General features: G+C 34.4%; 10 protein-coding genes across 25 annotated transcripts; 6 read left to right on the top strand and 4 right to left on the bottom strand.

Annotated features, from left to right (window-relative positions):
• Window positions 1–1,930: 1,930 nt before the first annotated feature.
• Window positions 1,931–3,866, top strand: LOC18046277 (protein PNS1). Its single transcript, XM_024188940.1, has 3 exons — window positions 1,931–2,138; window positions 2,213–3,355; window positions 3,468–3,866. Exons 1-3 carry the CDS (start codon window positions 2,070–2,072, stop codon window positions 3,657–3,659), a joined length of 1,404 nt encoding a protein of 467 aa, XP_024044708.1. The 5' UTR covers window positions 1,931–2,069; the 3' UTR covers window positions 3,660–3,866.
• Window positions 3,867–4,234: 368 nt separating this feature from the next.
• Window positions 4,235–6,703, bottom strand: LOC18046276. The gene is made up of 3 exons (XM_006443449.2): window positions 6,328–6,703; window positions 5,341–5,602; window positions 4,235–4,637 (listed from the first exon to the last, which is right to left on the bottom strand). The coding sequence occupies exons 1-3, from the start codon at window positions 6,517–6,519 to the stop codon at window positions 4,570–4,572; spliced, it is 522 nt and encodes a 173-aa protein (XP_006443512.1). The 5' UTR covers window positions 6,520–6,703; the 3' UTR covers window positions 4,235–4,569.
• Window positions 6,704–9,106: 2,403 nt separating this feature from the next.
• Window positions 9,107–12,097, top strand: LOC18046275 (cation/calcium exchanger 2). The gene has a single exon (XM_006443448.2). The coding sequence runs from the start codon at window positions 9,943–9,945 to the stop codon at window positions 11,686–11,688; it is 1,746 nt and encodes a 581-aa protein (XP_006443511.1). The 5' UTR covers window positions 9,107–9,942; the 3' UTR covers window positions 11,689–12,097.
• Window positions 12,098–14,554: 2,457 nt separating this feature from the next.
• LOC18046274 (cation/calcium exchanger 1) lies at window positions 14,555–16,779 on the bottom strand. The gene has a single exon (XM_006443447.2). It carries the CDS (start codon window positions 16,440–16,442, stop codon window positions 14,658–14,660), a length of 1,785 nt encoding a protein of 594 aa, XP_006443510.1. The 5' UTR covers window positions 16,443–16,779; the 3' UTR covers window positions 14,555–14,657.
• A 2,428-nt stretch (window positions 16,780–19,207) lies between these two features.
• LOC18046273 (protein EMSY-LIKE 3) lies at window positions 19,208–25,236 on the bottom strand. 3 transcript variants are annotated; one of them, XM_006443446.2, is made up of 8 exons: window positions 24,847–25,236; window positions 22,714–22,823; window positions 22,454–22,563; window positions 22,086–22,326; window positions 20,816–21,037; window positions 20,219–20,290; window positions 20,017–20,074; window positions 19,208–19,931 (listed from the first exon to the last, which is right to left on the bottom strand). In XM_006443446.2, exons 1-8 carry the CDS (start codon window positions 24,872–24,874, stop codon window positions 19,732–19,734), a joined length of 1,041 nt encoding a protein of 346 aa, XP_006443509.1. In that variant the 5' UTR covers window positions 24,875–25,236; the 3' UTR covers window positions 19,208–19,731. The 3 variants fall into 3 exon arrangements, with proteins under 3 accessions (XP_006443509.1, XP_024045733.1, XP_024045734.1); XM_024189965.1 differs by lacking the exon at window positions 20,017–20,074; XM_024189966.1 differs by lacking the exon at window positions 20,816–21,037.
• Window positions 25,237–31,293: 6,057 nt separating this feature from the next.
• Window positions 31,294–46,532, top strand: LOC18046271 (polyribonucleotide nucleotidyltransferase 1, chloroplastic). Of its 12 annotated transcripts, XM_024187903.1 has the most exons (26): window positions 31,294–31,696; window positions 32,566–32,634; window positions 33,239–33,357; window positions 33,450–33,492; window positions 34,850–34,933; window positions 35,541–35,605; window positions 35,703–35,859; window positions 36,906–36,962; window positions 37,876–37,989; window positions 39,141–39,404; window positions 39,589–39,663; window positions 40,232–40,345; window positions 40,913–41,005; window positions 41,111–41,289; window positions 41,528–41,711; window positions 41,833–41,880; window positions 41,976–42,048; window positions 42,792–42,865; window positions 42,960–43,067; window positions 43,159–43,253; window positions 43,804–43,867; window positions 44,313–44,366; window positions 44,562–44,603; window positions 45,286–45,693; window positions 45,838–45,881; window positions 46,068–46,532. In XM_024187903.1, exons 1-24 carry the CDS (start codon window positions 31,397–31,399, stop codon window positions 45,571–45,573), a joined length of 2,763 nt encoding a protein of 920 aa, XP_024043671.1. In that variant the 5' UTR covers window positions 31,294–31,396; the 3' UTR covers window positions 45,574–45,693; window positions 45,838–45,881; window positions 46,068–46,532. The 12 variants fall into 12 exon arrangements, with proteins under 12 accessions (XP_024043671.1, XP_024043672.1, XP_024043670.1 ...); XM_024187904.1 differs by lacking the exon at window positions 45,838–45,881 and having other exon boundaries at window positions 33,239–33,345; XM_024187902.1 differs by lacking the exon at window positions 45,838–45,881.
• Window positions 46,533–50,462: 3,930 nt separating this feature from the next.
• On the top strand, window positions 50,463–55,337 carry LOC18046270 (replication factor C subunit 3). 2 transcript variants are annotated; one of them, XM_006443441.2, is made up of 11 exons: window positions 50,463–50,681; window positions 50,805–50,915; window positions 51,299–51,331; window positions 51,434–51,602; window positions 52,142–52,323; window positions 52,801–52,937; window positions 53,067–53,165; window positions 53,910–53,979; window positions 54,062–54,136; window positions 54,726–54,771; window positions 55,085–55,337. In XM_006443441.2, exons 1-11 carry the CDS (start codon window positions 50,598–50,600, stop codon window positions 55,141–55,143), a joined length of 1,065 nt encoding a protein of 354 aa, XP_006443504.1. In that variant the 5' UTR covers window positions 50,463–50,597; the 3' UTR covers window positions 55,144–55,337. The 2 variants fall into 2 exon arrangements, with proteins under 2 accessions (XP_006443504.1, XP_024045535.1); XM_024189767.1 differs by lacking the exons at window positions 54,726–54,771; window positions 55,085–55,337 and having other exon boundaries at window positions 54,062–54,708.
• Window positions 55,338–56,085: 748 nt separating this feature from the next.
• LOC18046269 (microfibrillar-associated protein 1) lies at window positions 56,086–58,903 on the top strand. Its single transcript, XM_006443440.2, has 3 exons — window positions 56,086–56,349; window positions 56,514–57,831; window positions 58,637–58,903. The coding sequence occupies exons 2-3, from the start codon at window positions 56,648–56,650 to the stop codon at window positions 58,749–58,751; spliced, it is 1,299 nt and encodes a 432-aa protein (XP_006443503.1). The 5' UTR covers window positions 56,086–56,349; window positions 56,514–56,647; the 3' UTR covers window positions 58,752–58,903.
• An 837-nt stretch (window positions 58,904–59,740) lies between these two features.
• On the top strand, window positions 59,741–61,875 carry LOC18050190. 2 transcript variants are annotated; one of them, XM_006443439.2, is made up of 4 exons: window positions 59,741–59,841; window positions 60,093–60,327; window positions 60,450–60,487; window positions 61,607–61,875. In XM_006443439.2, exons 1-4 carry the CDS (start codon window positions 59,794–59,796, stop codon window positions 61,775–61,777), a joined length of 492 nt encoding a protein of 163 aa, XP_006443502.2. In that variant the 5' UTR covers window positions 59,741–59,793; the 3' UTR covers window positions 61,778–61,875. The 2 variants fall into 2 exon arrangements, with proteins under 2 accessions (XP_006443502.2, XP_024044807.1); XM_024189039.1 differs by having other exon boundaries at window positions 60,447–60,487.
• A 196-nt stretch (window positions 61,876–62,071) lies between these two features.
• LOC18050189 (cationic amino acid transporter 2, vacuolar) lies at window positions 62,072–68,524 on the bottom strand. Its single transcript, XM_006443438.2, has 14 exons — window positions 68,017–68,524; window positions 67,502–67,703; window positions 67,175–67,259; window positions 66,750–66,890; window positions 66,521–66,639; window positions 66,345–66,441; window positions 66,049–66,221; window positions 65,889–65,955; window positions 65,177–65,335; window positions 64,467–64,725; window positions 63,951–64,059; window positions 63,347–63,459; window positions 62,707–62,782; window positions 62,072–62,498 (listed from the first exon to the last, which is right to left on the bottom strand). Exons 1-14 carry the CDS (start codon window positions 68,192–68,194, stop codon window positions 62,291–62,293), a joined length of 1,986 nt encoding a protein of 661 aa, XP_006443501.1. The 5' UTR covers window positions 68,195–68,524; the 3' UTR covers window positions 62,072–62,290.
• Between the last annotated feature and the right edge of the window lie 205 nt (window positions 68,525–68,729).

Here is a 68,729-nt window from a genome sequence, read left to right as displayed (position 1 = left end):
TGGGTCCTACGGAGATATAAATATTTATTTTAATATAAAAAGGATGCTCATATCTTACATTTAATATAAGATACACCCTCACACATAAATAGTGTATGAGCCCCACGCATATATTGTTCGTGTGTAAGGGTGTATCTTACATTACATGTAAGATAGGTATTGCCAAATAAAAATTAGTGAAACCTATGAAGAACCTACATGATTGTTTCTTATTAATCGATCAAATAATTTTTTTTTAAAAAAAAATAATGTATATAAGTATATTTAATAAAATAGTAAACTTGTATCTACGAACTATACGCCACAAGTTCGACAACGTTGTACATATAAGAGGGTGAAAATCCACATTACTTTATTAATGGCTTTTTATAATTTTCATGTTGGATATTTTTGTTTGTGAATGAACCTCAGTTTAAGAAAGCGACTTAAGTTAAATGCTTTTTTTTTTTGTTGTAATGATTTTTTGTTTTGTTTTGTTTTGTTTTATTTGGTGAGTAGATTATACATGTTAGAATAATATTAAGAATTTTATTTTTTAAGTTTTAACTGACGTAATAATTCATTTGTAATTCTAAAGTAGATTATTCTCTAATCACATTAAATATTTATATTTAAGATTTTGTTAAGTTACATTCAATGTAACTTACAACTATTATAAAACATGTAAAAATTTGTGACATGCTAGTGGAATTCACTACCATCTTATAAAGACGGTAAATTCATTAATTATAACTTAATAAAATCCTTATATTTAATACAATGTCTCAATTATATATGAATTACCACGTCAATTGAGACTTAAGTACATAGATTGGGTTCTAGTATTGTAGCATGTATTATAGAATTTTTTTTTTTTTTTGGGGTGAGTTAAACAATTCCAACTTTTTGAGTAACTAGAAGTTTTGAACAAGAAGATGCGGTGCATTTAAGTTAAAATGGCCCCAAGTGTCAGTCGTTGTGTTTGTTATCATTGTGGTGTTGCACATGATTCATGGCCATTCTATTTCACATTCACCCACTCCAACTTAAGTTTTTAAATCAATTAAATTATGCCTTTCAAACCCCTCAACCACTCTAAGAAGAAGATGTCACAACGTGGCAGCCACGTCACAAGTCCCAGACAACAAGCAAACCTTACACAAGTTGATACATTTAGGTTTAGATTATTTATTTTATTTTATTTTTTGTTGTCTTTAATTTTATTAAATTGGAGAAATGTTTGGCAGCTACCCAACACTACTACTACCGCAACACACTGAAAAATTTGAAGCCTCAATCTTAAAAAATTAGTAGTAGATGCCCATTATTATTATTATTATTATTATTTTAAAAAGCTCACTTATTTAGTTAACTTGGGGACATTTTTCTCTCAAGAACTCTTAGTTACATAATTATAATAAAATTGGAGGCATTAATGCCGATATGGTTGGACCAATGAGATCGGATTGAGATGAAGTTGATCAAAAAATTCTATAAAAGACCAGTCATTGTAAGTTGTTGGAATCCAAGCCAACGTGAATTGGACTTTCAGGTGAATTCGATTAATTAAATGACTAATTTTATTATTAAAATAAAAATCTGATTGAAGGTTTTATACAGATACTGATCAGCAAAGACTTTAAAAAATAAAAAAAAAATGAAAGTAAAATTAGTTAGCAGTTGAACAAACGAGTAACAGGTATTTTATTTTAATTTATGTTCTTGAACCACCGATGAAGAGCAGTTTCAGTCTAGAAACCAAAGTAACATCACGAGGACTACCCCCTTGGTCACGTCAAAGATGCTGACATGTATCTCTTCCGCATCATCGCTCTGCGTCAGCAGAACCAAAATATTAACACCTTGTCAAGAAAATTGAAACTTGAAAGAAATAAGAAAAATAAAAAAATAAAATAAAACAGTTCATGCAAGTTGATGACTGATGGATGATTAGTCTAAGAAGACTTGAGCAAGTTAAGTCTTTGAGTGATGTCTATAATTAAAATTTGTGGCTGCTGGAAAATTTCTCCATGCGACTTTTTCTCAATCTTGGGAGCCAAGAAAGTGAGTCATAAGTGAAGATACAAGAAATGCGGAAGCAGAGCTTCAATATAACAACAATTCAAGAACAAAGGGCTTCATCCACTGCCACAAACACAGTGAGCTCATCACATTTTCTCATTTGCTGTTACTCTGTTTTCTTGCTCCTCAATTTCTTGTTTTTTGATCACAGGTTCAAGAATCAAGCTCCCCGCGGATTGAAGCAACCGTGGCGGGTCAATTCCTGAGAAAGCTCTTTCAGTTCCTTTTCTACCTTCACTTCATCTTAATCGCAGTCTTAACAATCTTCTTAGCAATCCGCGGTGTTGTTTTGTCTGGGAAGCACCATTTCCAACCGAAGAAATGGTACCCTCCACTGCTTGCTTCCGCAGCAAGTGCTGGAATTCTTTCTTTGGCTTGGCAATGGATGACTCAAAGCAAACCTTCAAAAGCCATGAGAATATGCTTCTGGCTTGGCCCCTTGATGACTTGTGCGTTTGGCATACTGCTTTTGTTAATTAACTCTGCTGCAAGTTTATCAACAGGTGCTGTTGCTATCATTTCTGGCGTCATTCAATCCATCTACACTTGTTGGGTAAATCCCAGATTTGAATATGCCGGCAAAATCTTATCAGTCTCCGCAGCTTTCCCTCCAGCTAGAACTGCGATTTTGGTCACTCTTTCGATCATTCTCAGCGCTGTATATTCCTCTTTCTTGGTTTCTGGGATTGGAGGAGCAACTGCAATAGGAACTACCTTAGACATCTTGTTCATAGTGGTGATTTTGCTCAGCTTGGCCTGGAGTATGCACGTGATAAAAAATGTACTGCTAGTTACAATCTCACGGGTCAAGTACATACACTTCGCATACGGCGCAGATATGGAGACAGAAATTGCTTTTCGCGACACAATCAAGTACTTGATGGGTAGTGTGTACATTGGCTCAGTGTTCGTGCCAATCTTTGGAAGCATATGGGGTTCAGCACGAACCATCAATGCGATTGCAGGAGAAAGAGACGAGTTCCTGTTCTCGTGTGCCGATTGTTATTCAGCTGTTGCTTCAACTCTTGCAGCGCATGGAAATAGATGGGGTTTTGTACATGTAGGAGTTTATAATAAGGGCTTTATCCAGGCATCTGTTGATACATGGGAAATGTTCAAGAGGGCAGGGATGGAAACTCTGATAAACTCGGATCTCACGGGAGCATTCTGTTTCTTCAGTGGGGTGGCAGGTGGTGCTGTGAGCGCCTTAGTCGGAGGAACCTGGGCACTGGCTGTTCATAAGAGATATGCTACAGAAGTGTCTATCTATGCTTTCCTCATTGGCTATTTCATGGTAAAACTACAGATCTTTCGGAGAATTGTAAACATATCTCATTTTCAAACCTGAGAATACCTCATCTCCAAACCTGAGAAACTAACTTTGGTATTCTTTGCTGTTTTTTCAGTTCCGTACAGCTACAGCATGGCCACTAGCATGTGTTTCAGCTTACTACGTAGCTTATGCAGAGAACCCTCTGCACCCTCGATTTGATTCAACAATCCCAGCTCGCATTCAAGAGCTTCAGAGATATCAAAATGAACAGATAGCAAGCCCTGACCCTGCTCAGCTGTGGGAACAGTACCAAGCCCCTGAATGAAAATCCAGCAGCACATCCAACAGAATCTAGCTACTCGTACAGGTATATACATCATACGTTGATGTTGAAAATTTTCACTTTTCACCACCAAGAGAAACATCGTTGTTGAAGAAAAGCAAGTAACATCGAGTCATCAATATTTCACTAGTTAGCACAGAAGTTTGATGAAAATTCAGCTAAGAGAAAGGTTGCACGTCAAAACAAAATTGCCGGAACTCTTTTCCTTTTCTCCTTTTTTTTTTTTTTTTTTTTGGCCCCCTCTTTTCTTTCAGTTTGGTAAATAGCATACAATTATTCCAGTCGATTTTATATCAGCTTCAAAATCAAGAGATTCAATAAAACGAGTCATTTTTCTTTCATCATACACGGCAATTCAAACCCGATGATAGCTAGCAAAAGAGGATCTTATTCCAATGCATTAGAGGTCTGAAACCCACCTAACCTATCTTGAATTTATTAGTTCTTCCACAACAAGTTTTAACTTCATTTTGATCTTTATCTTCAAAAGTACATATAGAGCTGTATTCTTTCCATGTATTGAGGACAGAACAGAGCAATTGGAAAATCAACTTGCAAGAGACTAACATTTGGTTATAAAGAAAAAGCACTCAAAGTCAACAATTCAACAGCAGAAAAATATGCTGTACAGAGGAAAAAGAATGTTACAGAGAATCAGAATAAGATACAATGCTTGTAACTTTTATAATCGTTCTCCACTATAATCAATATAAATTGCCATTGAATCAAATGCTCCGTTAGAAACCATGTGCCAAGAAATAAATTTGACTTGACCATGTGAGTGTTGCAGTGCAAGGCAACAACAAAATCTGATAAATGACTTGACTGTATGAGTGTGGCAATACAAGGCAACAACAAAATCTGATAAAGGAAGACAAGCAAACCGCACGGCTTATTTGGGTCCACAATGACCGCGGCCACCACATTCTGCACACATAATATTACCGGTTCCCCCACAACCTGCACAGTTACAATTGTCACCTTAGAACATTGTGCTTGCCAAAAGTAATGAGCAACACAAAACTGGATATTTAACAGTTAAGTGACTCTGACACACACAAGATTGTTGACAGAATCTCCTTACACCTGATGAAGACAGCCAAATCTCACTAATGATATAGTTTTCATCATCTTGATTCGCACATCTTACATGGTAGTAAAATTTAAGGATTCTCCACTACAGAAACTGACAAAAGAATAGACTCAAATGAATTTACTAAGGAGATTTAAAGAAGTAAGTCTGAAGGTTAAACAGACGATTACATTCCACTGGATCCAACGATTTTATAAGGAGAACGAAGCATTTTAAACATCTAGTACTACATTAAGTTTAGGATATTATGAAATGAATTAAGTGATGCCAAGAAATATATCAATAGAGAAAAATAGTTAAATAATGAAAGTAACAAAAACTGCAAAGTGGGGCTTAAAGGAAATAATATATGACAACATCAATTAAAGGTTGTACACATTATGTGCAAGGCAAGTGGAAGTGTAGGTAGAAAAACGTTTCTGATAATACAAATTCAAACCAAATGATTTTTCATAAAACTGAATAAAAAATACTGGTCAAGAAAGTCAATTCAGGAGTGAGAGAAGATTATGGAGGGCATAATATCCAACAAGATATACATGCATTGACGAATCAGAAGGAGAACTTTACCTAGACAGCGGACTTTGACAATGATGCCCTGGCTCTCTAATATAGAGTCAACATATAAGCCTGAACCAGAGCAGGTGGCACAAAGGACTGCACCTTTTGCTTTGCATTCCGTACACCTGGGATTATCCCCAATTACCTTCTCAGACAGTGATAGACCAATTGGCTTCTCTATTCTTTCCTCCGGTATAGGCCTATCGTAACGAAACAGGGATTCAAGACTGCTTCTTCGTCTGTGCTCATTTCCAGTTGAACTTGACTCAGACTGCAATAAAAGTATGTTTTAAGATGTGTTACTGCAACGAAATTATTTTAAAGAAGAATATAATCTCAAGCTAAAGAAAAGGCATAAACTACTTCAATCTATTCAATCATGCAAAACTAAGACCACCACAACAATGAGAAACAAATGCAGTCACAAGAATGAGCAAGCAATTGCATCCCGAGCAAATAAATCAGGCAGCTGGGAGATTCATACTTAAGAAAACCTCTCATATTTTGTTCACAAAACTTTCCAATTGGAAGATTAAAAAAAAAAAAAAAGTAATTAATACTTTTACATGGACCCCTCCATCCAACCCATACAAGGGGAAAGAGGAAACAATAAAAAGAAACAAACATATTAATAAAACATCTGCCTATCATTAGTACAGTATTAATAAAGAACTCAACCGGCTTGCCTTTATAAAGGTAATAGATGAATTGCTAATCACATTAATGTGGCTCTAAATTAAATTTTCACAATGTGCTTTTATCCTAAACAACACAGAATTAGTATATCATATTAATGTTAATGGAACTCAAAACATAAAATTAGCAGAACAAGAACTTCAAGATCAGAGTACACCGCATTTCATAAAATCAATAAATTTGTTTTTAGAATAATAAATAAACGGCTAGTAAACAATAGATTTGCAGTTTATAAATGAGTAAATTGAATTTGAAAAAAAAAATGGAACATTAAAAGTAAATAAAAGAGAAGTGACAGACTCCACCACAAGCAGAGGGCGAAACAGAGCCGTTGGGAGAGACGGCGCAGATTCTTCTGCTGGAGCCGCAAACGCTGAATTGAAACCCATAACCAACCTTACAACTGTTAATACTACCATGATTCAGCTTTGGTGAATAAGAAGGATAAATGGGCAGAACAATAGATGAAGCCATTCTCAAAGTAGAATCCATTGGGAGCTAAAAATTATGGACCAAACCGTAAAGGCAGAAGAATATTATTGAATATATAGGGAATTGACGAAATGGGTATTGTCGTAATCTGAGTGAGGGGAGGGAGCTTTGGAGAAATCGCTGAATTTAAGTCGATGTTTGCGCCACAATGCTTATAAACGTCAACAATACAAAGGAAGAAGGTTGTTGGTGACAGTTCAATCTTGCTTTATGAGCCGGGTTGACCCAATTTGTGTCTCTCTTAATGGGCCATGATTATGGATCTACGCCCAATATTTGAGTTCTCGAATAAAGTAGGCAGTCTTTCTATTATGGATCTTAAGCCCAATACTTGAGTTCGCGGATACTATAAACACTCATTCTAAGGAAACCCCATTTGTATTCAGTTCACGTCCCATTTATGGACACCGGTAACCACTAACTGGTTTCACAGGTCATATGATCTATCTCCCCAACACAAAGCCACTAACTTTGTTGAGGGTAAATTTAATTTAAGGGGTAGGGATGGCAGAGAAATCTCGCTGGACCCAAGTCTTAGGTGTTTGGGTCGAACATGGCCTGACCCAAACACATTTTATAAATATTCAGGTTCAGACTTTTTAGGTGAAATAAGCCTAGTTTGAAAGTTCAATAAATACTAAAAAATTTAAAAAACAATTAATTAAAATATATATTTTACATATATTTAACATAGTTTTAAATTCTATAACTCTAACTTTGAAGTCTAATCCAACAAAAAATCAATATTTTACAAATTATAAATTTGTAAAATATAATGAAAAAAATTTAAAAATATAAAATATAAAATTCAGGCTTTTTGGCTCGGCTAAAAAAATCTGGCCAAGCTTGGATTGACAGAAGACATGCCAGAGTCAAGCTCTGCCAAGCCTGGCCCGAGTTTGACATTTTGCTATCCCTAATTTATGGTGAGATGAGATAAAGTGTTAGAGAAAGAAATGAAAAAAAAAATAATTAAGTGAATTGATTGGTGATGTTTTTTCTTTCTTTAATATTATATATATTGATATTTTTTATACTTGAGTATAGTAACTATACTCAAGATCACGCCTCAATAAAATTTGTTGGTCTGATTATCTGCCTCCAAATAATTGGCAGAAAACTTCAACTTTTTACTCAATACTCATACGTGTGACAATAAAACATAGTTGATCACTTAATTAATGAATGGTTACACCGATAACATTTAATAAAATCCAATGGCTCTGAAAATCCATATCGATCTTAAAGAATTTATTGAGCTTGAAAAATGGAACGTAAACAGTGATGGGATGTGACTCTAGAACAAATCCAATGGACAAAACGTAAAAAAAAAGAAAGTTAATTGTATGATCTACAATAATTTAATGATCTTCTACATTATCCTTACTCAATGTGAACCCAACTTTTTCGACTGGGAAAAGGATTGATTAGGAGTTTCATTTTCTTTTTCTTTTTCTTTTTCTGTGGTCGGTAAATGGATTGATTGAGAGTTACGAAAGCACAAAAAACTTTAAATATCAAAAAGTGGATGTGCTGTGAACTGAGATGCAGCCATTGGCTTATTAGTTGATTAGCAAATACATTCAACCTTAACCTGACAGGTGGAGCCTATCCACCGGAACATTTAACCATTGACACTACGGTGACAAAGCAGCCATCGATCTTTCAATTCTCATTGGTTCCCCAATTGGTTAAACTTCATTTTCTAACCTCTGTTTCTTCGCATTGACAATTTGTTCCTGATCCATTTACACAGCTTATTACAGCTTTAGGAATCAATCAAAAAATCTTATGTCGTTTATTTATTATATAATTCGTCGACATCAGCGACATTATTCCTATCAGTGCATTTATCAAGACGTCAAGATTTACTTTAGCACCAATGTCTGACATCGACTTTAATATACTGACATTACACTGAGAGACTTGAGTACAGTGACGATGGATTCCAGTTAAAGTGCTAATTTTTTAATAAGGGTGTGCTTATTTTATTAAGTTACTCCACGTCTCTTTCATTTAACTTAGAAAATAAGCCATGATTTGTGGAGTTATATTGAATTATCCATGCCGCTATGCTTGGTGAATGATTAAGGTTTTTGTTTGGTATAATTTTTTAAATATGATTTATTTAAATAAAGTTTTTGTTAGCAGAGGTTATACAAATAATGTTTTTGTAAAAAAAAAATAATAATTAAGTTGTTTAGTTGTCAATAAAATTATTTTTAAACTATAAAATTACTTTAATCCGCCAGTTTTTTAAAATTATATTAATGAAATAAAATTATCAAATAAATAAAAGATACTTTAGACATTTTAATATTTAAAAAAAATTTAACTTTTACTCTCAAAAACTTAAAATTTTAATTTTTTTTTTGTTGATAGAAATAAAATAACTTATTTAATGTTAAAAAATTCTATTACTAAAAAAAAAAACAAATAATAATTTCATAAATTTTTTATATAAATTTTTAAAAAATTTATGAAATTGAAATGACTATGAGAGAAGTGATATCAAACCGTGTCTGAATTATGTTAAAGGGAAAGATCCAGGCCAAGCGGCCAACACATCCATATTCCATCCAGCACAAAAAGTAAAGATGCCTGCCGTCCTAATTTTTGTGATGATCACAAAATAAGCTTTACCTAAATGATCACAAAAGGATTATTCCCCCATGGTCCAATCGTTAAGGATACCATGTCAAATTTGATTCCAAAATTTCAGAAAAGACATTGAAGTGCCAACAGACACTTGCGACTCATCCTCTCCACCCAACGTCCCAACCAAAGATGATAACCTGAAAACGGGGAACCCGGGAAGCGTCATTGGTTGGGCTGCTGTCATTCAATTCGACGCGGCCGTTTAAAAGCAATGTTATCCCAAAAGTAATGGGGGGGAAGAAACAAACACACGCACAAAAAGGTTGGCGCCGTGGTTTCCTTTACCATTAAGATCGGGACACGTGTACGGGACTTTTGATGCACACGGCATCAGCTCCACATCTTGATTTGAATAAAGACATGTAAACTAACTAAACCGACACATGGACTCTACGCTCCATGCAAAAGTTAGATCCCACGTTTGCTGCGATGAGATGGGTGCAGTAGCGTGACAAGTGTACCACTGAGTATGGTAACCGAGTCGCTATCAAACACCTTCAAAATCAAAATGAAAATAAAAATTGAAGCTCCCCCACTGTGCATGGAAATCTCCAGTTGGATTTGCTTTTAAACTGTTGCTTGCCAAGATCCCATTTTGCTTTTGTTTAGCCTGCACAGGAGTTTCTTGAATTGCCCTTCCCCTAATGGCTTGCTTAAGCATTAAGTCAAGGTTAGTTGTTATTTTTAGCTGGAAATTCCACATGGCCAGTTATTGGATCATTATTTAGTTCCATTCATCTTGTTGCTTTGATTTTAAGTTTCTTTATGGGCACCTTGGTTCCTGCTTCTCAGCACAAGAAGTACTTGATATTCTTGAACGTTTCGTTTCTCATAGTGGCAACCGCTTCCTTGATTATATATTCCATCTCTTCAGAATTTCTTGTTCTTGGCAGGACTTATGATTCATTTAACCTTAGAAATCAACATGGCTGCAAGGCTTTTCAAAAGTTAGATGATTACAGAGCCAAATGTCTTTACCTAAAATACAATAACCCCTGTGTCTCTCAAGGCTATATTAATTATCTTTACCTATTTTACTGCAATCTTGGAGGATTTCCAATTTTGGGTTATATTTTGTTATTTCTGTGGCTTCTCGTTCTGTTCTATCTGTTGGGAAACACAGCCTCTGAATATTTTTGCTCTTCACTTGAACGTTTGTCGAGGCTGTTAAAACTGTCCCCTACAATTGCTGGGGTTACACTCCTGGCTCTTGGCAACGGCGCTCCTGATGTTTTTGCTATTGTAGTTTCTTTTATGGGCACCGGTACTAATGACATTGGCCTTAATACAGTGCTTGGTGGTGCTTCCTTTGTTAGTTGTGTTGTGGTTGGAATCATTAGTATTTTTGTGCATAGTAGACATGTTCATGTCGAAAAATATGCCTTTGTGAGAGATGTTGGCTTCTTCCTTCTGGTTCTTGCATCCTTGATTCTGATACTGACTCGCGGAGAAATCAACCTGTGGGAAGCAGTTGGGTTTACTTCTATGTATGTTGTTTATGTGATTGTTGTTTACATCTCGACTGTGTATTATGATCATGCTATTGGTGAAGAAAGTGAAAGAGATTTCGATTCAAGTTATGGCAGTGGTCTAAGTGTGCCTATTTTAAGTGGAATCAATGAGAAATTAGAGTCTAATTGTTTAGAGGAAGGAACTTCAGAAGATGAGACTGCTGCAGATATCCAGAAATGTTGCTTTTGTTTAGGATCATCAACATCTTGTGCTAAGTTTCTTTGTATTCTTGAGATGCCCCTTTACTTGACAAGAAGATTGACAATTCCTGTTGTTTGTGAGAAGAGATGGTCTAAGCCAGTTGCTGTTACTTCTGTAACATTAGCTCCGATACTCTTATCACTCGTTTGGAATCCTTACGATGTAGATGATGGCAGTCTCAATTGCCTAATTGTCTATGGAATTGGTTTATTATTTGGGATAGTGCTCGGGGTTCTCGCGTACATTACAACAGAGAAATCAAGCCCTCCGAGAAAATGCTTATTCCCCTGGCTTGCAGGTGAGTTCTTAATGAGTGTGACTTGGAGCTATATCACAGCTCAAGAATTAGTAGCCTTGTTGGTCTCACTTGGGTACATATTTGCATTAAGTCCTTCAATTCTGGGGCTGACAATCCTTGCTTGGGGCAACTCCATCGGCGACTTGATCACCAATCTAACAATGGCTTTGAATGGAGGAGCACAAGGAGCACAGATTGCTGTATCGGGATGCTATGCAGGTCCCATTTTCAACATAATATTTGGATTGGGATTGTCTCTTGTTGGATCATGCTGGCATAATTATCCATCGTCTGTTGTGATTCCGAAGGACCCTTACCTCCTGGAAACGCTTGGATTATTAGTTTGCGGGTTGCTTTGGGCAATAGTTGTTTTGCCAGGGAGAGGCATGAGGCTTGATGGGATCCTGGGAGGGGGGCTACTGGCTGTTTACTTAATCTCAATGTCTCTCAGGTTGATTCAAACACTTGGTCCTCTCCAATTTCGCCATAATCATAAATAGCCTTGTCTAGCAAATGTTCTGGATGCAATGTAATTAGCTGTGCACCGATGCTTACAATCAATTGCTTGGTGGTTACATCTTTGTTGGCACTCGGAAGTGGGCCACGATCAGGGACAAGGTGTTGTTGACAGGCATCATGTGGGCTTGTTGTGGCAGACTTGTTCTACTTGTATATATAGATACTAACTTACTGTGATTGGGAAGCTTTTTTGGATTGATTTTATATGTTGGAAGAAGTTTTGTGTTACTAAGTTGAAGGGAAAGTCCAGTTCTGCATGTTTCATCTTGGTGATCAACTGCTCTGTTAGAGCTCTGTTTCCAATATGTGATCCAAGAAACTATGGGTTCAATTGTAAAGCTGACAGAAAAAAATTATGCAAATTATAATTATCATGTTCTTTTACACTTATTTTGCTTGCACTGTCCATAATGTGACACTTCATATTGTTGGCTAATATGCAAAAATTTCACTTATCAGTAAATAAAAATGTAGGGGAAGTTTGTGAAAAAAACTCCTCGTCCCCCATAATCAGGGGTGGATGCAATGTAGGACCAGCCCCACTGAAAAACAATTATTCTTTTTTGTTTAAAAGAAAAATTAATAAATTTTTAAATAATCCTTGTCAAATTATCAATAAGCACTGTTTTTTCAATTTCTACAGTTACAGTAGAGAGAACATTTTCATTAATGAAATTTATGAGGAATAAACTTCAGAATTGGATGGGAGATGAATGGATGAATGATAATTTGATTGTTTATGTAGAAAAAAGATGTATTTTATAGTGTTGATAATGAGTTTATTGTACAACGTTTTCAAAATATGAAATCGCATAGAGAATAATTGTAAATATGTTATAAAAAAATTTATCTATTCAAGTTTCAATTTAACATTTTACTGTTATTTAATTTAACCTTCGGTAAATTATTTTTTTAAATCCGCCATTGCGGCCATAATGCAATCATTCAATATTAATATAACTCAATTTTTTGCTCTTCAAACTGGACAATTATGCATGTATGAAAACGACGTGATATCTATACCCTCATACAGATTAAGATTTATAGGTCAACTCAACGTGCGATTTAGGCACGCAACAGATTGTAACGGGCTGGACTCGACCGGTTCGGTTGTAAGCCATTGGGGATTCAACAAACGTTGGGAGTTAAGACTCTTGAGTGAGAATGATCATCAATTTGCAGCACGCAACAATCCATCAATCATTTATGAGAGACTAGACTGGAGAAGAAGATAACGTTTTGGCTGCATTCAATAGCAATAGTTACAGAAACCGGAGTCCAAATTGGTCACTTTTATGGCCTTGCTGGATGGAATATGCTGTCTGTACTTAATAAGCCAGCCAGGATATAAACGTTTCGCCTTTGTGATTGAGGTGGCGCATATTTTTCGGATTGAATTGGGAATCCCGAGGGAATTTGGGTACTGGGGGCGTGTAGAAAGAGTAGGAATATGTTATTTACGTACACTAGAATGAAAGTGTGGAATAAGAATTAGAATTCTATTTATGTGTTTACTTTATTTTAAATTAAGAATAAATTATTTTAAATTATAATTTTATTCTTATTTAAAAAATTATAGTTTTTAATTACAAAGTGAATAAAAAATATATTTTTAAAATAAATTATTTATTTTATAATTAATTTTAATCATATAAGTTAATAATTAATAATAATAATTTTTTAATTAATTTTAATTATGTAAATTAACAATTATTGATAAGAGCAACAAAAACAAAATATTATTATTATTAATATAGTACAAAATTTATTTTTTTCTTAGAATAAAATATTTATTATTACTAATTATTAATATTAAATAAATATAATACTATTAAAATTAAATAAATGTAATACTAATTTTATATTTTCAAATAAGATTTTATATATTAATATTATTAATTTATGTGAACATAATAATATTATTTTAAGTATTTTTAATTTAGAATCAATGTAAATTATTATTTTTAATAAATTAAATATTATTAAATAATATAATAATACCATTTAAATAAATATGATATTATTATTTTTAAATAAATGTAACATTATTTTTTAATAAATATAATATAATTATATTATATTATATTTAATAATTTATTTTAATAAATATAATTATGCTATATTTAAAGTGAAGGGTAAAAAATGAAGAGGTGGGAGTGGGTATTCCCACTCTCACCTCCCCTCATGGGAGTGAAAATTCCACTGCTAAGAGTGGGTGAGACCTACAGAGTGAAATTCATGCTCTTATCCTTAAAAACAAATATGTAAACACTGAAGTGAGACGACTCTACACTCTCTACTTCCGCTTCAGTAAGTAAACACACCTTGATTTCAATATTAAATTTTTAATTTTAATTTCTACCGGAGATTTCAAGGACCTATATTTAATTTTAAATCATATGATTGAACTATATATATATATATATATATATATATATGGATGTAAGTTTAGGTCATTAATTACTCAATGGGTAAGACTGTAATTCAAACCCACTGCGTTAAAATTTAATAAACATATATAATTTGGTATTAGCCTGAATTTTAAGATCTCGATAGACATATTAAGTTGTATTTATCAATATTGATATTGTCCAATGTTAAATTATGAATGACGTTTGAATCTATAAAATATAATTATTATAAGAGACGGAATCGAGTTGGATAATGGCCGACTTTGTTAGGTTAGTGTAATTGATGTGTTTGTTATCTCATTACTCTTACAATCTACACATAAACTGTTCCATTAATTGGGGACGATGACAAAGACCAAAAGAAAGAGACTACATACCAAAAATGATTGTAGCTGCCAGATGGCCAAATTTAATTTAGCTATACAACAAAAACGTAGAGAACCAACTTGCATGTTTGCGTGTTGATTTTTAGGATAGCGTGAATACTGTGTATAATTAACAAAAATACAAAGACCCATAGGATGATTGGACCAGTAATTTTAATAAAGTTTCAAAAAACCAAAAGCGCTGGCTAGCCTAACACAAAGAAAGCAAGAATATATGGCTAAAAGTCCAATGCCAAGAAACTTATCAAGCTTCATGTTCTTCCTAGGCAAAATTACAAGTGCCCAGAGCAAGCCTGCCATTAGAAACCCTACTGTTTCATAAAGGGAAGAGTCTTTAGGGATCAAATAAGATGATGGGTATTGAGATGATGATGAGAAAACGAGTGAGATGCCTAAACCCACCAATGTGTTGAACATAGGACCAGCATAGCAGCCTGATATGGCAATTTGAGCTCCATTTGGACCACCATTCATTGCCATTGCAGCATTTGCTATCAAATCTCCAAGCGAATTGCCCCATGCTAGAACTGTTAGTCCTAAAACTGAAGGGCTTATTCCAAGTACCTTCCCTAAAGAAACAAGCAAAGATACCAATTCTTCAGCGGTAACGTACGTCCACGTTACACTCATTAGGAAACCACCAGCAAGCCAAGGAAGCAGACACTTGTTTGGGGGGGAAGATGTTTTGGTGCTGAGAAATGCAAGATTGCCGAGGATGATGCCGACGAATGCTGCTCCCAGGTAGCTTATTAGGCTAATCCCCGAACCCAAATGTTTCTCCCCTTGTGTGTTCAAAAGTGCTGCAAGTAAAAGTGGTGCCAATGTTACTGAAATTACCGCATACGTCTTGGACCATTTGTCCTCACTCACGACTGGTATTGTCAGCCTTCTTGGCAAGTAGAGAGGTAACTCCAAAACAATCAAAAGCTTAGTGACGTAATAGCAAAACGATGAATCAAGATTAAAGAACCTTAAGCATTGTTGTTCAGGATCTTCCTGCAAGTTGTTTTTCTCCACGGGATGATTTGGTTTCTCATCATCTACACAACCGATTAACGGTACTGCCCTCTCTTCAAAATCATCCTGAATATGCAGAAACAAACTATCCGAAACAGGAGATCCCGCAAATAGGCTCATTTTCCTATCTCTGCTCCTTTGGTAGATATATGAAGCGGAAACTGCTAAAACATAGATCAAGTATATCGAAACGAAACAGATGGAAGCCCATAAGTTGATTTCCCCGATAACGATGATGAGAATAAGGGCACAAAGAGAGAACAAAAAGAAGAGGACATCTCTGATGAAGCTAGGCTTATCAACTGAAAACTCCTTACGACTTGTTAATATACTTATAACACCGACCACAATACTAGAAACGAAGAAGGCGCCGCCCAGGACGCTATTTAGGCCAACGTCTCCATCGTCTGATCGTGTGAAGGAAACGATACTGGAAAAAACATCAGATGCTCCGTTGCCAAGAGCAAGGAGAGTGACTCCAGCGATCGTAGGAGGGAGCTTCAGGATTCTGGACAAGCTTTCTAGTGATGAACAGAAGTAGCTCGCAGCTGTGTTGCCTAACAAATAGAACAGAACAACGAGCCAGAGTAGAAGTACCAAATGGCCAAGAATGGGAAACTGGCCGCAAGTGCAGTAAAAGATTTGGAGGTAGTTTATATAACCTTTTGGCTGGCAGTCAACATGAGTCGTGACATATTTACACCGAGATTTATAATCACTATAGTCGTGGAGGCCGGCGCAGCCATCGCCAATATTATTTCCCCGCACAGAGAGAGAGGCTAAAGATTGAGTAGTGATGATGGTTTGGCCGGAAAAGATTGAGATTTTGAGGAAGAAAGAGAGGAGGAAGACGAAAGAGATGTTGAGGCAAAGTGAGAGTTTCTTGGAGTTTGAGATGACGCTGAGACTTTGGTCAGCCATCAAAGAAACTTGTAAAGGTTAAGGTTCAGAGATGTAGGTATTGGCAAGTAACGGAGTCCATATTTTTAGAACTTCTGAGGAATGAATTGTATCTTTCTGACTTGGCCCTCCGTTGGATATATGCATATAAGTACATCAGAAGAAGCATGAGACATTCACAGTGAATGATTCCAAATGATTTTACTCCATTCAATAGTTTACATAGCAGCAACATGATGTGGCCAAGGAAAGTCCCGCTAGTCTGAAGTAAATTCAATGTTTAATAAATTTTAGCGGCATAGTTAAGACACATAGACCGATAGGGACCTAAAGTCACATCATCTTACTAATTATTTGGCAAGATGAGTAAAAACGGATAGTGATTAGGCTCGTTATAGAGTCTGGATTTCGCTGTAGTCTTTGATCGTTTTAAAATAGCCAACAGGCAACAAGATGATTTGCTCTTAGAAGAGAGGAGATTAGTGGGAAAGATGTTTGTTGTTTGGTCATTCCTTTTGATGATCGCAGACGGTACAAATGAAGTATTGAGGTTCTGGGAAAGTTCGTATGCTCTAACCTCAAATAGCAGCAACTTTCACTTTTGATCACTGAGTATAAGCTTCCAATCTTTAATTATATCATGTACTTCTATAAACTACATCCGAGGAAGCTTCCCAGCAGGAAGCATCCAGCAATAATCAAAATTGAGAGGCAGATAACATAACAAATCATGAAAGCATCATATTTAGATATTGTGGATTTGGAGTATCAGTTTAAGGGCCAGTTTGATTTGTGTATTCTAATAATTTTTATTAAAAATAAATTTTATAATATACTGATTTTTTTATTTTTTTATCTTAAAATAATTGATAATTAAATTTATAATATAGTCAAACAAATTTAATAATAATTTGACCAACAAATTGATATTAATAAATTTATATTGATGAATTATAATAAAAATTTATTAAAATATTAATTTTGTTTCCAATTTGAATAATGATAATTCTGGGTTTAGGTAATAATTTTAAAGATATTTATGAAATTGTATTAAATGATAAAATTGATTTTCAAAATCAAAATTTAAAAGTTACTTCTTATCTGTTTTTCAAAATCAACTGTAGGAGAGGCTGATTTTTACAAATGTGATTTTGATTTTTTTAACCAAACACTAAAATTAACTTTTAAATTTTTAAAATCACTTTTAAACCTTCTAAAATAATCTCAAACGGGCCCTATGTGGATTTGGTAACTAATAAAAGCACATTTAAATCCAAATCCCCAAACAAAGAGAGAAAATGAGAGATATTTTGGACCTATTAGTTTTTTTTTTTTTAAAAATACTACGGCATAGAATTTGATTGAAATTATAACAATCGTTGGTTAAGTTAGCCAACACCTCTTTCCCTCAATTTTATGGCGGAGAATTTGAGTCTTTCCATTAGTTGTGGGAGTGATTTCTTATATTAGGCTTCAGTAAGCTTCAATTATATACTTTTGAGTTTTAAAAAATTAGCCTTTGTACCAACATTTATATCATTCTGGAATTGATTGTATAATATTAAGAAAAAAAATTAAAGTTAGATTGTAATGAAAACAAGAAGAAGAAGAAGAAGAAGAAGAACATCATCAACAACAATAATAATAACTTCTACTTAAAAAAAAAAAAAAAGAATTCTGAGAATGCTTCGTGAAGAATCGGTAATTTTCTAGAAAGCATTGTAGGGTATTTTTGGACTAGAGACACTGATCAAAATCCCTCCTAATAATGATGTCAAGTGTTTAAGTATTGGAAAGTTTTCGTGGGCAAGTTGTTCTGCTTGTTCATTTCAATGTGATGGTGATTTGTGTGAGTAAGAGTTGTGTATTTATCTGTGGGGGAAATTTGTGGTGCAACTGTGGTACCATGCCACAGTTATATTCAGCCGTTGAATGCCAGTGTACCCTACCAATTTAAGTGCATCCAACAGCTAGATGCAACTGTGGCACGATACCACAATTACACCGTAGTCTGATCCCTATCTGTGACCAAACAAACGCTAGTAGCCTTTGCATGCATTTTTATTCAAACATCAAAAGCATCACGTCTGGATACGTCTCCTTTCCATTAATAAATCAGTCACGCCCCGGAAAGAAATTTATTTTATTTGATAAGCAATATTTTTATGGGTCAATTATCACAATTACATGTGTGCTGGAGCATAATTTAGGTTCAAGAATTAGGCAAACCTGCTGACGAAACTGCTAAAACTCAAAACTAAAATTAAAATATCAAGAAAATTAACATAAATGAAAAGCCAGAAAAGTTCGCAATTTTACTCTCCCTCACCCGTTCAATTATTAATTCCGCTAGCCTCCAAAAATGTGCACATTTATTGAGAAAACGACTGGTAAAATGCCAAATACAACACCGCCACCAGCAGCCCACACTGACATGACCTGAAATGAAATGCAATGAATAAGAAACATTGAAATGGATTTCCCGCCGCCTTCAACGGCTCTGCATCCCATGGTCGAGGAGCACACACGTGCGCGCTGGGACTCCTCCTTCGGTCCTCCCCCTCCTCCTCCCCCTCCCCCTCCCCTACAAGTGGAGTTCCTCCTACTAATTTGTGAATGCAGAGATATATCCCTCAACAAAGTTAAAATTCTAAACCGTTCTGCTGCAGAATTGAACTAAATGAATCTGAATACAAATAAGAGTACATATAATATATCCTTCAAATTAGTGAAAGTAGAATTCTTAGCTGTGCTATAGCAAAATTAAACTAAGTGGAAATCCGGTTGTAAGTACATCATCATAGATATGCGATACACGAAAAAAATTAAACAGACAAGCCATGAAATCAGCAGAAAATAGCACTCCATACGATAAAACACCGCACACTGTTTTGGCGTGCCCAACCCACTAGGCTACCAGCGTGGCCCTGCATATACTATGTATGCAGGTCAGCAGACAACAACCATATTTTATTCTTCGGCTGTGTCCTACTGGTGAAACCTTGCACTATGGTGGAAAGTGAACTTAATAGCATTTTAACTCATGGTACATTAACTATTTAAGTCGTAAGTCAGCACTGAAAGATTAAGATGATACATCATGGTTAGTTTCCAGTTGTCATCAGCCAGCGATTAAGGCAGTGATTTCAATGCCACTACCATACTGGAACAACAGGAGTACACGCTTGATCAAAAATTCCTAGAACAAAAGAGAAGTACTACAGTCACCATTCTACTTCATTTTTTAAAACTTAACAGCCTATATGATGACATCTGCTTTGTTATCTACATCATTCAAGTACAGGGGTGCTCAAGGGGTCACTTCATCACCTTGTGCATTAATGCAAGGGACTACCATTCTGACAGGGGGTATCTGAGTAAAACCCTCACTCTGATAGCCATGAAATGTACCAGTCGGCCTATAAAAGTTATGATGTGCCACCATTCCCTGCACATTTCCAGGACGCTCTTTGTGGGACAAGCGTTGCTGCTGTTCATTGGGAGAATCATCTGGAAATTCAGACACAACCATAAACTAAACAGGTAGACAAGACAAAGCGAACATCACTGAGATTATAGAGAAAAAGTGGCTCACCCCCATCTGAAATATCATCAAGTTTATTGAGTGCTGCAAGGATAGCTCTTTCATGCTCCTATAACCAATTTTGAAATTCATAAAGCATAATTATTGCTACAATTTAAGAAGTCAACTTGAAGCTCTTTATCAAACAGTATAACAATTGGTGCAAACAGAGTAACAGCAAATTCATTGGTTTAAATAAGGAATTAGAAGTTACTCTTAAGATTGATTTTGCCTTCTCGACTTGACCTGCACTGGGATTTTTTGTGCCATAGATTGTCCTCTCAACCTGCCAGAAGCAAATGATTCAGACATTGCAGCAGAAAGAAATTCTCAAGAGAACCAATACCAGTAATATATGCTAATTAGCATGTAGCATGTATACAAGCATTTATAATCTCAAGTCACTCTTCATAACCAGTTCCCTTCAGTCCATTGCCTGGACATCTTGTAGACAGTATAGGGGTTCCTCGGTAAGTTGAGCATCTAGATTTAGAAAACATGCTTTACCGTAATGTAAATATCTACCACATATTTTTATGTCCACAGCCAGTAATTTTATAGTGGCATAGTTTAAGATGTCTTCATGTACCTTGAGTGGCTGACATAACTATGCTAAAACTAACTTCAAAATTTGAGCAAAAGTTGATGTGGAAATATTGTACAAGATAGACCGTGGCTTTTCAAAAGGTGATGCAAGACCAAATATCCAAATGTAATCTAGAAACCATGTTTCTAGTTAACCACCAACTCCAGTGAAATTTTAACACCTAAGTAACTCGTAAAAGACGAAAAGTAAACTTTTTTCCCTCACATAGTGAATAAGCTTATCTGTTGCACGGATCTTGATTATATCACAGCTCTTCTTCACATCAGGTGCATTAGAGCCTTTCTTTGCCTGAGATTTCACTAGTACTTTTCGTTTTCCATCAGGTGGTGCCTGATAATTAGGACCAACTATTCTAGAACACTGCTCAGGATTCCCAGATGAGAACATGGCCAATTGATTGCCTTGTTGATCATCATTGAATTGTACCTGGAAATAATCAAAGAAACATTGGCACTGCACAATTACCAATAGAGTAGCGCTACACATCCCAAATTATTTATCCCAAAAAAATTATCGCAAATGACGTGGCATTCATCAATTGGTTAGTGAGGATAATACAATTAATTCACTTGGATCTTGTAAATAATTACAATCAATCGATGAATGGCATATCATTTGAGATGAAATCTGGGATAAAAAAATTAGAATGTGTATCATTACTCATTACCAATATCTAAGAACCAAAATTCAAAATTGTATACATCCGATAATGTTGCAAGTACACAAATGTTTTTTGGCAAGTAGATCCTACAGAACAACTGAGTAACTCTGTGGTAAAGAACAGGCCCAAACCTTTGGCATCATTTGAAACACGCAGATCATTCCTATATATTTTGCCTTAATTACCAGCTGAAATGAGAACTGTAAAATTCTTCCAAATTCAGACCAACAACAATGCTATAGTACACTTAAATTTAAATTTATAAACAGTGTTTGACCCCTTGCAACCCATATGAAGAATATAACATCAAAATCAGGAAAACTTGTCAGTTGCAATTCCGCAATTTAAACATCTCAAAGTCCCTATCCCCACAAACACATCAACTTTAAAAAAAAAAAAAGTGTCCGAAGTTGAAGTGTCTAAAAGATACTTAAAGTACAGAAGAGTTAAACTCAGTTTTGGCAACCTCTTCACATAACTCAAAACTTGTAACCTTCACTCCACTCACCCCCAAGGAATAAATGGACGAGCCAGTAGATGCTTTTCATTTCAATACAATGAATTAAATAGTTATTTGATTCGATATAACTAAATCATGCTTTAATACATAGATCTCTTTTGAGCCCAAAAAATTTCTTAATGTTCTTTTTAGTTTTTTGTTAGCCTTGCATTTGCCAGGAGGCATCTTTTGAAAGGAATTGCGGGATAAACTATCCTTACAAAGATGCAATCTAATAACCACCAAATTTATATGTTTCAGCAGACAATGAAGCAAAATGATAACCCATCTCAGCTTACACAACTTCTACTTACAGGTACTGGAGGAGAAGGAAGAGTTCCAGAAGAAGGTTGAATATGAGGCACATATTTCCAAGATTGTGTCCCTAAAGAAGGTACACCATGGGACGCATATCTCTCAGATTTTGATATAGAAGCATGAGATGTCTTTGCTTTTTTCTGAAGACCATTGCCTACTGAATTAGGACCAAATGCAGGAGCATTCGCTTTACCATACAGTGATTCTTGAGGTTGCTGTGCACCTTTCCGCCATTCCCTATATCATATGTGCCAAAAACAAAAATTTTGAAAAGATCATCCACATGTTACTTTACCGTAATGATCAAAAGAAGAATAACAGAAAAATAAAAACAGAAAATAAAAGGGAAAAGAATTACAAACACCTTATCACTTTAATCGACTCGTCTGAATTGATCTTTACAAGAAGTTCTCCATGTTCAGTATCTGTGACATTAAGTTCCTTTCTCAGCTCGGTAATAAGCCCTTCCTTACCCTAGACAAGGATTTGGACCCGTTGGTGATTGTAGTACAGCAATAAGGATGAAATTCAAAATAAAACCAGCAAGATAAAGGCAATTCAGACAATTATAATTGCAGTTAGGAAACTATTACAAAGTAAGAGATCATATACACTATAGCATACCCATGAAAGGAGATCGGATTGAGCAATAAAGGCCCTCAAAACATGACTGTATGCCTCTTTCTCCAAACAATGAATTTGGAGCTTCATGTCTTCATCTATTCCACCAAGTTCTGTCACAGAAAATTTCATAAGCATGGCATACAAAGGACAATTTTTTTATTTTCTTGGCACCAGAATTTTACAAGTTCCAAACAGAATGAATATGATTACTAAACTAACGTTCTGGGAGCCGATATCCACCTGACTAAAGGGATTTAATAACTTAAAAGCAAAAGCAGTTGTCAGAAATCTAATCCTAAAATAAGCAACATTAGGTAGTCAGGCTCAAACTTCATGAAGCCTCTGCAATGGTTGCTAGACAACAGAAAAGGAAAAAAGAACTAGTCATTTCACACATGAATATGTTATTGACCTCGTTCAACATAAATGAACAAAGCCATAAAGGACATAATAAAGAGGCTTATTACTGAGCCTTGATTAACAAACTAATCAATTTCTGTATGCTGAACTTCCATATCATCATGGCTACTTTCACCAGTCTCTGTGTCTCATGAAACAATTTAATTTCATTATCGGGTACGAAGAAAGGCAATAACAGTGATTTAAGAAACTGCTCTGCCTTTCACATGTTTTAGACCCGCATATAATCAACAACAAGAATCTTCTGTCGTTCCATTTAAGGGTCTTACTAGTATCAGATCAAATCAGAATAAAAAATTGAAAGGTTTTCGAGTTTTCAAATAAACAAAAATATAAATCAAGGTCACAGGTCAGCTAATGGGACCAATAAGAAGCATGCTACTACATCCACAAGGGGATAATCTAACTGTTAGCAAGAAAGCCTCTTAGAAGCTGAATATAAATTTTTTCTATAATAAGCACTTTTTCCAAATTAAGCAGCATATTTCTGTTCCTACATGAATTTCTTAAACAAATTCCAGTCACTTCCCTTTCATTTGTCTGGTAACAAAAAATAATCCATCAGCAATTGTCCTTCACATGTTTTCTTCTTGTAACTATCTTCTCGTGTTATAGACGTGCTTTCTAATTGTAACGTTTTAGACCAGCATAACACCAATAACAAGAACCTTCTGTTATCATGTTTAAAAGGCCTTGCTAGTACCAGATCAGTTATCAAAATAGTTCCACATCTGTATCAAATTAAAAGGTTCAAGTTTTTAAATAAATTAACACACAAGTCAAGGCACAATTCAGCCATAAGAAGCACGGTACTACATTCATGAGAATAGTAACCAAATTCAAGTGTTTTCTATAATAAGTATTTTCCAATTTAATCAACATCTCTCCGATCCTAGTGAATTTCTTTTACAAGTTCCAATTGCTTCCTCTTGTTCATCTCAAAATGATTGAAGATCCATCAGTAATGCCCTTCTTTAATTATATAACCAAGTTACAATCATTCTTTATATCGTCTCCTGCCAACTAAGAAAATCTTAACCAACAAACCACATCCATAACCGTGATTATTAAATAAATGATATATTAGAAGTGGGTCGAGCTCTTATCAAGATTCCAGACATAAGACATAAAGAAGTCACCACTCTCTTCATTTCATCTTCTTTATTTAATATTCCCTACTCAACACATATACACGTAATCAAACAGTAACTTATCAGGCTTAATCCAACATAAGGTTTAAAAAAACATGGTATCATCTAAATCCCCTTATCCAGAAACCCAGTCTACAAATTATACCTTATTTTTCTCCTGGGTCTCATCAAGTGATTCAGAATGAAGTACAATTAAGTTTAGAACTTATTTTGGTAGGTCCCACACATCAAATCCTTTTGAAAATTCTAATTTATTTCCTATTTCTTGCCGACTGTGAGGCACAGTACCAAAAAAGCAGCTCCTTTGAGGTCCCACTAAATAGAAGTTTAAAAAAATTAATAAAAACTTGCAAGTTGTCTCGTCTCGTCCCTACATTTTCTATAGAAACAAACAGAAATCAACCAAAGGAAAGTATAAAAATATCATGCATAATAAACGTTATAAGTAACTTAAATGGACCCACAAGCAGTAAAATTAAGATAGTTTTTTTAATTACATTTCAGTTAGCCAAAATTTTCTCGGGAAACAAACAGAAAAATGAGGAAAAAGGAAGGGAATTACCAGTGAGGTTGCGATTGGTGTAATCCATGTGAAATGTGCGCACTAGAGAGTGTTGTATGACTTTTTACAGAACGGGATCGGGGGGGAAAAAATAAAAGAAGAAGCTTTTGTCAGTGCTGGGTGGGTAACTGTCGACGATGACTGTTGGCCGGATTAATGGCGGGAACTGGAACCCTACCAGGCCACCGACTCTCCGGCACACATTTTGCGCTTTGCCCTCCTTTTTTATATTTTTAGAGACCCCCTATATTTTGTTTTTGATTTTAATAAGAAAATGTACAAATTATTTCTCCTCAGCAATGCCATGAGAAGAGAAATTCTAAGCAGTGACTTTGACATAACATCAACGACATCGTGTACTAGTTTACTACATGTATTTGTGCTCTAACAAAATTACATATAATTGTTGAAGATAAAAAATATTTTAAAATATAATAAACTTATTTGCCTTATTACTTTTATCTTTATTTAAGTGCCTTCGTTTTATTTATCACGTGTAATTTTGTACATACATGAGCTTTAAACAAAAAATTACATATGACAAAAGTAATAAAGAATGATATTGTAACGTAAAATACCAATAATATCCTCATTTTAATAGTTCACTTCCAAATATACCTCTACACTAAAATAAAGTAATTTTTTAATATTTATAATTTTTTATTGAAAATAAAAAATAAAAAAGGAAAACAATCTCTGGCCACCGGCGAACGCTCCGGCAATATCATCGGTGACTATGAAAATTCTCTATTTAAGACAGTACTGGGATTATCATACTCGAAATCGAATGACCCATACATCTATTCATCAGGAAAAAAGGGACGGTGGCCGTGAATGCACCACAATGCAGCATTCAGATGGAGCTAACCATTGGTTCACCACCACTTCCAATGGCTAGACTGGTAAACGGCGGCCAAGTCTCAGGTGGTTAGTCATCGTGAATCGGTTCTGTTGATAGGTTTCATCGTGATTTCCTCTTAACACTTGGAGGCACACACTCTTTCTTTATTTAATACATATTATTTTATTTATTACATAATTAACAATTCCATTAATGCATACCATTTCTATAGAAAGAATGGCTCTATTTTTTGTAATTACTTAATAAATGAATTGAATTTGTACTAAAATTAGTATCCTTTTTAATAAAATAGGGATATTTTAGTCATTATAAGCTGACACCAAATATTGGGATTAATTTACCAAACATATTCAACAAATTATTTTTGAAGTAATTGTTTGAAAATCTAAACTTACCAAATATGTTAAGAATTTATTTTTAAAATTGATTATTTCAAAAGAGTTGAACTATTGACACCCCTCTATAATCCTTATAAAACCTCTCTCCTATTGCAATTATATTAAAGAACAAAATAAATCTAGTTATACTATTATATTTCTCTTTTCAACTCTTTACACCCATACAACTACACCAAAGTCTTTTACAATTTTTGTTTCCTCACAAACAACTTTTTCTTGAGAAATTTACAAAATTTACTTTTAATTTAAACTTATTTTTAATTTAAAAAATAAATAATAGATATTTGAGTCCACTTTAATTTACAAAACTTTCTAAACTTTTTAATAATAAGTTTTGTAAACTTATTTTTAATTTACGAAACTTTCTAAACTTATTTTTTATTTTAAAAAATAAATAATAGCTATTTGACTCCACTTTAATTTACAAAATTTTCTAAACTTTCTAATAATAAGTTTTGTAAACTTATTTTTAATTTACAAAACTTTCTAAACTTGTTTTTAATTTAAAAAATAAATCATAGCTATTTGACTCCACTTTAATTTACAAAACTTTCTAATAATAAGTTTTGTAAACTTATTTTTAATTTACAAAACTTTCTAAACTTATTTTTAATTTTAAAAAATAAATAACAACTATTTGAGTTCACTTTAATTCTACTTAATTCATACATGTATTTGATTTTTTTGAGTAAAATATGTATGATTTAATAATTCAAAAATTTATAAAAATAATATTTGTACTTAGAGTTGTTTGGAAAAAATTGAATTGTTTTTCTTTTTGAATTAAAAAAACTGAAAAAATGGAAAATTATATTTTGGGAATTAAAGTATGTTTTGATAGAAAAGGGGTTTGAGAAGAAAGTTACAGGGTGCTAATAGTCGCACTCATTTCAAAATCTAATTAAGAAGTGCCTGTTTATGAATCCAAGCAATACCAAACATACCCTTAGTCATAACTTCCAAACATAGTTAACTTGTCTTTGAGAAAAAGTAAGTTGTGCATAATTACCTTAATATTTTGGTCCTTTTATGCATTTGTCAAAATTTTGTAACTTAGTAACATTATTGAAAAACTAACAAAATACAATTTATGCAATACATAACAGTAAATCTCTCAGTTCACGTAATAGCCCAAGATTTGTTGACTTTTTGTCATCAAACAAGCCAAGGAAAAATTCGGCCACTTTATCAGCAAATGATGATGAGGCCTGACCTCACGAACTGAATCTTGCTGCATACAAGTGTAACTGCAGGTTTGTGTGTGTGTGTGTACATGTATATGCATGCATATGAATATAAATACATATATGTATGTATGCATGTATTAGTTTCTGCCTGCTAGAATAAGCAAGAAGCATACAATATTGCAATACTAAGAACAGACTATTTGCAGATGAGATGTGCACAAAAATTAAGTGAGTACACATGACAAATAAAGTGAGTACACTTGTACAGAGATAAAATTAGTAAAGTAAATAAGTTTGCTTTGTAATGAAATGTGTTCTTTAAGATCGTGTACAATTTTATGTGCAATTTCATGTATAAATAGCATTACCCACAACACTAATATACTTTTCATGTTTTTTTTTAACTGAAAATTAAATTCCATTTACACTCATTTGGGTAGGATTTGAATTCAAAATTTATAGTATACAATTTTAAGATGTTTTAGAACAATCACAATTCATTTTATCACTTTGATGTTCGAGAAAGTAGATATAGAATATATTATTAATCGAGTACTAATTCAATGCATGAAGCCGCACACATTATGGTGCGAGATGTTACACACATTATGGTGTATGATGTAGCACGTAGCAAGCCATGATTGGTGGCCTCTGAAGCCCATAACACAGAGCCTTCCAATCATGGCTTGCCATGCACGATGTCGTGCACCATAGTGTGCATGACTTGTACCAAAACCCATTTTTAATACATTATGAATGTGCTACGCATGATGTGCATATGTGACTTGCTTTTGCTAGTTGAAGTATGACAAAAGAACTTGAGATGGGGCTGAGAAACCTTTTTTTTTTCTTTCATGTGTTAATCATCTAGTATCCAAAGATCACATTAGGCTCTGACTAATTTAAATTTGAACCGAATAGGACCACTAGGGCGGCAAGATCTCCCAATAAGTATTTAACGTAGTTGCATTCTCAAACTTCAAACCAAGGACCTTAGTTAAGTTAGAACAATCGCATACCAGATGATTTACGCGCTTGTTGGTAAATAATTAAGGAATGATATATTAGTGAAAACTGCTGCCCAAAAGACCAACCTATGGGGCTGAGAAACTTTAATGATTAAGGAATTATTAAGTGCACGCGTAGTAATTTATTATCGGTAGAGTTGTGTTGTGGGGCTCACAACTTCGCCAATGAACAATCATCATATATGCAGTCGCCCATTAGATCAGGATTATATAATTAAAGAAAATTATCATTGTGCCACCTTTCTTTTGCATTATGTTCATCCAACCATCACAAAATTCTAACATGTTATATGCACCACCTTTCTTTTGAAATTCATATCAATTAGTCATTTTTGCACTAACACCGTTAAATAATTTAAACGAAATGACAATTTTACCCCTAAATAAACTAAAAGATCATTTTATCTTATAAAAGATTTGAAAATAAAAAATTATAATTATAAAAATACCCCTGCACTTAATAAATAAATAAATCCAAAAAGTAGAATTTTTATTTTTAATAAAAATTATTTTAATAAAAAATTATAATTATGAAAATAATTACAAAATTTTGGGATTTAATAAAAATCCCCTAAATTATTAAAATTTTGGGATTTAATAAAAATCCCCTAAATTATTAAAATTTTGGGATTTATTTTTTAATAAATAAATTCACTTATTTTAATAAAATTTTTAATAAAAATAATTATTAAAATTTTACAAAATCTAAATTTAATAAAAATCAACTGAACACCTCTATTTTGGATTTATTTTTTTAAATTTAGGGGTATTTTTATAATTATATTTGTTTTTATTTTTCAAAGCGTTTATAAGATAAAATGGTCTTTTAATTTATTTAAGGGTAAAATTATTATTTCGTTTTAATTATTTAACGGTGTTAGTGCAAAAATAGTTAATTGATACAAATTTCAAAAGAAAGGTAGTGCAGAGAACATGTTAAAATTTTGTGGTGGTTGGATCAACTTAGGGCAAAAGAAAATGTGGTGCAATGATTGTTTCCCTATAATTAAAGATAGTTGTTAATAATAATTTAACTATCCTAATCAATAATTAAAAAATAAATTATATATCTGAAGTAATGTATAATAGCTGCTAGAATGAGTATATAATAATTTTATGGTACGGGATCCCGCTGTATGCATTGATGAAAATAAATAAAAGTCTTGGATTGTAATTGACTGTTAATGTAATTTATGCCTGAGGTAATATGAGTTCGAGTAATTATAAAAATATAAAATTAGTATTTAGTAGGATAGAATTTTCCACTCTCATCAAACTTTTTTTAAAAATTATTTATCGACATGTATCAAATGAAATAAAAGTTTATATAAAAGATAAGATTGTGTAAAAGAATAAAATAAAATAAAATAGTGTTACAAATATACATATAAAATATATTACAAAGCTGGCTTTTCTCATTTTTATTTATCCACGCAGGCAAGAACTTGGAGATTCTCTTTTCTATTTAAAGTCAAAGGAACTTGCTGTGTGGTGCAAAGAAAATCCATAAAAAAAAAATAACATTTTTCAAATAAATGACATTATCAACAGTAAATCACCAAATGGTTGATGCTTACTAACATTTTTTTTTAATTGAAGGCAGTAACAATGATCTGGACTCTTTAGGTCTCTATGATTTTTAATTTAAGTAATTAGATTTTTAACTTTTTTTTTTAATTATCCACTACATCCCTAACGTTATAATTTTATCCCTTGAGGGAAAATTCTTGAGAGATAAATATGACTTTGAGCATATAGAACCCTTCGTGACTTTTCGTTAACACAACATATAAATACAACACTCTTGTTTTCATTATAAGAGACCACACTAATTGAGTTATTTATTAGGAATAAATTAAAGCTTATAACAACCTTTTAATCTTCATATTCATTTGAATATTGAAGTAAAAGGAATTATATATTACCTCATATATAGTAAAACTTCGATCTACTCACATTGTTAAAACCAATTAATTTTATTATTTTAAGAAGGTTATAACTTAGTAGATATTTAGTTCAAAAATTATTATTTTGAATTTGTTATCCTTAGTGTAAGCAATATAGAGATAAAATATTAATAATTAATTAATAGAGTGTGTCAATTACATGAAACTCTAAACATGCTTGACAAGGTAGAAATGTTTTGGCTTCAACAAGGTGTCTATACTAGTGAATTGTTATATGCCTGCAAGTTTAAAGATGTGGTAATAACTCTAAAGAATAAATCATTGTCTCAAACAATTTTAGCAAAACTTTTATTTCATGTTAAACATTTAATTTAACATATATATTTTTGTAATATACAAATAATTATTACTATGTGGAGGCAAGTTATTCAAGACGAAATTTAGAAAACTTATAATTTATTACAATATGGAGTTTAAACATATACATGTTTCAAATATTTATTATTACGTGAAAGCAAGTTACTCAAGACAATATCCATAAAACTTACCATAAAGTAAAGTTTATTCTTATTTATCACTGACCCAATTTAGGGCCATAATTTTTATGACTCTAGGAAGGTGAATAGAAAATTATTGTAGAGAGATTCTAATGTAACAATAAAAATTGATTTAAAAATTTACTATTAATAGTTACATTTATTTTAATTTTTTTGTTCCGATGGATTTTTAGCCTCAACTTCCATTTGATATTTGCCCAAGCCACATGGGGCTGTATTTATGGATATTCCCCCAAAAAAAAAACTTGTTTAGATAAAGTCCCTATTTTTTAAATAATAACAGTAGTATTGGATGAAATTATTCAGATTACATTTTTATTTGTTTTTTTCTGAGAATGAACCTGGGGCGCCTACAAGCTAAATGCAGCCGAAGGATCAAGCCCATGTCTAAGCCCAAGCTAACTGCGGCACAGAGATCAAGCCCGGGCCCAACCCAAGCCCGGTCCTTCACTTACCCAACGACAACAAACACCCATTACTCGTTTACTCTCTCTGTGCGCGCCTTCGAAATCGAAACGGATAAAATCCCCCTCTTTCTCTCTCTCTCTCCTCTCTTCTCTCTCTCTCTGTCGTAGTAGCAATAAGCAAAGTTAGTGAAGAGCCAAAACAAGATGTTAGCAACAAGCCCTGGCGGCCTACATATTAGGCCGTGCTATCCACACTCTTCTCATTTCTCACTCTCCGCTCGCTGCAAGCTTTCTTTATCCTCAAATTGTCCTCGCTTCTCCACTTCACAAAAATCTTCCAAGTTTCGTTCTCTCTCTCTGCTCTTATCAAGAAGAAAGTACAGCGAGCGGTTTAGTGTTCGAGCTTCAGCAACCGGACCGGAAGTTTCTGAACCGGTTTTGAGCGATGCCTTGCCGAGTTTTCCCCAACCGGTTTCTGTCAAAATTCCTTTCGGTGACAGACAAGTAGGTCTAACATATGGTTATTTCGGTTTGGAATTTTTTGAATTTCGTGTTAAAGCTGAAGATATATTTATAGTTCGCGTTTACTGAACACTTGCAGTACATTTATATTTCACATTATAACCATAGTTTCCTTGGCTCCAAATTTGGCTTGTAGGACTTTTGAGCCGTGAAAGAGATGATAGTGAGTGAAAAAGATGTACTTTGATTAACTTTTTGGTGGTTGCCATCAAGCAATGTACAGTTTTCACACAAATTGAATGAGGAATTAAGAACTGAAGAGTTTTCCCACAATTTGTTTGATTGTTTCCTTAAATACATTAAAGCAACATTGCCGGAACGCTAATCATTCTATCGAACTAAAATCCCTGAAATAGTAAAATGAAATGAATAAGCCTCCTTTAAAATTTCATCAATAGATTCTTTTATCTTTATGCTGAAAGCCTTAATAGCTTTAGAAGCTTGATCTTTTTTTACTGTAAGTATTCGAGGAGAGCTCCCACTTGGAAGAGAACCTTTTTGTTATCCTTCTCTCTCTCTCTCTCTCTCTCTCTCTCTCTCTCTCTCTCTCTCTCTAAATAATTTCAGGTGGATGCTATATAATCATGATACTTACTGTAAATTAGTTTTGGGTATTCAATTGCCTCATGGAAATTGTGTCTCTCTGTAGCTGTAACTTATTTTGTTTTGGAGAATAATATTCCCATTAAAAGTCTCATGTTAAAAGAGTTTAATTCCATATGGACCTAAAGCTTTCTCTTTTTCATGATTTCTTTTTTGCTTCCTTTTTAATCACTTCATATATGGATTTTATTAGGAAAAGCTGTACCAGAGTATGCTCCTGATTTAAACTATTTGCTGTGTTCTTGTAGATTCTGGTTGAGACTGGCCATATGGGAAGACAAGCTAGTGGTGCTGTTACAGTGACAGATGGAGAAACTGTTAGTACTCACTTGCTTAGAGGGATTTACTTAGGAAACGTATACTATGCATATTGAAAGTATGCTTTGTTAATATCTTTGTAACTTGATTGTCATTCTAAGATTTCTCAAAATGTCATAACTTTACCACTGAAAAAATGATATCCATGGAGCTTTATTCAAACCATTTTGGTTTAGAAATTTGTCACTGTATGCTTACATGAAGTTATGGAGATAAAAAGATCTGACAACAGTTAAATGGTCATGAAAGCTGATCATTGCTGGTGGTGGAAATATTTTCTAAAGCTGACTTTGGAAAACTGTTCCTTTGCCTTTCTTTGTGAGAATGAAGCTGGATTTAAATAACATAAAAGGGAAAGGAGAGCTTACTTTATGAAATATTAGGAACCTAGGTTAATACAACAGGACCTTTAAGAGCCAATTTGTAAGTTTACTCATATTACCAAAGTCGAGTTTGATTTTAAGATCCTGAATATTAACCAGATGTTTCTTAAAGGAAAAAAAAATGGTTTTGGCATGTTTATATAGAACTAATGCTACTTCAATAGAACTAATGCATTAATGTAATAGTTAAAAAGAATTAATGCATTAATGCTTTTTGCAGATAATCTACACGTCTGTTTGTTTGGCTGATGTCCCAAGTGAGCCTTCTGATTTTTTCCCTCTTAATGTGAATTATCAAGAGCGTTTTTCAGCAGCAGGTCGGACAAGGTGCATCTTGCCGTGCTTTCCTACCTTTTTTTTATTTTGTTTAATTTAATCTTAATAATTGTGAAATAAGACTTATTTTCATGCTTAATTCAATGTTGCTTTAGTGGTGGCTTCTTTAAACGAGAAGGGAGGACAAAAGATCATGAGGTACAACTATTGCCATCCAAAAGTATTCTTTTATCTGTTGTTACTCTCACTTTTTGTTGTGGCTTTAATTTTCTGGTAAATATTATATTAGGGCAAGCATGGAAGGATTCATTTTTATGTTATCTGTAAATCTTAAGGTGTCCAAAAATGAAAGAGAGCTAAATTATCCGCAAAAGTCATAAATGGGATCTTTGTTCAACTTCTGTATAGAATTTTGAAAGTTAATGGTGTTTCATGAGTCACATAGAGCTAATTCATGTCTCCTCTGACAGCTAATATAATCATAGAGCTAACCCATGTCTCCTCTGACAGCTAATCTACATAGTTACACTGGCACATATATTAATAAAACTAAAACATGCATGCATACATTATTCAGAGTAGATAGATTTTTGTATAGTTCATAATGCAGTGGGCCCTCTAAACCATGTGATCATTTAGTATATTGCGTATACGAATTATCAGAACTATTTGAGTAAGTTTTTATATTTAACTAACTGATATATTGAGCCAAACTGACTTTGATTAAGGTTAGCCTCTCTAATATAGTTCATTGGCTAAGAGTTAACTACAAACTTTTTGCTTTTCTAGCAAAATAATGTTTAAACAACCTAATGAAGTTTATTAAAGTAGCCTTTTTTGGATCTCTAATATTCGCTTGTATATCCATTATAATTGTTTGCTGTTGTGCGTACATATATTGGGGTGGTTCAGCACTTTATTAAATCCAGGTATGGTTATATATGTATTTATATAAATATATATAAACTGTGTTTCTTTGATTATCCTATTGCATTTGAATAGTCACACTGGCTATATATTTTGCTGTTATAATTGGCCTTCCTTTAAGTTCCATTTTCTACCTTTCATTGCATGTGCAAACAGTAACTGTAGGTATTAGTATCTTTGGCCTAGGGAGAGCATAATAATTTACATTTTCAACTTCGATTGAGACCACCAGTAATCTGTTTAGGATACTTGCTTACTAGAGGATTAGAATATAATTACTTTATGTAAAGAATAACGTTAGAGATCATAGCGTTTCCTAAAATATATCATCATTTACATTTTTGTGCTTTTTTCTCTCAAATTCTCAGATTTCTCAGATGCCCTTTGCAACTGTGAAAAGAATTTTCTTATTGATACCCATTATTGGTTGAACTTGCTAACTGGAATTATGTAGCTCAATAGTGGCTATGATGATATGATAAAGAAGTCATGAAGCATTTGATGCTTTGCTGAAGTACATAGTGGTATCTTGTTTGGTATTTGGACTTGATGGTTATTGTATACCTTTATAATTTTTGTATTCATCATCTCTCCCTTTATGTATTTGTCTCTATTTGGTTGCATATAGGTCCTTGTTTGTAGATTGATTGATCGGCCTCTTCGTCCAACTTTGATTAAGGGCTTTTACCATGAAACTCAGATACTCTCTTGGGTATGCTTCTTTTGTATCTCTCTTGAAGATTTCCTTTACTGAATTGTCTCCTTTTAGAAGGAAAACATAAATTTCACGTGATCGAATAAACAAGTTAAAAACTGATGTATTATTATATTTTCGGTATCTTAACATTCTTTAATGAATTTTATTGATAAGTTACAGATCTATGACCAAATAGTTAAAGTTTTTACCGGTTCAATATGAGCAAAATTTCTCATCCATTCCCATGGTGAAAATGACAAGAATGTGGTATTTTGATCTAATGGGAATTGGGATACTTTACCCTTATATCATTGATGCCAACATAATTAAAATACTTGCCGACTAGGTTATATTGTATGCATCTTATCACCGTCATGATCCATCCAGTCTTGCACTGTGTTCTATCTAGCATTAATAGTGCTCACTTAATTTGTTGTTTATTATTTTTATAAGAAACTTGAAAGCAAGTATATTAATGATGTAATATTGTAATGTACAATATGTCTAACTGATCAATGGCTTTTGTGAAAATATAATCCATGAGTAAGTGTGACTTATGGTGTCCCTCACTGTCATCTGTATAGCTCATTTTGCTTTTCTTATTGTCACCTAATGCTTACAGGTTTTGAGTTATGATGGTCTGCATTTCCCTGATGCTCTGGCAGTCACAGCTGCTGGAATAGCGGTGTAAGTCTGATCATACTCTTATGTAGTGCCATTCTCTTGCAAATATATAGAATCAGTAGAATATCTATTTTCAATTTGTAATCTTTTGAAACCACAGTGCTCTTTCAGAGGTGCCAAATTCAAAAGTAATTGCGGGAGTTCGAGTTGGTCTAGTTGGTGACAAGTTTATTGTGAACCCAACCACCCAAGAGATGGAAGACTCACAATTGGACTTGTTGCTGGCTGGCTCTGATGATGCAATATTGATGATAGAGGTTTGCTTTTAATTCGAATGTTAGTTTTAATGCAGTGATGGAGATTTTTATTTCATGTCACACAAGTCTTGTTTTAGTTGTTTAAAGAGGTCACATTTCAGCTCACCTGGATAATCTACCTAAGTTTGCAAACAAGTGTCTGCTAAATTATATGAATGGAAGGTGTGCGGAAAACAATTGTGCTAATGGAAGGTGTGCAGAAAACAATTGTGCACTAGGAGACTGGAAGTAAACAACATGATGAATAAGTACATGCTAGGATCTTCATGCTTGATCTGATTTGTTGATACAAAACTACAAAGAGACATTAATTGAAAATAGAGAAGGCCAGCAGTTGAGTTGGATAATCTGTAGATGATGCAAGAGGGTGAGCTAGATTTTGGAATACACTCCAGTTTCTATAACCTAGTCAGTGCTAGTGTTAGGAATACTCAATTTGATCTGAGGATGGAGAGACAGGATGAAGGAAATCAGACCATTTTTGTTGTTTCCTTTTTTGACTCTTTTTTCTATCATACAAATATAATATTTTCGTAAAGGTTGGGTATTCATCACAACTTTTGGAAATGAGTTCCAAGATCATGTGAATGATACTATTGGAGTTTTTCCCGATAATTTATATGGTCAGCAGCTCGTGCTAAATATAGTGAAAATAAAGTTGCAAATAGTTGTCCGACCTCCTAAATAGATTGAGGTACACCGAATGCTTTGAAGGTTCAATACATAATCTGAGAATGGATTGTAACAAAATTGAGCAAGAGCACAATTGGTGTTATGGTAACTTCCATTTTTCACATTACTTTTTCTCACTGGTGAATGCTGTGAAATATTGGCTCTTTCTGACTTAACACAACATTGACGATTGTTTGGTTTCTTGCCAATGGTGGTTGGGCCTAATGGAATCTCTTCTGCCCTACAAGTGGGATGAATGGTGAGGTCACAGGTCTATTCCACTTGGGTGCAACACTTTACTGTTTCAACAAACCTACGCTTGAGTAATTTGTCTTGATAATACTGATAGAGACATAGAAAGTTTTGAATTGCAGGGTTATTGTGATTTTCTTTCGGAAGAGAAGTTGATTCAAGCAGTACAAGTCGGGCAGGTTGTTCTTTTACCTAAGTATGTTGCTTTTCTGCTATTTGGATATTAGGCTGGTTATGTTTTAGTTTTTCTGAAAGTCATGCTTGTAACCAAATGCAAAATTATATCAATCTGCTGCTGTATCTGCAAACTATGGATTTTATTACTTAAAAAAAAAAAATTCCTCCATACTTATTTATTTCTATACTTAGCAGTATCAATATTTGTTTTCATGGTCTTTTTGTTGGCTTCTGAATGTTTATTAGTGAACCTTTCATTGTTGTGTTATCTTCTTCTATAATGGATTTGAGCTAAAAGTGCTTTCTTTTACAAAGGATGCACAACATACAATTGAGTAATTTGTTTTTTGGGGTAAGTCAGTGTGACCGTTTTGTTTGTCTATATGTAGATACCATATTCAAGTAAATCCTAATTTCATGAGAAATAGATTACAAAAGAGTTGTATTGCCTTACTAAAAGAACAAATTATTCTGCCGTGTTTCACATTTTTATCCAAGTTACCATATTCAAGTAAATTCTAATTTTGTAAGAAAAAAATATAGGATTGCGGGTAAATGTTTTGTTTATGGTTTACTTAACTCATAATTGATTTGTTTTTTTTTTTTCTTTCTTGGGTAGAATAACATATGGAGGTTTTACCTTTTGTTTTGTTTGCTAGTTTCTATTTTATTTTTCTTTTCTTTGTTTCTTTGCTTCCCCCCCCCCCCCCCCCCCTGCGGCGGCATCTCCAGCTTTTGAAATAAGGGGTTTAACATGTCGAGTCTATTGTGCTAGGATTTCTCTCTCTCTCTCTCTCCCCCTCTCTTTTTTATAATATTGGGCTCATTTAATGTTCTAAAAATGTAATGAAACTGTGGCAATGGTTAAGCTTTTCCTTCTATAAGTTGATACACGAACTCTCTACTTTTGATCAGGATGCAGTACGGGAAATTTCCAATGAGGTGAAGGCTCTTGTGGAGATGTGTGGTAAACCAAAAATGCTCGACACAATCAAATTACCTCCTCCTGAGCTATATAAGCATGTTGAAGTATAATTTCTTCTTTTTTTATTGCCTAAGCATGCATCCTCTTTCTTTGGATTCATGAGTAGCAATAGTTTAGTTTTTTATACACAAACAAACACACAAGCAAGGAAGCGTGGTGGGTCCATAACCCACGTCCTCGGATCAAAAACTGTCTTTGATATTAAAGAAACAGGATCGTATAATGCAAAATTTAAAATGCACGTAAAATTTTAATCTTAAAATAATAATACACAAAATAATAGCACTAAAATATTAATCTTAAAATAATAATACACAAAATAATAGCACTAAATAAATTGATAAATTGAAAATAGAGAATGGAATATTTAAAATGATTGATTAATAATAAATGAACCAGTGTCTTTTATTGTAGCCATGAAAAAAAGAGAGATACTTGCTACAGCAAAGGACACTTGCTATGCCAAAGGCCATCAAGAAAGTCTATAAAGAAGACAATTCAAACTTCAGAAGACAAGCCTTTGACACTTCTAAGTCTTCAAAAAAATTTTTAAAAAATTCATCTCTTCTCAATCTGTTTGTTGTACTCAAGTCTTCAGAACTTAGAGATAAAAAACCTTCTAAATAGATATTTATATATTGAACAATTCTTCGTTGAGGATGTCCTCATTTTAATAAAATGATGATGCCGCTTAAACAACCCCCCCCCCCCCCCCCCCAAAAAAAAAACAAGAATTTCATTGCATTATGAACTCTGTGTGTGTGTTTTTTTTTGTCTTTTAGTGGCGTTGGCATCTTATTAAAGTGAGACTCATATCTTAATAGCTGAGACACATATGTATCATACTGAAGTAACTAGTGTCATACTTGTTTCAAAATGTACCAGAAGTGACTGGTATAGGTTCTAGCAAGTTGTTTATGGAAGCATTTAAAATAATCAGTATGAGATGCCTGAAGGAGATATTGTTGTTTAAATTTTATGTTGTTGAATGGTATAGCTTCTAGGAAGTTGTTTATGGAAGCATTTAAAATAATCAGTATGAGATGCCTGAAGAAGATATTGTTATTGAAATTTTATGTATGGATGTTTGAAGGAGACATTGTTCAAATTTAATTTTGCAATTTTATGCTCTCTCATAAAAGTAAATTACGAAAGAATAATAAGTAGTAATATATTTGTTATGCATTGCTTGCAGGAAATTGCTGGTGAGGAATTGGTGAAAGTGTTACAAATTAAGAACAAAATACCTCGAAGAAAGGCCCTTTCATCATTGGAAGAAAAAGTTCTGACAATTCTTTCTGAGAAGGGATATGTCAGCAAGGATGAAACTGTAGGCATTGTTGAAACAATACCAGATCTGCTTGAGGATGAAGATGAGGATGAGGAAGTTGTTGTGGATGGTGAAGTAGATGAAGGTGATGTCCACATCAAGCCAAAGTCAAGGAAATCCACACCCATGGTAAATTCCAATTATACTTTCCGTTCCAACTTAAGCGGATGATTGGCCTTGATGATAAATTATAGTATTTAATAATTTTCATCCTATGAATGAACTTTTGCTTGCCTTCTTCTCTGTCATTGAAGTATTATGTCATATTGTCACTTAAGCTTTTTATTCTATTTTCATGATTTGTCTCTGCTAGTTGTTTTCTGAGGTAGATGTGAAGCTGGTATTTAAAGAAGTTACTTCCAAATTCCTGCGAAGGCGTATCGTGGAGGTATTCAAAATTTCTGTCGGTAAAATCTTAGTGAAAAATTTCCATTGGTAGTTTTAGATTTTGGATAAAATCCAATGGATCTCTTGTTGCGCTATTGCAGTACACTGAATTAGCTTTTCCCTATAGTTATTAGAAAGCTAAATTACTTCTGACTTTTGTAGCATTTGAAATTCAGCTTTCCTTTGGCAAGCAGAATTTTTTATTTTGCTTACCGCTAAATATTCTTTTGACTCAAAGAGTGCTATTGTTATCAATGTCGCTTGCGATGTTTTGTGCATTTGAGGGTGTTGATTTATTTTGAATTTTTTCCTGTAGTACGTGCTAAAGTTTGGAATTCACATGTTATTGTAGTTCAAGTTCTTCCTCAACATGGCATAGTGTATTTGATGTTTGCATTCTCCATATGAATACTATCCCATTGATCCAATAACTTCTGAAGGATGCACTGTATTTAAATGTCAGAACCCTCTTTGTTGCCACAGGAAAAAAGTCTTTTCTCATTTAAAAATGACTGGTGCTGAGTATGTTCATCCCTGATATTCATTTTCTTTCTTTGGAACTGGTACAGGGAGGAAGAAGAAGCGATGGACGATTTGCAGATGGAATTCGTCCAATCAGTTCTAGATGTGGATTACTTCCTAGAGCACACGGAAGTGCACTTTTCACGCGTGGAGAAACTCAGGTTTAAAGTAGAGCAGTATGTGTGTGTGTGTGTGTGTGATTGCATATTTATATCTGTGCGTTTTGCTGCTGTACGGTCTTGTATGTGGGTCTGTGTGGAAATTATTGACCACGTCCTTTTCATGGTGTGTTTGTTTTGTGCTGTTATTCCTATTTAAAAAGCATGATCACTGTGTTTCTTGATGTGGGAATTATTCAAAATCTTCATAGAAACTGAATCTAATTTGTATGCATGATGATTGGTGTTTACCCTCCTGCACTTTCGTCTCTAGTTGTGCAGTTGAACGTGCCTTCCCAAGTTCTCTGTTCCTTCAAGCTTATTTCATACTGCTAGGTCAGCTCCTTGTTTGTCTTAGGTTAACCTATGATCTTATATCATCAGTCATGTTCTATCTAGCCACCGTTAATTGTCCATTTTATGGCCAGCATTCAGTTTGGGTTTGATTATTGTATGTCTTGAGAGATAACATTGGGAACCATGTCCTGCTATGTAGTTTATGAACATTGTGCATATCCTTATGCAGTCATTGTTCCATTTGTTTGTCTAATACCTTGTAATGATTTTCAGTCTTTGGCTGTGATTACGCTGGGTGATAAACAAATGGCACAGAGAATAGACAACCTTGAGAGTGATGATGAAGTGAAGAGGTTCTACCTTCAGGTCTCTTTGACTTTATTGCCACTGAATCTGTCGTTTTATTTTCAACATATTAACCTTTTCCAAAATGCTAACAGCTATCATTTGCATTTTCATATAATATTTCAGTACTCATTTCCTCCATCATCAGTTGGTGAGGTTGGGCGAATTGGAGCACCCAGTAGAAGAGAAATTGGTCATGGAACGCTTGCAGAGCGAGCTCTTGAGCCTGTGTTGCCTTCTGACAACGATTTTCCTTATACTATACGTGTGGAGAGTACCATAACAGAAAGCAATGGCTCCTCAAGGTGGATTCTTTTTATTTTCCTTCAAATTTCTTTATCATTTTAAAGCAAAAACATTTACATAGATAAATCTTAGTATGTGTATGTATTTCGAATCTATTTGAAGCCTTTGATATCATTCATACTTTTGGCATGGACACTCAACTTCCCTGCTGCCCCTCTCATTTTATAGTTGCATCTGAAGTCATTTTCTGAATAGATTTTAGCATTTAATACTAACTCAAGTTTCATTGCATAATAGCATGGCATCTGTTTGTGGAGGTTGCTTGGCATTGCAAGATGCTGGGGTTCCCATAAAGTGCTCAATTGCTGGAGTAGCAATGGGTATGGTTTTAGACACTGACGAATTTGGGGGAGATGGAACACCGCTAATTCTCTCTGACATAACTGGATCCGAAGATGCATCTGGGGATATGGATTTTAAGGTCATATTTCCTTGCATTTATTTTGTTATCTTTTTGATATATTTTAAATTAGGGGGTTTGATAATGCTAATAGTTTTAAGTATTGGAAGCTGTTTTGGCTCATTTAGAATGATAATCTCAGGTTGCTGGAAATGAAGATGGAATAACTGCATTTCAGATGGACATAAAGGTTTATGTTTCCCCAAAGCTTGGTGGTTGTGTTCTTGGACATTGCTAACTTTATCTGCTAATCTTAAATTATAAGTAATGACCATTCTATGACAGGTAGGAGGGATTACTTTACCTGTTATGAAAAAGGCACTTCAACAGGCAAAGGATGGCCGTAGGCATATTCTTGGTAAAGATCATCAACATTTGCTTCTAAAATTCTTGAAAATATCTGGGCTTATTAGTTTATGTGAAAGAAATATATGGAAACTTCTTTGTTATTTTTAGTTTATGATTCTAAAGAGTTCAAACTACTTTATGCGGTTGGTTGATTATGCTAACTTCTTAACCCTGCATCTCTGCTTTTTTGCCCTTGTCTGTCCTGATTCCAACCCAGATATCTTTGTAATGTTCATTTATAATAATTTGTAAAATTGGTGGAAATCATTTTAAATTAGATTTACAGTTCTGAAATATATCTTTCTAGTTAATTTAGGCATATATTTATACAAAACTGAAATGAAAATTGTGAGCCTTTGAAACATCTTGTGCTTGTATTTGAGATTGCTATGTTGAATTTCTGTTGGTTTTGATCCTTGGAGGACTTGTATACTGGATAGGATGGCCTCTAGGTTTCTTGGCTCATATGGATCTTTTGTTTACTGGGTATTAACTGTGTATATCAGTACATTGAAAGCACCCCTTAGTTCTTTAACAGATTTGTCACTTATCAAGTTGCTATCCGAGCCATTGAACTTTGGAAGTATTACAGTTACTGTTTCACGATGTTGCTTTTGGAGCATTTCTCTCTGTTGTTTGTCCAGTCTGTGAAACCTTAGTAATTGTATTTTTCTTGAGTGTTGATAATTATTATGATCTCCTTACGTAGTCATGAATTCTCGACTAACTTTTTACTTCTATTTAATGATTCAGCTGAAATGTTGAAATGCTCACCTCCCCCTTCCAATAGTCTTTCCAAGCATGCCCCATTGATTCACATTATGAAGGTTTGTTTACAGGATCCTATTAATTGCTTGTCAGTTGGTATCATGTCTATGATACATAAATATACTCCTTGCTTAATATAATAATGTTTTATAGGTCAAGCCAGAGAAAATCAACCTTATCATTGGTTCTGGTGGGAAGAAGGTGAAGAGTATTATCGAAGAAACTGGAGTGGAGGCTATTGACACTGAAGATGACGGAACTGTAAGATCAGATTATGGTCCCCATCTTTCCTTGAGATTTTTTTATTTGATCTTTTCATTTCTGCACTTTCTGAAATATATGCTGTTCTCAGGTAAAAATTACTGCAAAGGATTTGTCAAGTCTAGAGAAGTCCAAAGCCATTATTAGTAATCTAACAATGGTCCCAACTGTTGGTGATATTTATAGGTATTTCTTTTCTTTTCTGGTGACCTTTCTCGTTTTCCCAACTTGAATGTCCTGGTGTTCGGTAGTCATTGTTCCTAAAAGCCTAGGTGGTAAGATAAAACATAACAATAGTGATTAAACTTTTTCACCTCCCTTTGTATACCTGTCAAAGTTCCTACACACCAAACAGACATGAACCCCAACACAAACCCATCTTTGTTTTGTAGTTTGATGAATAGATGGCAGATACAAACACAAGCTGATGTTATTTTGAGTAAACTTTGTTAACTTGATATTTTGTTGAGTAACCATTAATCCGGAGAGTTCAAGTTGCCAGGAAATTGTCCAACATACATATTTAAATGATGCAATTTCATTATTAAGCAAAAGTTTTTACAACCTTTGGATTAGATATGCTTCATAATGAAGGGTGTCATGCTCAAACATTATAAAAATACAACCGCTTTGCTTGAAGATTGGAAAGGGGACTTTCTTATTTTCATTTATGTATTTTGTTTCTGGAAACTTTATGCTTTTCATATTTATTATTTTGATTGGTTGATTAAATCAGGAACTGCGAGATCAAATCAATTGCTCCTTATGGAGTTTTTGTTGAGATAGCCCCTGGGCGTGAGGTATTATTTTGATCACAAGTTGAAAACAATTTTCCTGTTCCCCCTTTTTTGCAATTTTTGGTGGTAAAAAATTGGTCCCTGTTTTGTCTTGCAGCGTTTCACAATCATTCTGAAATTCTGTTTTCGGAACAAAATACATTCTGCTAGTTGGCAGGATTCAAATTATTAGAAGAATAGAAGTTGAGATTCAAAAGCTTTTGATCAATCATCATATTATTCCTGTTATTCTGTTTTTAATTTTTCATGAGGCATTGTCAAATAGAGGCTGCATTACTTCTTTTGGCTTTTCTGAATAATCTGAACCAAACACCTTGGTTGTATGCATTAAATGTGTCAAGTGAACATGTTATATTAACAAGTATAAATGCAAGTATGAAGTAATCTAATAACGGAGTATGAGAAAACTAAGGAGAAATTCAAAGATTCTCATGTTTTGATCCTGCAGGGACTTTGCCATATTAGTGAGCTGAGCTCAAATTGGCTTGCAAAGGCGGAAGATGTAAGCAGTGTTCTTTCCTCCTCCCCTTGCTTCTTCCTTTTTTTTTTTAATTTTTATTAATTTGTCTATCTATCCACGTCAATTTTTTTAGAACAATATCTATCACATCCATTATTGAAATAATAATGATTTCTGTATTTAGCTAAGAAAGATCTATAAATCACATTGATTATTTTGTTATTTTTTCAATTACAGGTTGTGAAAGTTGGTGACCTTGTTGATGTTAAACTTATTGAGGTTTGGCAGTTTCTGTCTCTTATCTGCTCAGATTCACAAAAGTACAATCATAAATTATAGCTATGATGTAGAATGGATCATTATTGCATGAACATTTCTTTTTCCATATTTAAGGTTTTATTTTTTGCTCTCCAGTTTGAAGATTACCCTTGTGTGAGCTTATTCCAATCATTTGACCACTTGATACTTTCCTGATAAAGATGTGCATCCAGAATTCATAAAAGACAAATGGAAGAAACTGAAAATGAACAAGAGCAAAAAGGGAAAGGCTCAATATTTATTTAAATCCTATTTCCTAGCCTTCCAAATTTGTGGCTACCAGTTAAACCTCTGAGGATATGTATTGAAATGTATGTAGTTCGTCTCCACCAATAGTTGTCCTCTTTCATATGCTGAATAATAATCAGTAGGCCAGTTTTTATCCCTATTGCTGTGACAACGATTTAAATCTATGGAATAACACCTAGTTTTCGGAATCTTCCCTTCCTGTTTATTGCCTTCCACATCAGTTATGAAATCTGAGTTAGATGTAAAACTTGCAAAGTTTAATACAAGGTTAACGTAGAAATCTTTATCTATGATCTTGGATCTAGCATCTCCTGCTTTTCTTTGTTCCTCACATATCATTCTTGTGGAAGTTGCTTTAATTTATTAAGAATTTCTGTATTGGTATGTGAGACAGGTAAATGATAAGGGACAACTTCGCCTGAGCCGCAAAGCACTGCTTCCTGAAGCAGATGCAGAGAATCCCCCTGTAAAGCTGCCTACGGGTGATCCCACCAAAGATGCTGCAGCTTCAGATAAACTTGTAGGCTCCCCAAAACCAAAAGGTAGCTCTTCAGAGGACACCGTACTTCCACACAAGAAGGTCAAGGTCTTCAAGAGACCAGCTAGCCCTGCAAAAGACAGGCCCTATAGTAACAAAGACAGGACAAAAAAGAGCAGTGGTAAAGCAGTCAGCAGTCAATAGTTGATGGAGGCTTCAGTCGGATCAGGAGTTTATTATATCAAGTTTTAGTCACAAGGAATCATTTGGTCCCCTTAGTTTATGGTGCAAATGATAATTGATAGAGCCTCCATGATGATATTGGTATGACCTACTCTCTTGGTCTTGTGTGTTTGCACATCTCTTTCCATGCAACATGTATGCTGTATGCACTCTGTGTCTCTGTGCACATATGTGTTGGTGATACTTGCATGCACATCCCACTTATGCATTGAGAACTTTTCTTAGGGTACGAGGATCAAAAAGTCATTTGGATTGTTCGACACGTGCATGTGAGCTTATCCCCTTCATTTTTGCTTATGTCGCTGTGCAATTAGGAATGAGAAGGGCTGCACAATGACATGTACATGAAAGCCTGATTTGATTGAAACACAACTTGGTTCTAATTGACTTTACAAATTTTATTCCTCATAATAAGTGATCCTGATCGGTTTTTGGGTACTTTGCTGTGTGTTTAGGAGTGAGAAGGGACTGCACAGTGACATATGCGTGAAAGCCGGTACTTGTGCTCATAAAAGATTGTTCGGGAGAGAAAGGAACCTAATGCGACACCGCGACAGACGTGTTGCAGATGTTATGAAGAAAATTGCATACCACAAAAATAACTTCGGTGTGGGGAAAAACATCTTGCTAGAATATGTAGAAATTTTTGTCGTATCATTGAGCCTTATCATTAAAGCATCATGATTTATTACAATGCTAATTCCTTACTCGGGCTATTTTCTCTGGTGCTTCTGAGAAGTGAAAGGATCAAAGTGGTTCATGTCATTGGTTCTTTTATTATGTTGCTCTGGCAATATTCATAAAGATGCAGTGTTGTCCATTTCAACACGGAAGGCCTTTGCATAAACTCTTTTGGAGGCGTATATATTCTCAGGTTTCTTTAAATTCATAATTCAAGATCCAGAAAAGCATTTACTTTAGATTCAATGCAAACATTGCTAAGATTCGTGGTAGGTCATTTTTTGGACTTCTATGATGTGATTGCAAATACATTTGCCTAATCCAGAAATTAGCCTTTCTACGCGAAAGATAAACTCAAGATTTTTTTGCCTAATCCAACAAATGCTGAAAAATTGTAGATGAAATAAGAACAATGGCAGCTGGTTGAATTCTTGCAATTTAAACAATGTATAATTAAAATCTCTAATCGTTTAAGTTTGGACATTTAGACTCTCCTAGTTGATAATTTTGCCTATGTAACCATAGGTAACTTTATTGATTTACTAAAATGCACAATGGGACTAATGAACTACCAATGTCTATCACAATTAATGTAATAAAAAGTCTTACTGAAAAACTCTGGATTACAGAAAAAGGTGGGTCGGGATGTGTGATTATCTAAATAACATGCTCGTATTTCCTTTCATAATCTCTTATATAATTTTCATTATTTTATGCCATCGTTGGAAAACCATCAAAGACACGTGTACGTTCCAGACTCTCTTAACATAAAATAAAGCCTTCTTTCCCCCAGTTTCCAATTCCACAAACTCTCCAAATCTTTTCCGGGGTTTTTAATTAAATAGCCAGTTGTAAAATTATTTAAATACCTCTTCCCTTTTTTATTTTCATAAATATTCTAACAAATGTGTATGAAATCTAAAATACCCTTAATGAATGCATAAAATCTACTATTTTTTATTGTCTTCCTAATTCTTACACTCAAGTCTATTCTTGTCGAAATTCTCAAAATCTCTTATAACCTCTTACACAAATACAACTATGTGTTCACTTTTTTTTTTTTTAATAATTTTCGTTGACATTTTCTACACATCAACAAATATAAATTCTTAGCACAAATTAAGTCTTTAAAAAACTAAATTATTTTAATGAATAATGAAAAAGTCGTGTAATACATTAAGGTCGTGCAATCGCGTAATATATGAAGTCGTGTAATACATGAAGGTCGTGATACATTATTCAAGATCACGTAATAATACAAAAAGTCATGTCATCTATGACTGAGGGTCATGTATTATATGAGTGTATTACACGACCTTGAATCTTGTGTTACATGACCTTACACGACCAAATCATGTGTTACATGATCTTACACAACCGAATTATAATCGGCACAATCCATCAATTTTTCACCATTTACATGGAGCAAGCATTTAGAAATTTATATGTTATGAGAGATCTACAACTAATTTAATCCATTTTTACAATAGAAGATCCTAAATTTTTTTTAAATATAAAAAAGAAAGTTAATACTTTCCTAAAGTAGTTAGATTCCAACAATTTTGTAGCAAAGAATCAGCTTTCGTTGTCGATTGTGCAGCGACGAACCAAATTTCTTTTTCTCAGTTGTAGCAGATTTCCCTTCTCAAACTCGGTTTGCTCATGCGTTGATGTCTAGTTCAACATGTATAAGTGTTTGTTTGAGCCAAGGGAATTGCAGCAGATACACCTTCATACTTTAAAAATTATCTCAATACCCTAAAATTTGATTTTGCCAAAATTTTCATCAATACCCTTTAAAAGCTGATAGAAAATTACTAAATTATCCTCATTTTAAAACACTTCAACTCAACCGACAACACCCCTCCCTCCCTCTACTCAAACAAACAAACACTCATATCTGCTGCAATTCCCTTCATTACCTTTACTCAAACAAACAAACATTCATCCTCCATTCTCATACATGCTAAATCGAATATCAACCAGCATCACCTTTGCAATTCCCTCACCGCATCACCTCTACTCAAACAAACATTCATTCTCCATACATGCTAAATCGAACTTCAACACAAGCAAATTGAGCCTGAGAAGGGGAAGCTGCCACAACTGAGAAAGAGAAGCCTAGTTCATCGCTAAATCGCCGGCGAGAGCTGATCCTTTACTGTAAAATGGTCAGAATGTAACTAGTTGAGGTAAGTAATTCCCTGTAATTACTTTTATTGTTGATATTCAAGGAAAAAAACAAAAAGTTACGGTTTTATATTGAAAAAATAAATTAATTAGTTGCGGGTCTCTCATAACATGTTCGAAAACAAATTTCTAGCTGTTTTGCTGCATGCAAATTGTGGAAAAATTTATGGATTGTGCCGATTATAATTTTGTCATGTAACACACGATTTGGTCGTGTAAGGTTATGTAAGATTCAAGGTTGTGTATTACACGACCTTCATGTATTGCACGATTACACGACTTCATGTATTGCACGATTACATGAACTTAATGTATTGCACGATTACATAAACTTAATGTATTGCACGATTACATGAACTTAATGTATTACACGACCTCAAAATTACACGACTTTTTTCATTGTTGTTAATTCATTATAATAACTTAGTTGTTTAAAGACTTAATTTTTGCTAAGAATTTATATTTGTTGCTATGCATAAAATTACTGCTACTAGCAAGTAAATTATATTATGGGCACATGTGCATTGTTTGAGATTCTTGAACCTATAGTGGCTGGAGTATTATCTCATAATGCTGAATCAACAGCTAATGATGGCTCATCCAAACAATCAACTCCAGTCACAAATTCATTAACTGCTTCTTGTTCGTCAGTCGGTTGCGTAGTAGGCAAACACTCAATTGGTGATTCATCTGCAACAGTAAAATTGTTTGAACTGAGAATAGGAAATCATAAAGGCACGTGGCTGGAGAAAACATGACTCTCTTCCCACGAAGGACGAGGTGAAGGTTGTCTATCCACCGGAACTGCCGAAATTGATCTACGTTTAAAAGTAATACAGAGCGGGTTTCTAAACTTCATTCCACTAGCTACTTCCTCTAAGAAAAACTCCACATAATCATTGGTTTGAATTGTAACTGGTGGCATAGGATCAGATGTCTTAAGCTTGAACTTCATTGTGATTTCGAATTCTGAAGTATCTATATCAATAACTTGAGCTATCTTCTCCACCAAATCGACATATGTTGTCAATCGTGGTATCATTATCCCTTTAGCCTTAGAACATTTGAACTTATACTCGTCATTTTTCTCAATCTATTCACAATTGAAGAGAATAGACACACGTACCAAAACCATATATGATGATACAATAAAAATAATAATATCAAATTTCATATACAAGTAACTACACGACCTACACGACCTACACGACTACATTACTTATATGACTTACACGGCCTATATGACTATATTACTTACATGACCTACACGATTTACACGACTATATTACTTACACGATCTACATGAGTGATTATATGACGTACACAGTATCAAAAGAAATGCACGACGTGAAACATTTTCACCATAAATAAGTTATATTGCTGAAAAAAATAATAAAACAACCTACATTGCATATATTTCTACATATAAGAAAAAATGGTGAAAATAAAACATTAATGTGACGAAAATTTCTAAATTTTCCTAAAAATTAAAAAACTTAAAACCCAACAACATTAACATACCTTATTGGGTTGTTTAATAAGCAATACACCTCATATCAGTTAAAGAAAGAGTGGATGTTAAATAAATGAATACATAATTGCATTTTTGCAAGAAGTTATGAGAGATTTTGAGAGATTCTAGGAGATTTTGAGAGAATTTCGACGTCAAGAAGAAATTTGGGCAAAAAAAATATGAAGCAATGAAGTTGAGTGAATTTGATGCATTTATTAAGGACATTTCAGACTTTACTCACATTTGTTAGGGTATCTATGAAAAATAAAAAGGGATGGGGTATTTAAATAATTTTGAAACTATTAAAGGGTATTTAATTAAAAACCCTGTTTGACGGTTTGAGCCATGTTTTGTTTGAGGTGTGTAAGTGTTTTAAGATAAGGATAGTTTAGTAATTTCATGTGACTTTTTAGAGGATATTGATGAAAATTTTGGTAAATTCTGATTTTAGGGTATTGAGATAATTTTGAAAGTATCAAGGTGTATCTGCTGCAATTACCTCATCTTTCCCGCCACTTCTGCCTTGGCTTTGCTTTCTCTCCGAGTGAGTGAGAGAGCGAGCGACTCAATCTCTGAACTCAGCAGAAAGAAGAAGAAGAAGATGTTGTGGGTAGACAAGTACAGACCCAAAACCCTAGACCAAGTTATCGTCCATCAAGACATCGCCCAAAATCTCAAGAAACTCGTACACCCCTCTCTTTCTTTTTTATTCACCCCTCCAGTATTACATACGTTATTTACTCATATCAATTGCATGCTTTCTGTAATTCAATTCTAGGGTTTTTAATTTTGTATCTGTAAACTTTAGGTGACAGAACAAGATTGCCCGCACTTACTCTTCTATGGCCCACCTGGGTCTGGCAAGAAAACCCTAATCATGGCCTTGCTCCGTCAAGTTTTCGGCCCTGGCGCTGAAAAGGTTTCTCTATCTGTATTTCTTATTTTTATGCAATAAGAAATTATGGGTTTGTGAGATTTTTTTTTTTCTGGGAGAGGTGAAAGGAACAATTTTTTTTTTTTTCAGTTCAAGATGACTAATTTACTGATAATTGATGATTTGACAAGTGGGTTTAAATCCTGTTTGTTTACAGTAAAAACATCATGAAAGAAAATAAATTTAATGTTAAAAAAGAAAATTTATACATGGATTTGACCACAAAATTACAACTTATATAGAAAGGGGATTTGATTTCTTCTATTTTTTTGAGTTTTTGTGATTTTTACCTGTAACTACACTACGTGTTGTTGTTTTATGAATTTCTAGTGTGAGAACTCCAAGAAAATTTTGTATTTTGATTGCAGGTGAAAGTGGAAAACAAGACATGGAAAATTGATGTAAGCTCCACCTTGTTTATTTGATGTTTCATTTTTGTTTCCTTAATAACTTAAGTGCTATTTTCTCTCTGCTGATTTGTTTTGAAATTTATTTTGTTTCAGGCTGGGAGTAGAAATATTGACCTGGAGCTGACCACATTGTCAAGTGCAAATCATGTGGAATTGAGTCCTAGTGATGCAGGCTTTCAGGACAGATATGTAGTTCGAGAGGTAATTAAAGAGATGGCTAAGAATAGACCTATTGACACAAAAGGGAAAAGAGGATTCAAAGGTAATTTTTTTTGAATGATTTGTTATGCTATAATTTATGAGTGAACATCCTTTTCCAGATGATGATGATGATAACAATTACTGTGATATATTTTATCTTGTGGGAGGAGTTCCCATTGAAAATATTATAACTAAAAGATGCCTGAGAATAGATCATCTATTGACAAGCAGTGAATACAATACATATTTATATTCTTTTTGAGTATTTCATTATTGGACCTTTATTCTTTGAATTTCATGAATTCTGGTTTGGCTCATGATGGTTAATATGTTTACCTGTCCATCCTCATTTTTAGTTTTCAATTTTTTCTTTTTTTGTATAAATTAATGACTGATTCGTGAGTTTTCTTTGGTCTTTCTTCTTTAACTATAATCTTGTTATTTTTCTATTGGATGAAAATATTTAACTGGTCTAGCAGTGCCACAAAACTTTAAGAAGCAACTGGGGTAATTATTGCAAACAATTGGTTGCTCTTTGCTTATGCTGTTGCTTTATCTTTGAGTTTATGATCCTGATTGTGCGTTCTTGTCGAATTTTAGTGTTAGTACTGAACGAGGTTGACAAGCTTTCTAGGGAAGCCCAGCATTCTCTTCGGAGAACAATGGAGAAATATAGTGCTTCTTGCCGACTAATTTTATGCTGCAACAGTTCTTCAAAAGTCACTGAAGCAATCCGGTCTCGTTGCTTGAATATACGAATCAATTCACCAACAGAAGAACAGGTGGGAAGTTCTGTTATCTGCTTTGTACTTGTTTTGAAACACCATATTCTGAAATGTCTGTTTGGAAGATGCCATGATACATGGCATCCAGCACTATGAATATTAACCAATACATTTACTATAAGTTAAACTAAAATTCAAAACATCATTTGGTTGGATGGTATGTCCATTTTTTGTTCTCTTCCACCCCCCCCCAAAAAAAAAAAAAACACGGTCAGGGTAAAATCTGCTGAGTAAGTAGAGAAAACCTTTATAAAATAAATTGAAAGAGATGTATGATCATAGTAAATGGCTTGCACACATTGGAAAGAATATATAACAAAGCTGCCAAGTTGACAATTTATGCAACAATCTTGTTCCCTGGAATTCTTCGATCATGTGCCCAGTTTTGTGAAATACTAGAAGGCTTTTTGGCTGAGACTGTCAATGTTATTTCTGTTATGCCATATAATGTATCTTTAAAATTCCTTATGCCAGATTGTTAAGGTACTGGAGTTTATTGCAAAGAAAGAGGGACTGCAACTTCCATCTGGATTTGCCACTCGTTTAGCAGAAAAATCGAATCGGAGTTTAAGGAGGGCTATATTGTCATTTGAAACTTGCCGTGTCCAACAGTTAAGATTTACAATGCCTTCTGTAGATTAGTGAAGTTCTCTACAGTTCGTCCCCTTCTCTCCATTGCTCTGTTTCAAAGTATAGAATTGTATTGTTCCTGATATATTTGCACCATGCTGTGACTAAAGGTATCCTTTTAAAGACAATCAAGCAATACCTGCTATGGACTGGGAGGAATTTGTTTTTGAAATAGCATCGGACATAATGCAGGAGCAGAGCCCAAAAAGGTTTAATTTCATGCTTCTGACTTTGCTTCAATGTTCTAATAGTGTTGGCTCTTTGATAATTGTAACCATTTAAGTTATCTAGAATATTAATTCTCTATTTTATTTATCATTAGTAATTATGTTTACTTAAGGATAATGTCTTTTGTCAAGACTATATGTATCCTCCTCTGTACTATAAAATTTGCTTCAACATATTTCAGAATTTTCTTATGATAATCTTAATGATGACTTTAAACCTCTAAGGAACTTCCAAACTAAGCAGATGCCCAAAAATTTTATGGTACTTGCAGTGTTGGATGTCCACAAACTAGATGGCCACGAGATAATAGATCGTTCTTTCATTTTTGCCTTAAAGCAACGAGCCTGATCATCAAGCATTTTGAAATTTAAGTTGCTTATTATTCTCATCTTAGTGATCATATAAATCAAACAGTATGGAGATTTAAGATCATTCTGTGACTTGCTGCCTCTGGTGGCCATGGTCTTAACTTAAAACGGAAAAGAGAATTACTTGTTAACGGCCCAAATCCCATGGTTGTACATGAAATTTTCTCCAGACAGAATTGTGGAGATTTATATGATTAAGTATTTTTACAGAACCTATCAGGATATTTGAGATCCAGATTTTTCAGTCGAAAAGTCAGTTGTCTACCTTTTCAGATTTCGATAAAATGAAATTGCATAATGTCTTTTTGTTCATCCTGTTATATGTCTTATCATCAACAAACTTTCTATTTGCTTTAGGCTGTTTCAGGTTCGAGGGAAGTTGTATGAACTGCTTCTAAATTGTGTTCCTCCAGTGGTTGTATTGAAGGTAAAGACATAACCATTCGATGTTGGTCTTGGCGTTGTCGCCCCAGCTTGATGGAATATTCATTTACTACTTGTTTTTGCAGAGGCTGCTATATGAATTATTGAAGAGATTGGATGCTGAAATAAAGCATGAGGTCTGTCACTGGGCTGCATATTACGTGAGTATCAGTTTTCAAATCCTATTCATTGTTCCTCTTGTTGATTTTCCTTCTCCATTGGAGTGCTCTGCTCAAGCTGCCTACATCCAACCTCCTCTGATTCGTGCCAACTCTGATCCTGTTGCCCTGCATAGCTGATGAATGAAGAGTCGTTATGTGCTGCATACTTAAATGAAGAACCTTTATCTTTTTATCTCAATTTGGGTACCTACTTCTTACCTAAACACTACCAAAAAATTCCAAAACAGAAGAAAAAGAATAAAGGAAAACTCAGCAAGTCAATCATGTCATTATTTGACTTCATATTAGGCTGATTACATGCATGAGCTAGATTTATTCAAAAGTTTAGATATCTAGTTGGGATGTTGGTATCCTGGTCTCACCAGTAGTGCTTGTGGTTAGCATCCCTTTTATAGAAGTACTCAAAATTGCTGGAAAGTGAATGGCAGTGGCGCTTCAAAAGTAGCCGTAGTGACTATTCTCTGAGTTATCTAGGCCTAGCTTCTTGGTTCTCACCAGGGATAATAATGTTCTCTCTGGCTTTATTTTGTATTCTTTACCCGGGTCTTAGCTTATTATGTTTTTGCAGGAACATAAGATGCGTCGTGGAAATAAAGCCATATTTCACCTTGAAGGTACTTCATCTTTCTGGAGACTGTCATGATATAATCTACTGCTACCAAGTACTGTGTGACCACCAATTGACAGCATTATAATTGAACTTCACAGGCTTGAAATTTTCCTTTTGTGGGCATGATCTCTCCTCTTGAGCTTGAATGTTTCTTTTGTCAAAACACAACTCCTCCCGATCTCATCGATGCTTTATTTACTGAACTAGAAATTCACTAGTTGTAATAAAAATTTAGATAGATGATCTGGTATATATATTGCTTTTGAGATGAATCAAATAAGCTCTCTAACGGTGCTGCTGGTGATAAATTTTTGCAGCATTCGTGGCCAAGTTCATGAGTATTTACAAGGGTTTCCTTGTCGCAACATTTGGCTGAAGACGAGCTTAGCATCACATTTGTGTCAGAGCCAGTTAATTTCATTCTACTCGGTTTTAGTGTTCATCAGTCTCTCCTAAATGTCCTGTGAAAAGTGTTTTTTCATCTCTGTTGGTGGACTAATTTTGTTTGACTGAGATAGATGTCAAGGAATCTTTAAATTTTATATCTTTTTGACATATGATTGCTTTTGGCATTTTTCTTCTTTTGTTTAGTTTTGATTTCTTTTGAATAAATAAGTAGACTCACCAGAGTGCTCCCCTCAAAGTCTGTTTACTCAATAAATCCAGTACTAAAATTTAAATTCTATTTCAATTTTACTCTATATAATACCTAATTAATTGTCAAATATAGCCTTTTTAAAGAATTGAGCATTTTACCAATGATGCCTTTTGAAGGCAACAATTAGCAACACATTTGACCCTCATGTCTATTAGATCCTTCTTAACTCGTATCAATAACAAGCAATTACTACACAGTATCTTAATAGATTGGACACGTAAATTATGAAACAAAAACCTATTTTTAATAATTTTATTGCTTTAATGCTTTTATTGTTAAAATTTATCTCGGATTTATAATTTTTTTCACGACTACTAATTCATTAAATTTTCTATACATAAAGTTGCATGCCCAACTTAACCAAGGTGAACAAAATTTTTTAGCTTGATTTGTTGTATATATTTGATTTATAAGCGGTTGCATATATTTAAATTTTAGCACCACGAAAACTGAGATAATGAATTCAAATAATACAAATATATTTAATTAACAGAACAAATTCTAGTAGATAACTCTACAAGAAATCAAGAATATAGGTAAAATATAATTTCCTTCAAGCAAAATATATTTTTATTTTTTACATAAATTGCTGCTCCCCCCGCAAACTTGTAATAATATAAATACCAGAGCAAATATAAAATCGTCTGTTTCTTTTTTTTTTTTTCCTCGGTTCTTCTTTTCGTTAGTTGCAAAATTTTCTGCCACTCCTTGCGATTCCATCGCAGAACCCTAACTTTCACTTACAAACCCTAATTTTCAAATCAATTTCAGCCGTACGATCTTCCGATCATCATCATCATCACTGGGTATTAAAAAAAGAAAAACGACAACACCTTTCTATTTTATTTTTTTCCAACCTCCAATTTTCAGTATTCTTCATTTCTCGATTGGTTGAAGCTCAAACGACGGAGGGCTCTAGAACTGGTGCAGTTTTCTTCACTTTTTATTTATGTTTATATAATTTTACTTTTGTCAGTAGTGCTTCACGTATATCGAGTGTAAATTTTTTATTGTTGTGTACTTTATAGCTCGGCTGGTGATGAATTCAAGCTTATTCCTGCTAAGTATCATTTTTATTTTGGTTTCAGGGTGCTTAGGTAAAGCCTATAGGACTTGAAGCTGTAATCTTTTCAAGTTTTGACCCAGAAGGGTTTGATTTGTTTGGTCTTTTGCCTTTGAGGTTTTGCCTTTTCTGTGAGTTTGTTTTGAACTGCTTGCAACAATGTCGGTCACGGCTGGTGTTAGTGATACTATAATTGCCATTAGAGATAAGCTTAGAGGAAAAATCGGGCAAACAAAGGTAAAAAGGTATTGGCCTGGTAAAGCCCCTGAGTGGGCAGATGATATCGAAGAGGACAATGATATTAGGATGTCAAGGGCAGCTGCCCTTGATAAAGCTTTTCCGAGGAAAGAAGATTCAGATATTGGCAGGAAGGATGATCCTAGGTTACGCCGTTTGGCTGAGAGTAGGATAGATAATCGGGATGAGATTAGAGCTGATCATAGACGTATTCGACAAGCTGAGATTGTTTCAACCGAGGAAGAGGAAACGAGGCAAGAAGGACTAGATATGGAGGAAGAGGACGAGGAAGCATTGGAGGAGAGGAGGAGAAGGATCAGAGAGAAGTTGCTTCAGAGGGAGCAAGAGGAGGCTGCTCTTCTCCCAGAAGAAGAGGAGGAGGCAGTAGAAGAAGAGGAGGAAGAGGAATCTGAGTATGAGACTGACTCAGAAGAAGAACAAATGGGTATTGCAATGTTGAAGCCTGTGTTTGTGCCAAAGTCGGAAAGAGATACCATAGCAGAGCGTGAGCGGCTTGAGGCTGAAGAACAGGCACTCGAAGAATTGGCCAAGAGGAAATTGGAGGAGAGGAAAGTGGAAACAAAGAAGATACTGGTTGAGGAGGTCCGCAAAGATGAAGAAATTCAGAAGAATTTGGAAATGGAAGCTAATATTGCTGATGTTGATACTGATGATGAAGTTAATGAGGCGGAGGAATATGAGGCTTGGAAGGTGAGAGAGATTGCGAGGATCAAGAGGGACCGGGAGGCCAGGGAGGCAATGTTGAAGGAGAAGGAAGAGATTGAGAAGGTGAGAAACATGACAGAGGAAGAGAGAAGGGAGTGGGAGAGAAGGAACCCGAAACCTGCTCCACCACCAAAGCAGAAGTGGAGGTTTATGCAGAAATATTACCACAAGGGTGCTTTCTTTCAATCAGATGCAGCTGATACTGCTGCAACTGTTAGAACTGACGAGATTTACCACCGCGATTTCTCTGCCCCCACTGGAGAAGATAAGATGGACAAGACCATATTGCCCAAGGTCATGCAGGTCAAGCACTTTGGTCGTAGCGGGAGGACCAAATGGACCCATCTTGTCAATGAGGATACCACTGATTGGAACAATCCGTAAGTTCAATTCTCTTTTGGATTTTATTTTTTCTTTGGTTTCATCTCCTATTCACTAACTCTAAGCATCCACTTGACCAATGTTGATATTCTGCCTTGTTTGATTTAATAAGCATTTACTTTTAGTTTTCGGCTCTGCAATTGAATAAAACTGGTGTAGGCTTCCAGATAGTTAACTTTTAGCTGCTGACTATGCTGGCTTATAACTTCTTGAAGATTGCGAAAACATTTTATTGGCTGAAGAACATGATAGGAATTAACAAATATTGTGCACAATACTTAAAACTTTTTTTTTTCCCCTGAAATAATGATTTTTCCTTATCCAAAAGAAACTTAATTCTGTATCGACAGAAAGAAATGATTTTATTAATGGCAAGGGATCTTGCTGATATTGATTGCACTAAAACTTGTATAATTCTTGGTTAATTTTGATTTTTCTGATTGCTGATGAATTATTTTCCTTGTCCTCACTTGTGTTTCAATTCTATGGAGCAAATCCTTCTAGAGTTGATGAATATGTTTGCTCCTTTATTTTCATGAAGTAGTATGTTAAACCTTTTATATGTTAACTGCTTATTAGGTTGTAATTCCACTGGAATGTGTAGATATGCTTAGTAATTTTGGTCTATTTTCCTTTTAAGTTTTTTTCGCCGCTGTTTTGGTTTACATTTGTGCTGTTCTGTTTAGCATCAGTAAAGAACAGAAAAATGGAAGAGTAATTTTGTCACCATATTTGGTTTCAGTTTTGATTTTAGTTTCTTAACAATCATTGCAATCTTTGACTGTATCTTTGTGCATTCTTCAGGTGGACGTACAATGATCCTCTTCGGGCCAAGTACAATGCGAAAATGGCAGGGATGAATGCACCTATAGCGAAACCCCAAGGAAGCAAGAAGTTGAAAGATTGGGAGACCCGCTAAATTTACATGCATTGTCAAGCACTTGTTGAAGGCATCCATTTTCCAGACTTTTAAGGATGAATCTGCTTTATTTGCCATTTAACCAGAGGAAAAATATAGTTGTATATGTATGCAGGCAATATAGTTTTCTTTCTTGGGCTTTTGAAATAGTTTATTGATGAGTTATTCTATCTTCTTCGTTTGTCTGATGTCTTTCCCTAAAAGCAATGCAAGCTTCAAAAGTATTTTTAAATGAGGATCCATGTTCATAGCTCCGGCCTTTTGAAGAAAAAAACAAGGGAATCACTGATCCATGGGGAATCAATTGCTTTAGTGGTGGGACTTTGCTCTTCATATTGTCTCAAAGTGCATGTAGAATTAGCAATTTATGCCTCTCTTAATTAAATTTCATGTTTCAATGGCATTGAATTATTAAATCATTTCGGGAGTGTTTGATTTACCAGGATATAATTTAAAACCTTAGATGCAAACAAGGTTCTAATAAAATTTTTAGCCTCATATGTAAATTAGATTCAAACATTTATATTTCATTTGTAACTATTTCAAATAACATTCCGTTTAGGCAAATTAGGATCCTCATTGCATGTGCAGATTACATATTCTAAAATTTCATCCCAAATTTTAAAATTTGAGCAATGATGTAACTATAAAATTATTTTATACAAATTGATGTGAAATGACATGAGAAATTGAATGAAGATAGCACTTGGTCTATGATATGTTTTTATTATTTTATATTTTTATTTAACCGATCATATCATACCACAAATTTGTATAAAAATAATTTGTATAAGAGTTTGTATTCTCTAAATGTTACTCAAAAATTTATCCGGATTTGTGCAGCACGATTCAGTTCTAAACAAAAGCGTAGATGGCTACAAGGTAAATGCGTGGGGTCTATCCAAAGGCCCAGCCCGATACAACTCCCGGGGTTGACAAAGGGAACTACTATTGAAAAATGAAAAAAGTGTAATTAATTAATTATTAATACTAACAATAATATTTGAAGTGAAAAACACAATTCAGTTGCAGCCATTCACTAATGGCGGATGAAGAGTCATCAAAAGCCAATCTTCCATTGCCTCCGCCTGTGATTCCCTCTCTATCTTTATCTCTTTCATTTTTTATTTTTTTTTGGAAAAATGTAAAATTTTCTGTTCGTGCTCCTGCATTTTTTTGTTATTTATTTATTTGTTTTGATCACATATGGGTCCATTTTGTTCAGATGAATATTCAACCACAAGCTAATAATAATCCGATGTACATTCACTAGCAATATGGATATAGCTAGTGGGACGTTCTATTGATTGCATGGTGATGTTAATTTATTATTTGAACCAGTTTCTGGAGGTTACATGCAGAAGTTCCGGTAAGAAAACCCGCTATGCAGCTGGGACAAAATCGAGTTTTGCAGTGAATTTGATCAATAGGAAGTTGGATCTTGGGAGCCCTCTTGCTTTGCATATTGAAGCAGTCAAAGAAGGTGAGGAGCCGGTCAATTTTGGCCCTGATGCCGTTCTTGTGGATTATGGCACTGGCTGGAAGTTGCGAACAGTTACTGAAGTAGATTATGCTGGTAAAGTTTATTTTTTTGAGCTTGAAATTTTTTTCCCCCCTTTTTATGTTATTGTTGGTTGAATGTATAGTTTGATTACTTTTAAGTTTGCTTAGACTGATTTTATTTCCTTCTTGAAGAAGGTGTTACAAAAGGAGAAGGGATTCCGGCACAGATAGAGGTATGAATCCAATTGTTATCTGCCATTTATTTTTCAAGTTGGTTTTTCTTAATTAAGGGTTTCAAGATTCTAAGTTGAAAGGTGATATATCAGTCATTAGATTTTTGTTAAAACATACAAATCCACTAGATCTTTTTGAATGCTTCAGCTCATATGTCCAGGTCCATGTAAATTTACATTTCTTACTACTAAATACCACTAAGCGCCCAGGATATATATGTATATATACTCTTCATGTCCCTTAGAACACTTAACCTAGACAATTTTATTTATCCTCTTAAGTTCTAATTTATAGAACATGAGAATCTTAATGATATTGTAGCTTTTTGGACTGTACCACCAGTTAGACTTGATTCTTATCCATGTTATCATAAGTTGCTTTACATCATTGTTTTTGTAATTTGATGTTAAACTCTTATAAGTTGCTTTGCATCATTGTTTTTGTAATTTGATGTTAAACTCTTATGCACTATGTTGTTATAGATTTTTGGTTTCTTTTAATTGAAATGCTCTCGCCTTGGTGCTACGGTTAAATGGTAATTAACAGTAATGAAGAGAACTATGAATAATCTACATGAAATCAGAATCCTATCTGTGGAAATCCATGGTGAAGCTCTGTTGCAGTTGTCTGGTTGTAATTTTATTTGTTTTCATTTAAATGTCTTTAAGATGTAATTTTTTAATCAAGGTTCATTCTTTCCTTTTCCATAGACTCAACAAGCTGTAACTTTCGGTCTTCCTCTTCTCTTCTTAGCACCCTGTAGCTGAGTTAAGCTGCACAATGATACATTCTTAAGCTAATTTTCTTAATTTTCCTACTTATCGCTTCTGTAGTCAATACCGTTGTGTGTATGTTGTAAGTGTATCAAATGACAAAATCTGAAACATGTACAACCAGAAGTGTCAGTTTAGAAGGATCTCTACTTTTAGTAATTATTTTTTGGCTGCCATACCGATGTGGTTGAATTTTTGCTCAGTATCTTGGAAACTTCTGCTCCTTGACCTTGAGCCCAGTATTTGCATATAATTCGTGTAATTTTTTGCATTGTCTTGGTATGTTGACATTTTCTTCCTAGCACGACCCTTGGTAACTAAAATATTTTATTGACATTTTTGCAGAGTTCTGGTGGCACACATCCAACAAAGAGAGTTTCAAAACCGGGAATCAGCTCTCTGTATATTGCAAAAATATTGTTAGCTTTCATTCTAATGTTCATGCTTGGTGCAATATTAACAATTGCTCTTGAGAACCTTCCTAGATTGATATTGTTTATTAACTCATCCATGTAATATCTGTTGTAATATTCTGATGAATATTTGTGTTTAGTAATATGATAATGGCATAATGCATACAGCCTTTTTCTTGGGCTGGTTAATGGACGTTCAACCTGCGAAATAGCTGTATATGCTTGCATAATAACTTTTTTCCATAATAAAAGCAATTTTCGCTCTGGTCTCATACTATTCATCAGATTACTACTGCTAACTGACATGCTTCGGTTAAGTCAAAATTATCAGATTGTGTAGGAAACCCAGCTTTTGGTGAATAACCAGTAAAATACCAAAAAGGCAAACTGTTGGAACTGCTGGAGAAAGAAATTTATCATTCAATTGGAAAATTATTTACACTGTTTCTGGTCCACAGGCCATTAAACTAATGATGACCACCAATGGATACTATACAAACGCGAGGCTGAATTCAACTCATCAGCCCAGCCACAATAATATTACAAGTATTTGCAAGGGAAGTTTCAGGGGAGATCTTCTGTAAAGCTAGTTTAGCTTACAGGCTACCTAAACCACCTAAGCCAGCAAAGTATCTCGAGACCTGCAGTAAGTTCCATCCACATGAGTTGCAGGGAAAGAATCTCGAGAACTACGGTATATTTCATCAACATGAGCCGCAGGGACATAGACTGCATCCAGCAATGAGCTGTGGGTGCGGCCATAAAATACATAAACAAGAACTCCAATGATAAGCCAAACTGAAACACGTGCCCAGGTGGCAGATCTGAAAGTTAACAGGACACATTAGGCAAAAGAATAAAATGGAGTAATACTTTGCAAAACTGAGCCGCAGTTGGACAATGAAACAACCAGGCACAATGTAAAAAAGTCTAATCAAAATTCAAAAGCATTCATCCATAAACCAAAATACCATTTAAATTCTTAAGGTCTAAAGAATACACAAACAGCAAATTGATTTACTGGAAACTCACCCCAGATTAATGAGTAAGTAGACATTGATAAGTATGCAGGCAATAGGCAGCAGTGGAACAAATGGGCACATGAAACCTGAAAAGATAACAATATTCCATGTTGATTAACCATAAATGAAGACAATCTCTTACCAAATTAAACCCATATAAGTTAAAAGAAACCAAGTACTGAATAGATAGAATTAATCTATTGTAATATGATTTTACATGCATGCAGATACCATATTGGCTTAAGAAACCGACAGTGAACACAAATATATAGTTAGCTTAATCGACTTGTTCCTAGATTGAACACAGTTACAGCCTGTATATGTTGTGACCCAAGAAAAGTTCTGGCTTGTCTTTTTGGAGCAAATAAGTGCCGCAAGAACCAGATGAACTGAATCTCTAAAATCACAACTGAAATAATTTGGAAGCTCATAGTGATTAGAGATTATACCAGAAAATTCTATCATTCTAAAACAGTTTAGAAGAAATTGCTAGTGAATATCCTTAGATGACTCAAAATATTATTCATTTATAGCATGTTTGCATCCTTCTCACAGCAATGGCTGGTGGATGCGCGCGATGCAAGTTAGTTTTTGGTCAAGTTAAACCAAATTTATCATGAATAACTCAAAATTTGGAATAAATACCATACCTCCTGCATGCCCAAAATTATGTCTGGCCTCATCTTGATTTATAGAGGTCAGAACAATCAGACCACATAGAAGAAGAGCACCACCTATTCCACACAAAGTCAACTGGAGAAGCCTGGAAGAAAAATAAACAATTTGAAAGACAACCAAAATACTGAACTGCAAAACTGCTTCAAATAAACGTCTACAGAAGGATGACAGAAAACATATTAAAATAGGAATGGTCTTTCAGGTATGGAGGCACAAAATTTCCCTCTAAACTTAAGTACAATACTAGAGGTTTAACTCAGCCTGAAGAAATAGTGAAGGGAGTATCTTTTCTGCTATAAGACACATTGCTCTCTTCCTCTGTCCTCTTTCTGAGTATGTTTACTGGTGGACTCGATCCGTCAAGACTGAGAAATTCTTCATAAAGCTTATTTTCCTTGAGCTTAGATTGTGAATTTTCATAATCAATCCATAAAATCATTTATAAAAAATACAATCATTTTCCTTTAATTCTCATTTTTAAGCTAAACACGGAGACATGCGTGAGAATATATAAGCTTGTAATACAAAACCATCAGTATGAGAGCAGCTTGACAAAGGCTCTCAAGATAGACTCACCTTGGAAGGCTCAAATCTGAAGCTGCATATGTAAGAACAAACACCCCAATGCATGTAAACATTATAGTCCATCCAGCAACTGTTCGCCTGTTCTCTTCATTTAAAATGTCTGCAATAGTCAAATAAAACATAATTAAACACTTAAGCAGAACCCAGAAGATAATCAAGGGAATCTGGAGAGTAATATATCCAAGAGTCCAGCACCATCCAACCTCCATAAGTTTAAATATGATGGGTGAACGTATCATAGTTCAAACACACTCCAAACGGATGTAATTTACATTGGAAAACACAGCTTTTCATATTCTGCTTAAGCATTTCAATAATACTTGCACATGGAAGTTAAGAATATATTTACTTTTGAAATTAGGAAAATACCACACAGTGCATTCAGTCACCCCAATCGGAGCAGCTATTGACCAACCAACAATAAACTGCACCTAATAATTTGAAAATTTACAAAAAAATTGCATATTGTGAAGGTCTAGATAACCAAATACGAAGGTTGCATAATACCTTGAACTTGTTTTATAAGAGGATAACTGACTGCTCCACCCTTTTTGGCAAGTAAAGGCTCAGTTTCTCTCAAAGTACCAACATCATCAACAAGGCTTTTCCCACTAATAGACAGAGAACTCTGACTAAATTGCAATGATACAGAATCAATTGATGACTGAAGTGTGGATGGAACTGGCACCTCATCGGGGGGGACATATCTGAGAATCAATACAGAAATCGCCACCATAGTAAAAGCAAGAAGTGTCCCCACACTGACCTGCACAAAGAGCAACAATTGAGAACTCAGCATCCATATTAATTTGACTGTCTGGCGTACTGTTTATGACCAAATAATTCAACAGCCTGCCGGTAACATGACCCAGAAATCTAGCCAGCAAAACCTATTGCATACTAAAATGTACTTCATTGACATTGGCACCCACAGTAGGTGCATCATTTAGACAAACACTGAAAAAAGCTTTTATAGGGGGACAAAAGAAAAATATCCATGGAGAGGTTTCTGATAGATACTCAAAACAGCCATGAATAATAGTTACTTTGGACAAAAAATGGTGTTAAATATCAGGACTATGGCTGAGAGATATCCATGGAGAGGTTTTTGATTGAAATTTAGCTGGCACTGGGTAAAAAAACACTAAAATCAAATAATAATAAAAGACCATCAAACAACACAGTTCAGAGCCTAATTACAACAACCGTACGCTCACCATTCCAGCCAATGCTGAAACATCCATGAAAAATGCCAATGCTGCGGCAACAATACCAGTCACAATAGTACTCTTGACTGGAACTTGTGTAGTTTTATTAACATCTGAAAAGAATGGTGGCAACAATCCATCTCTAGCCATTGCCATCAGAATTCGTGGCTGAAAAGGACATATGATGAAAGATGAAGGACATCCATGTTAGTTACATAGAAATCAAGTACTTAATTCTGGGTAAAAAGCAGAAAAAATTGGGGTTCGTACAAGCATAACAAAGCTAAGAAAAGTAAATCATATAACTCATTGATGGAAAAGAAGATGATAGTATATCCAATAAGAAAATTATTTTTAAGATAGTATCTTCTCAATAAAATCATTATGAATCAGCAAACAATAAGATAGCAGTCTAGTGTACATTGTCCAGTTCTATTCAAGCAATTTACCAGTCAGGAAGTCCAGCAGACATGAAACGAACAGAAATAGGAGAACAACCCTTTGAAAGTAGATAAACCAAAAGACTCATCTATATCAAGCACTGTTTCTTCCAACATAAATAAAAAAAAATATCTTGGACCATTTCCCAAAGTTTCAAAACAATCATGGATGTGGATCATTAACATTGCAGTAACATCATCCCATTAAAAGCTTCATGGAGCATGGAGCATGAAGCAGATACAACAATTGTGCTTCCATAGAAGGAAATCTTAAGCATTACCTGAGGAAGAATTGAACCCATTAATGTTGAGCAAAGTGCAGTAACAGCTCCAATAGTTATCACATATCTGCAACCCGAAAATACAGTAATAACAATAATAAGAACTTTTACGGAACAAAATATAATGCATTGTGGGTTTTAACCAGAATTATAAACTCACGAAGCCCAGTGCATCCCATGGCTTGCAAATGCAGAGGAGATTGGAGTATCAGGATCCATTTCATAATAAGGTACCAGACCAACAATGACAATGGAGACCAGCATGTATAATGCACAACAAATAGACAGTGCAGTTCCTATACCCAATGGCAAATCTCGTTGAGGATTTTTCACCTGACAGAATGATTCACATGTGAAAATTAACTTTTATAAACCATCAAGGCATTCCTACAAAAGTAACTGCAAGCTACCAGAAAAGGATAAAGGGTTGGGCAAGGGGGAAAAAACTTTATATACCTCCTCAGCAGTGCTGGCAACTGCATCAAAACCAATGAATGCAAAGAAGACTGTTGCAGACCCAGCAAGCATCCCATTGACCCCAAAGGGGAAATACCTATCAAGTCAAAGATATCCAATTAATTTTAAAGAAAACCATCTTACCTCAGTAATATAGAATATGAGATTCCCCTTACCCAGTAGGAAGTTCATATCCAGACCATCCTGCCTTGAATCCCAGATAACTACCGGCTATTATGACAAACAGCATAGCAAGTACATTGGCAGTGGTAACAATAGCTTGTGCAATGGTACTCTGCATAAGAGTTCTCATCTTTTAAGTAAAAGAAGCCAACTATACTCAAAAAGGGGCTAAAAAAAGTGATAAAAGAAATATAAATAGAATTGAAAGGAACAAATGGATACCTCCTTGATTCCGACACACAGGAGCCCAGTAACAATAAGTACAAGAATTGCAGCACAGGGATCAACAATAATGCCAAGCCCAGGAATTTGTTGACGAGCCAAAAAGAAAGGAAGACTATCGGCACTTCCAAAAAGCATAGCCTATAATCATTAATGACAACAAAATAAGAACAGAAACATTTAAAATGCATTGGCAACTGTAAACCTCCCTCAGAAAATAGATGAATTCAAATCAATACAAAGATGATTAGTTGTCAAAAAGGTAACACACAGAAAATACATGAAAGGAAAAAGTAAACATGCTAAATGAACAAACAATACAATTAAGCCATTCCAATTTAATGGATAGTGCAAAACATAATGACTCAATGGTAACAACTAAAGTAAATAAATATTCAATGAAAGTTCAATAAAATTCACCAGACCAGATTCGGGGATATGCCACGAGCAACAGCTGACCCGCCAATTGTGTACTCAAGTATCAGGGCCCAGCCAATCAACCACGCAACACTGCCAAAATACAACATATATTCACCAACTTCAGGCATATCAAAGCAATTTTAAAGGGAGAAGAACATCAACTAAGTTAATCAATTTAATAGACCAAAACATTAATAAGGATTACCATACCCCAGCTAATCACTAGTTTATCCCACTTCAGAAACAAGATCCACTATTATGAATCAATAAACTACATCTATAAGAAATGACTATTACGAGTTGTACCAATATTAAAGGCAATAAGGATTTACCCTTCTCCGACACATATGTATGAATAATGATACGCACTCCCAGCAGACGGGCAACGACTTGCAAGCTCAGCATAGCAAAATGCTGAAAAAGCAGAAGCTATGCCAGCTATAAGAAACGAAAGGGCGAGTGCCGGTCCTGAATGCTCCCTAGCAACCGTTCCAACAAGAATATATACTCCAGCTCCAATTGTTGAGCCAACACCTAACCAGAGTTCGTACGAGAAATAAATAGTGAGATCCAGCTTTTAAAAAAAAAAAAAAAGTCCGGAATTTATTATATCACCACCTAATAAAGAAATATTGAATATATGAGCTGCAATCAAAAATGAAAATTTTCAAAGCAAAACCAAATAAGCAACTAATCCAAGCTACAAGAGCATAATCTATCAAAAACACTCAGCTATTTGGTTTGGGGGGTGGGGAAGGGGGAGCGGAAAAGTCTAATAATCACACAAATCCATTAAAGTAAACACCAAAAGCCCAGATCAGGTTTTCCCAAACATTAGATAAGTTACCAATTGCAACAAGGTGAGGAATAGTCAAATTCTTGGCCAATTTTTGATGGCTCCTCTCAGGCTTGGTATGCACAGAATCCACCTGTTTCCTTCTCACCAAAGTCCTCACGCAACAACCAAACATTCCATAACCACCATCACCGCCACCATCCCTTTGAGAATCAACAAGAAAACCCATAACAAAAGTCCAAATCTTTTTTAATAATTAATTGAAAACTCCAACAAGTAGTAATGTCCCAAAAGGGTTTTCTTCTAAACACTCTCGAAAAAATGTCTCTAAAGTCTTAAAACTGCGTTATATTACAATTAAATATTCAGCAACCTGCCCGCATCCCCTTCGGAGAAAAAAAAAATTCAAGTTTCAAGGGGTTGATGGACAGGGAAGCGGACAGAGATTTGACAGACAGGAGAGAAATTCTTTTGGGTTCTCCCGCTAAATTCTGAACTGAGAAGGAGAAAAGAAAGGAAAAGTAAACGAAATTGGAATGACGTGTTTCTGAAAAAAAGATCGTTGTGTTTATTGTTCTTGTTTTATCAAAATTTGCGCGGTGGCCAGGTTGAAGTGCAATTTTATCACCTAGCTCCTTATAATTTCTTACGTTTAATTAATAAGCGCTTACTTTGACACACCATATTAATTAGATCCTTAATTAATTAATTAACTATTGTCCAAACTACATGATTATGATTATTATTATTATTATTATTTATTA

Source organism: Citrus clementina, unplaced genomic scaffold (genome assembly GCF_000493195.1).
Source record: "Citrus clementina cultivar Clemenules unplaced genomic scaffold, Citrus_clementina_v1.0 scaffold_3, whole genome shotgun sequence".
In the NCBI taxonomy this organism is placed as follows: Eukaryota; Viridiplantae; Streptophyta; class Magnoliopsida; order Sapindales; family Rutaceae; genus Citrus; species Citrus x clementina.
The sequence above is the reverse complement of the archived record's forward strand: the minus strand, read 5'-3'. Positions and strand labels throughout refer to the sequence as shown.

Bases quoted from the DNA above. Each gene is read 5' to 3' on its own strand.
- LOC18046277 (XM_024188940.1), top strand. From the start codon at position 2,070: ATGCGGAAGCAGAGCTTCAATATAACAACAATTCAAGAACAAAGGGCT. The intron at 2,139-2,212 runs GTGAGCTCATCA...TTTTGATCACAG, and splicing joins CATCCACTGCCACAAACACA to GTTCAAGAATCAAGCTCCCC. The intron at 3,356-3,467 runs GTAAAACTACAG...CTGTTTTTTCAG, and splicing joins TCCTCATTGGCTATTTCATG to TTCCGTACAGCTACAGCATG.
- LOC18046276 (XM_006443449.2), bottom strand. From the start codon at position 6,519: ATGGATTCTACTTTGAGAATGGCTTCATCTATTGTTCTGCCCATTTAT. The intron at 5,603-6,327 runs GTCTGTCACTTC...CTTTTATTGCAG, and splicing joins CGCCCTCTGCTTGTGGTGGA to TCTGAGTCAAGTTCAACTGG. The intron at 4,638-5,340 runs GTAAAGTTCTCC...GTAACTGTGCAG, and splicing joins TGTCAAAGTCCGCTGTCTAG to GTTGTGGGGGAACCGGTAAT.
- LOC18046275 (XM_006443448.2), top strand. From the start codon at position 9,943: ATGGGCACCTTGGTTCCTGCTTCTCAGCACAAGAAGTACTTGATATTC.
- LOC18046274 (XM_006443447.2), bottom strand. From the start codon at position 16,442: ATGGCTGACCAAAGTCTCAGCGTCATCTCAAACTCCAAGAAACTCTCA.
- LOC18046273 (XM_006443446.2), bottom strand. From the start codon at position 24,874: ATGGATTACACCAATCGCAACCTCACTG. The intron at 20,291-20,815 runs GTGAGGGAAAAA...TGCTTCTGGCAG, and splicing joins CAGATAAGCTTATTCACTAT to GTTGAGAGGACAATCTATGG. The intron at 19,932-20,016 runs GTGAGCCACTTT...CTGAATTTCCAG, and splicing joins TGATGATATTTCAGATGGGG to ATGATTCTCCCAATGAACAG.
- LOC18046271 (XM_024187902.1), top strand. From the start codon at position 31,397: ATGTTAGCAACAAGCCCTGGCGGCCTACATATTAGGCCGTGCTATCCA. The intron at 31,697-32,565 runs GTAGGTCTAACA...GTGTTCTTGTAG, and splicing joins TTCCTTTCGGTGACAGACAA to ATTCTGGTTGAGACTGGCCA. The intron at 34,934-35,540 runs GTATGCTTCTTT...TAATGCTTACAG, and splicing joins AAACTCAGATACTCTCTTGG to GTTTTGAGTTATGATGGTCT.
- LOC18046270 (XM_024189767.1), top strand. From the start codon at position 50,598: ATGTTGTGGGTAGACAAGTACAGACCCAAAACCCTAGACCAAGTTATC. The intron at 50,916-51,298 runs GTTTCTCTATCT...TTTTGATTGCAG, and splicing joins TCGGCCCTGGCGCTGAAAAG to GTGAAAGTGGAAAACAAGAC. The intron at 53,980-54,061 runs GTAAAGACATAA...TTGTTTTTGCAG, and splicing joins CTCCAGTGGTTGTATTGAAG to AGGCTGCTATATGAATTATT.
- LOC18046269 (XM_006443440.2), top strand. From the start codon at position 56,648: ATGTCGGTCACGGCTGGTGTTAGTGATACTATAATTGCCATTAGAGAT. The intron at 57,832-58,636 runs GTAAGTTCAATT...TGCATTCTTCAG, and splicing joins ACCACTGATTGGAACAATCC to GTGGACGTACAATGATCCTC.
- LOC18050190 (XM_024189039.1), top strand. From the start codon at position 59,794: ATGGCGGATGAAGAGTCATCAAAAGCCAATCTTCCATTGCCTCCGCCT. The intron at 59,842-60,092 runs GTGATTCCCTCT...TATTTGAACCAG, and splicing joins ATCTTCCATTGCCTCCGCCT to TTTCTGGAGGTTACATGCAG. The intron at 60,488-61,606 runs GTATGAATCCAA...ACATTTTTGCAG, and splicing joins GGATTCCGGCACAGATAGAG to AGTTCTGGTGGCACACATCC.
- LOC18050189 (XM_006443438.2), bottom strand. From the start codon at position 68,194: ATGGGTTTTCTTGTTGATTCTCAAAGGGATGGTGGCGGTGATGGTGGT. The intron at 65,956-66,048 runs GTGAGTTTATAA...TTCGGGTTGCAG, and splicing joins CATGGGATGCACTGGGCTTC to ATATGTGATAACTATTGGAG. The intron at 62,499-62,706 runs GTGAGTTTCCAG...GTTAACTTTCAG, and splicing joins TACTTACTCATTAATCTGGG to ATCTGCCACCTGGGCACGTG.